This window comes from Brachycentrus maculatus, unplaced genomic scaffold (genome assembly GCF_059751285.1).
Source record: "Brachycentrus maculatus isolate JH-2025_06_01 unplaced genomic scaffold, ASM5975128v1 h1tg000239l, whole genome shotgun sequence".
Taxonomy (NCBI): domain Eukaryota; kingdom Metazoa; phylum Arthropoda; class Insecta; order Trichoptera; family Brachycentridae; genus Brachycentrus; species Brachycentrus maculatus.
In genome coordinates, this window is record NW_028280990.1 from 313,554 (window position 1) to 377,405 (window position 63,852).

The window sequence follows — 63,852 nt, forward strand, 5'->3', positions numbered from 1 at the left end:
CCAACTCCATGCTTCGCTTCCATACATAAGGGTTGGAACCAGAACTCCATTGTGTACTGCCAGTTTAGCTTCCGCTGATAGATTTTTATTTGCTAAAACTGATTTTAGTGCACCATTCACTCTGTTCCCAGCATTCACTCTCCTTTCTATGTCATTATCAATCTTTCCATCCCTAGAAAACATACTACCCAAATATATGAAATCATCTACCTGTTCCAAAATCTCCCCATTTACCAATATTTCACACTCAGATCTACATTCATCTCTTTCAAAAACCATGATTTTGGATTTGCTAACATTCATCAATAAATCACTTTCCTTGCACACATTATACACATTCACACATATATATATATATATATATATATATATATATATATATATATATATATATATATATATATATATATATATGTACATACATACATATTTATAAAGAAATTAAAAAGGCGTGTTGAGATGGTTTGGACATGTGGAAAAATGAGTTAGGAAAGAACGGTAAAGTAAATTTACTAGGCGAATGTAGTTGGAAAAAAAAGCAGAGGTAGAAAGACATTCACGTTTTTACTTCATAAACATTATAAAATTCTATGTAAAATGGACGATCCGTCTTAAATATCGTACGTTCGCAGATATGTAATTATATTTATTGACTTTATTTAAACGTTCTACCGCCGTATTATGTTATTATTTTTTGACGTAAGGTACTATCCAATAAAATGGCTAGTGATCTTTTGTAAGTGCGAAACCACTTACAGAGACATAACAAAAAAACTGCACGGTATCGGAAGATGTCCTCAACTGTTTATAGAACATTTTGAGGTTCTGATTAATAAGCATAATTTCTATTTTAAGATTATACTAAGGCTATTATAAGGCTTGGCTTACTACATAAAGTTGACATTTTTATGGAATTTAATCATCATTGATCCTACATTTTGTTTTTTTTTTAAATAATATTTTGAAAATATCAGCGTACTATCTATGCATTTTTACGAACACTTCAAAACCATTGGGATAAAAAATAGGCAGTAAATATTGAAATTTTACAAGTGTGCTTATATTGTTGTTTTTTTGTTGCATTTTTGTTTATACCCATTGACCAGAAAAGGTTCGAATGCAATATAACGGTCCTTGGTCCCTCGCCCTTGTCATTATCCCAGCCAATTAAGGTTCGATCCGAGGGTCCACTATTTTGCCCATCCTTATGCAGTCATTGTATTATAAATTACGGTCCTTTGTTGCGATAATTTTATTTATTTATTAACAGTAGGTAAACACACCTTTTCTCAATTGGGGTCAAAAAGGGATGCGGATGGCAGTCAACTATCTTCATTTAATGTTACTTAACACCTAATCACGTTGATGACTGAGGATTTAGGTAGCTGGATACCGTAGCTACCCATTTCCCACCTTTAAGACAAAAATAATTATATAAATCTTAAATATGGGTCGAATATGGAATTAAAGACGTATTTTCTATTAATGTATTCGTACCTGCTTTTACGATAACGTTTAGTAGTTATTTAGAAAATACAGTTAGATTATTAAAATATCGAATCAATTTCCCAATATTCAATAAATTCCAAAATATTCGATCGATTATCAATCGAAATACATCCACGTTTAATTCGTTTTCTCAGAACTGTGTTAAACTTCTCATAGCTGTAAAAATGTAAATATTGTAGATTTTAGAAAGTTTAACTGTATTTTTTTTAAATATGTATTTTACCTAGTGACATGTACATAAACGCGTGTAGACGGTACCCTTATATACCTGCTTATATACTTCCAGGAATTCTTTCGTTCTTCAGTAAGTTTCCCTCGCCCACGCTATCAACCAATTGTTATCTGTTCCTCAACATTCGGCACGCACTGATGCCGGCTCTGCACTATTTATAAGGGGAATTTAGTTGGTAAAAGAATTAAAATAAAACATCTTTTTAAAGTTAGAACAAATAAAAATCCACTTCATGGTCTTTAAACCTTTTAAATAATAAGCGAGGTAAATAATAAATGCAATTCCCATCTAAAAAAGTTGGTAATAGATGCAGAAGAAGACAAAGGATAACTGTACATGATCAAGTATTTCTAACACTTGAAAGTGGTCAGATCAGGAGCTGGAATAATTGGCGGGTGTGTATGGGGAGATACATGAATGTGGAAGAGGCAGACGTCCTTAATGTTTTTAAATTTTATTTTAAACACTATAAATATTGAATTGTAGGTAATACATATAAAATTAAACACGGTCATTGAATTCTACTTTATTTATATTATTTTTTGACATCTCATCAAAGATGAAGAAGAATATGGAAGTCTGGGCATTTACGGGGCTGACGACCGTCTTGAAAACATCAGTGTTTGATAATGTCTTAATAAGACGAAACGCGTCACATATTATCATATAAATGTAAATAAAGAAGAATTCAATTCACAACCGTGTTTCATTTTGGATATATAACCCAACAATTCAATATGGAATTCTACCAACTGTCTGCAGTTACAATAAATACTATAAATATTATAAATAAAACTGGAATAAGCGATTATAATAAAAGTAAAATAGAAAGAAAAGAAAAATAGTAAAAAAAGGAACTTACGTAAATTCCATTACAGTTTCTGCTTACTTGTTGATTTCAACCACTAGTTCGATGTTTTTAATTTGAAGCAATATACGTATAAAACTTTCTGAAATTTAAGCAACGTAGTTTGTCAATTATGGGCAGAATTGTACTTGTTACACAATATATAAAGTGATTAGACCAGCCAAAAACAGGTCATTAGCCCTGTCAATACCCAGACTTTTACATTTCCATCTCAATAGACTTCTTTATCCATTTTTTGAAATATCAATAAAAATCTTCATAGTAAATATGTAACAATAATTAACGTTTTTTGCCAGTATACCCACGATATTATAACAATAATTATTTAGGTCTTTTGTTCTTACTTTTACTTAATTATTTTTAATTTAAAGTTAAAAACTTTATATAATTGTTGTTTCAATACGTAAAATGCAGTTCCACTAAGAAATATTCGTCAAAAACATAAATTTATTGGGATCATAAAATGTGTAACTTTGTTTATTCTCGTTGATTGATTTTCTCAGATTGAATACGTCACATTAATGGCCATTTGATAGCAAAACAGTCAATTATCACTAAATAACCCACGTTTTTCAATAATTATTCGATCATTTGGTAACCACGATAATAAAAGTCACTCAAATATTTCACAACTCGTAAGAAAACTGTTAGGGCCGCGCGCCACTGGTAAACACGATGTTGCGTAATTTCCCGCGTATTGCGAAATTAAAGGGCGGTTGATAAAAAACGTGACGTTTTATCTTTGTTTAAATGACAATAGACAATAATGCGCAAAAGATTGAGGAACAATTCAGAATATCAATGAACTTCTATAAAAAATAGACAAAAATTATCGTAATTCGTATTCAGAATCGGAATATTTAAAAATTTGCGGCCGACGTGCTGTGTGAAGAATATATAAAAAGGTTATAAATGTAATCAAGTATGGGCAGATTAAGAGACCGTTACTAAATGACTGAACCCTTTTTATAAATGTCGCGTTTTGGGCGCCACCATTTTTAATGTATGTGAAGCAATGAAAACAATAATGGAATCGAAAACATTGAAAATGCTACGTGATGTCAAATGCAAAGTATGCCGTCCGCCATGAGGAATTACTATTGCGTGTGTTACTGTTAAGTTCAACAGATCGCGCTGCAACTGCAGTAAACATTAATAAACACATAATAATTAATAATAAAATAAACTGCACTTTACCGTTCATACCTCATTCATTTGATCCACATGCCCAAACCATCCCAACACACCTTTCGCTATTTTATTGATAATGCTTATCTCAGCCTTGCATTCTTTCCTTATTTACCATTCGAACATCTATCTCACATTGTTTTCAGCACTGAGAGATCGGATTTTGACCACATTCATCCTTCTTTTGCTAACTCCATGCTTCACTTCCATACATTACTGTTGGTACCAGGACTCTATGGTTTACTGGCAGTTCAGATTTTGCTGTTACGATTTTATTTGCCATAACTGATTTCATTGCACCATTCACTCTGATCTCAGCATTCACTTTCCTTACTATATCATAATTTTTCCGGATATTGAAAGACTTTATAAGTAGACGAGAAAATTGGGAGGATGGAGGTTTTCCGACAAGTTAGACATGCCCAAGACGAGGAGATTGAGTCAAATTCTGCTACGAGAGATGTATTCAGAGAGAGTGGAATTTCAATTTATTAATGTGACAGCATCCATGGTAGTAATACCCACTAATTACTTTACCATGATAGCTGACAACTGAAATAAGCAAAATTACAAAACAGGTTGATAAAAACATCTGTATTTTGGGTTCCATATATGTATTTGAAGATATTTTTTCATAAACGGGGTATAAAATCTTATAAAATTTCTTAAATATTCTATATTTAAAGATGATATATTTATTAAAGAGCTACACACATCGCTCACTCCTTTCAAGAACGTCAAGTTTAAAAATATAAAACAATGTTTTAAAAATAAATATCAAGCCAGTTATTGAACTTTTTACTGTGCAACAGATCTTTTTAGGTAAAACCTGAAGGTTTTTTCTCCATTTGAAAAATATTTAAAATATTTAAAAAAAATACTTAAACAACACCTTTTCTTCAAAATGCAAAACACTTTCTGCCTTGTAGCGGGTAAATATTAAGTTAAAAATATGCCTCTTTTGCTGGGATATAGTACATTTTTTGGGCATCCCGAAAACATGCACAACTGAAAATTTACGATTTTTTATTTATGACGTTCTTGAAAGGAGTGAGCGACATGTTGAAATACAATACATTATAACAAACTATGAAAACAAATAGTAATTTTTTTAAATATAAAAATAAAACAATTATATAAGACTGACGAAAACGTTTAAAAATGATACAGAATGCATCGAAACACGTGTAACAATAGATCAAAGAAATACTGGTACATACTAATTGAAATGTGAATTAAAAATAAATAAAACATAACACATTTTAGAGTGTTTTTTAGGCTTGCGGACCGCTGGCGATGCGATTTGATTATTATGTACATATAGTTGAGACCTTAACAAAGAGATTGGTACATAATATTCATGTAAAAACCTTAAATGATTCCTTCTTTTCTAACTTTAAAATGAGGCTGGCGCAGAAGGTAAAAATACCCTTCCCGTCCTTAAGCATAAATCGAATAATGAAGTAGATATATATTTCCCGTCCTAAGTGTGTTAATATTCTAATATTTATTTTGTATATATTTTTTATGTTCCTCTGTATGTCGAGTATCCGAAAGGGCTTAGCAGTAATGGCACGTGGTAGTGTTCATCAGCTGAAAGACAATTCACATATATCTGAAACAAAAAGATAAATATTAAAAAAGGGAATCATACATATATGTATATTTTTTATACTTATAATGATTAAAGAAAACACTTGTTTTTTACCACTTGAGTTTTATTATAGACTACATGTTTCAGAAGTTAAACTTCCATCATTCAGGTCTGTATAATAACTATTTATTAACATCAGTTATTATACAGACCTGAATGATGGAAGTTTAACTTCTGAAACATGTAGTCTATAATAAAACTCAAGTGGTAAAAAACAAGTGTTTTCTTTAATCATTGTAACATGTCTTACCACAAAGTTAATGTCGAAACAATAAATAAAATTTTATACTTATTATGAAACATGCATAGTGAAAATTACCAAAAGTCCCGATAGACTACGATTTAAGCATTTAGTCATCAGGTTCTTAAATGTGAGACCCTTGGAGAATAAGAGAGGCGTCGGAAGACCTCAAAAAAGATGATCTGATGACAAAGTCGCTGTGAGGGGTAAAAATTGGCTGCAAACCACCAACTAAGAAAAATTGAAGGATACGGAAGACGCCTATATCCAGCAGTATAGGACAGAGGGCTAAAGAAAAAGAAGAAGACTATGAATAAGAGATCCGGAAAAGGTGGGTTTCAGTGTAGATCCAAATTCACCAGAATTCTTTTATATTTCTTACCTCAATATATGGATAGAATGTCGCAACCCCCTTCGCCTTGAAATATTTGCCAACTTCAAATCTGAATTTGTAGGTTCCTGCCTTGAACTGTTCTCTTGTCACGAAGGAAGCACATCTTCCATCATCAGACGAAGTGGCGCTGTTCACGGTGATCCAGTTCTGATCACCTTCCAGCGCGTAGAGAGTCACTTCCAAACCGGAGACTGGCTTCCCGAGAGAGATGTCCAGGATGTGGGTTGAAATTGGAGGTTTTACTGCGGCCATGATGATAAAAGATCTAAAGAAAAAAAAACATGTAAAGGAATAATTATCTCAAACAATATTATGGATATTATTTTTAAATAGTGTACATATTAAAGATGTGCCTTAAATACTTGAATAAAACACATATATAATTCAAACATGTGTTATGCGTTTTATTATTGAGGTATCTCTACATGAGAGAGTGCGGCTATTATCCTCGGCTCTACCCGACCCAGTTTCTCCAGGGTATGCTTGGCTACAATAGTTTAGAGACTAGAAGGAATGTGTATTTGATTACGCATTTTTATCCATTATTGCGTCGTATGATCGATAATCCTGAAATTATCCGGAGCATTGGTCTGTATGTTCCCGATAGTTACCTAAGACAGCGTCGGTATAGATTGTTTCACATTCCTATATACGGGACCAACCTGCCGATGGTTATGCCTGTAGGAAGAGCTACCGCTATGATGAACATTATTACGCCGGATATTGATCTGTTCCATATGTCTGAGGGGGTATTCCGAAGCTGAATTCTTCTACATCCTTAACAAAAGTGTTCTTGCTTACTTTCTAATTTTTGTTTTAATGTATACGCTTCAAATGTTAGTTGTAATGTATATATGGATTATTATTGAATAAATTGAATTGAAATAAATTATTCGGTACGCGACCAATGATCACAACGTTTTGTGACAGTAAAACGATGGTAAGACGTATAAAATAAACAGTTTTTATTTATTTATTTTTCAAAACATATTACATACATAAGTCATTTATATAATATTCCCTATGAGTAATTTCTATTTCTCATTTTGGGACATGGGATTAAGGTTAACAAGAGAGAAACACAAATAATAAAGTTACAAAAAAGATTTAAAATAAAAATAACCAAAACTAATACATGGCAAAATATAAAAACAATAAACAGGTGTAATAAAAAGGCATAAGAAGCATATTTAAAAGAAATAAATTATTATCATCTTATTAATTACTAACAGTGAAATTTTAGCTAGAAAATTTGTTGGTGAAAGACATCATCACCAAAAAGTCGAAACAAGACTGCCCGAACACCACTCGGGTTAGTCAAATATATAAATATATTTGGCTCGGGCAAATCAATACCGCTAAATTCACTACCTGAGTAAAACCAAGAATTGAAATCATACACCGTAAGTTACTTCACTGCTAACGTAGAATCAATGAAATGTATAAACTCATGCCTCTAGCGAGATAGCGAGTGTTTTTGCCTAGAATTTTCACTCATGAATTACATGAAATTATAATAACTTTAAACATACAGAGTAAATCCACTAACGAGTGGAATGAACTCACTATGAAACTTAAAAAGTTGAAGCCTGGGTAGGGTCATGATAAGCGGTGTTGCATAAGCCGTAGCTAGATTTCAGAGTCACTTGGACGTTAGGTAGTTAAAAACAAAAAGCATATTAATACCGAGGAGTCGGAATACAATTTTTTTTAACAGCACTCGGCCTATCACTACAGTGCAAACTCCTTGCCCAAGTCACACTCGGAACAGCTAAATTGGGTACAGGTTAATTGATTCAGCAGTCACTTGGTGGTAATATTCATCCATTTATAATTTAAATTTCACTAGGTGGAAAAAACTATATAGTTGTGATATTACATAAAATGCAGTTCCTTAAAATATTTATTACAATATATATTGGAAACTTGTTTCATACTTCATAATAAAATAAAAGTTTACTTACGTCTACTTTTGAATGAAGTTCTGGTCGAAATAAACGTTAGAAAGTTGGGAATAATAAAGAATTCACTACAGATGTATTTTTTTAATCAAAAGGTTAATTTTCTATGTTAAAAATAAAGTATTCAACCGGTTTATCGAGTCTGATAAGACAATAATAACAATACTTGAACCACCAAGGTCACGTAAAGATAATACAGTACATACTGTAGAAGCAACTGTCAACCACATATTGTATTTTCTATCTCTTTTAGTTTGCTTACAAGGGATAAAGAAAGAAATATTTATTGCACAATTCGTAAAAAATTACACTAAGCTTAGAGTGCCTGTATTTACTGTCAACTTAAATACTTAAAAGTAATTTCAAACGTAGAGGGCTCTAAAGATCGCAAGCTCGGAACATACATATATCGACATTAAAAATATATTATGCTTGTGCAAGTGAAATGGCACTCTACAAAAAGCACTCTGTTTCATTAAAAGATTTTTCTGTTTTCTCTTTTTACCTTGGGTATTTAAATAAGAGGAGCAAAGACGGGATACCCATACAAACATTTTTAACTGAGCTTACAGCTGCTATTTTCACTATAGGTATCACAAGCTCAGAATATGTAATCCAATATTTATAAAATGTATTTTTCTTTCGTTAACAGATGGCACTCTAAAACGATTTACATTTTCCACTTTTCTTCAAAGCGTATCTTTCAATTTGTTTTAGAGGGAAACGATAGAGTAGGGTAAATATTTATTTGAAAGATACTCACATACGAAAGACGATATTTTGTAAAAATGGCACATTGGAAATTAGTCAAATATTGTTATTATTATTCTTATCCGTCGATAAAATAGTAAACTTCTGTAAAAATTTTGGGATTGGTTCGAATATTAGCTTAAGCTTACAATAAAAAATAACAGAGGACACTAATTCGGGAAATAATTTTTACATTTATATTTTTTAATTTCCAACTTATCAGCAAAAATAAATATCAATGCGAGTTGGTTGACCAACCTTGAGGTTGGCACCATTTAAAAAACTATTCGAAATAGGTGGCAGATAGTTTTTATAGAAATAAATAAGAAAAATGTATATAAAATAAGACATTGAGAAAACATGATTGTAAACTGAGGATAGAATACGGAAGGCATATGCGGATGATCAGGTATGGAGCAAAGGGGGATGGTTGATATGTAGTTATTAGAAGAGGTGTATTTTGAACATGGATAGTCAATTCACATCTCTAGAATCTGGTTGTTTCAAAAGTGTACATAACCAAAGGGCATTTAAGACTAGACGTATGAATTTGAAGGAAGCTAGGACTGTATGCCAGGACAGCCAAGTGTGGCGTTCCATCTTCTGTTGCCTACACATGCAGAGAAACAGCATGACGATAGAAGTAAAGCATATTTGATTAATGGTTTCTTCGATTTATTATTATTTATCAGACACAGGATTACTCTCCCCATGAATAATACATATATCAATATTATAAGTGTCTAACTTGAAATGAAACATCTACCGTTTAAATAGAAAGAAGATGGAAGTCTGTGCTTTCCAGGGCTTATGACATGGCATTTGGCTGGCTTAAGTGTTCACTTTATACACTTGTGTTACATTCACCATTCTGCCCATTATTAAACATCCATAATGCATTATTTTTTTTAAATTTTATAAACGAGTATTTGCGATCCTGGTAAATAAACAAATAAACGTAATTATGAATGAAAAAAACACTGAGCTGATACGATCTAGTGTCTTATGCATAGTTGGAGGATCAAAGATGAGATAGACAATGTATGATAGATGTTAGAATGGTGATATAAGGAATGAATACAAGGCTGAGATTAGCATTATCAATAAAATTAAGAAAAGTGTGTTGAAATGGTTTGGGCATGTGAATCGAATGAGTGAAGAAAGAACAGTAAAACAAATTTATGAGGCGAACGTAGTTGGAAAAAGGTGCAGAAGAAGATCGAGGAAAACTTGGAATGATTAAGTATTTCAAATACTTGGACGTGGTCAGGAGTTAAAATAATCGACGGGTATGTATAAGGTTCATTTGGTCTTCACCGAGTATAAGATTTATACTCGGTGAAGACCAAATGCCACCTATACAATGCCTGCATTGCTCCTGTTCTCTTATACGGCTGTGAAACATGTCACCTTACAAGGGCCCAGAGCAGTCGTGTACTGAGCTTTGAGAATAGGTGTCTGCGGAGAAATTTAGGTGTGCGGTGGTTTGACTTTGTGAGGAATGAAGAGATAAGGAGTAGGACGCAGCAAATCTTGGTCACAACTGTCGTCAAGAAAAGGCGATTCAGTTGGCTTGGCCGTGTACTCTGCATGCCTCCCGAGAGCCGCTATCAAGCTTGCCTCTTTTACAAGGCATCAGGTTCGCGCCACCCCGGATGACCACTGCTGACAATTCGTCGGCAGTTCTCATCAGAACTTCGGGACACGGATCTGACTTGGGAGAATGCAAGGGAACTGACAGAAAAGCCTGGAGACTGTTTGTGGACTCCATATAGTCCACCTTGGGAGCGGATATGGTTTAATTAATTAATTAATGTATGAGGAGATGCATGAAAGCAGAAGAAGCGAAAATTGTTTGCAAAAACAGATTGGTGCGGCATTCTATTCTCTCTTCCTAGCATCGTGATGGTTGCTTAGATAAAAAATAAGAAAAATGAATGTAAAAGTATAATAAAATAACCGATTAATTTAATTTTTCTTTTATTCGTGTGTTTTCAGTATTTATTATAATAATAATTGGTGAGATTGGTAAAATGAATACCATTTATAATCTTTGCTATTTCTAGAACCTTAAAATTAGACTTTGTTACATAATTATAATATATTATATTAATATAATTGATAATTCATTATTTATCGAAGCTATGACCTTAAAGTACAACATGAAAGTGACAATCATTTTACAATACTTAAGATTTAAAAAACATACATAAAAATGAGTATAAAAAACAATCTCTTGGTACGTTAAAATGCGATATCGATTAAAAAATACATTAGCTTAAATTAATTCGAAAAGGTTATGTGCTTCTATACAATACACTGAACTTCTATATTACACAGTACGTGTAATACAATAACTACACAATATATTTTTTTAAAACATAAAATTAAGATAAAATAAGCAATAATAAACTTTATTTTTTGATATCCTGAATTAATTTTAACACATTGTTTGCGGGTGATTTTTCATCAACTCCGACCCTAATTAGTGTACTAATTAGGGCCATATACTAATCACAAGTAACTGCAAACCGTGACAGGCGCTGTGGCGTAGTTGGGTAGACGCTCGACTGCAAAACTGGCATCGCGGGTTCGATTCCCGCCAATTGTAAAATGAATTCAAGAAATATTTATTTTCAATTGGTCTGGGTGTTTGTGATGTGTTTTTCCCATTAACCTTCCCTATCCTTACTATCTTACCTGTAGACAAGCTTCTAAAATAGACGCTTTGTGAGTTATTCTTTTAAAAAAATAAAAAAACCCAACTCCAATCTGTACAATGTATTTTGGCGTCTCGCGCTCTACTAAAAGTAAGCAAATAGAACGCATATAAGCGTTTCCCGCTCTCTACCAACAGGTATGTCAAAGATGCTTTTAAGCGTTTCTTGCAAACAATGTGTTAATACAAGAAAACCTATAGCAACAATTTTTTTCATTATATCAGCATAATTTTTTTCACAGGGCATCAAGTGAAATGTATCTACCATGTAAATAAAGAGTTCAGTGTACTTCACATAGACGGATAGGGTTCTATGCGGTGTGATTAAAAAAAAAAGTAAAAAACTAAAACATGATAAATATTAATACTTTATAAACGACCTATCCAGTATAGGGGTAAGCGGGTTTAGCTACCATGCAGAGGTCCCTGGTTCAATTCCAAAGGCGGTAAAATAAATCACAGACTGATCATCTTGCCTTCACGTAATAATGATATATCAATGTGTTAATGTGATGCAGTGCCCTATGCACCATTAAGTGCAAATAAGGGTTAAAAAATATGAAGACAAGAACTATCACTGAAATGTAGACACAAATAGTATAATTTTTTTGTCATCGAATGCACTGGAACCCTTTTTAAAATATTTTTCAATGAATTTTTAAAAGCAAACATAAGACAAAATTTTGGAATTAACTATGAAAATTTGCGTTAAATACGATAAAAATTAGATGCTTAAATTTTCTAAGTTTTGACTTCTCAACATAGATGAAGAAGAATACGGAAGTCTGGGTATTTACAGGGCTATGACCTGTCAAAGACTGGTTAAGTGACCACTCTGCATGATTTCAAGAAATAGTGGTATTTACCAAGTGAAATTTAAATTTAACATGGATAAATGTCACCACAAAGTGACTGTGGTATCAATCAAAGATATTTATGAAACTGGTTTTAACAAAATTTTGACGGAAATGGTCGACACACTCATAAATTCATTTAAAATTCTGTGCTTATATTACAACAGTTGATTTTGATTTTAAAATAATAACATAAGTACTGAAATACTTTATATTTGATATAAATGCAACATAATTATTAAATAATTTTGGCTTTTTGATTCGTTTGGAAAAGAAAGCTAACAATACTATACAATAAACATTAATAATTAATAAAATATTTAAAAAAATACTTATTGAAAATATAATTATTTAGAAAGGTGACAACATTGTTTAACTTATATATCAGTAATTCAATTGCTTTGCCATTTTCTTAAGGTGGAGACTGACCAGAGCATTTCGTCGTAAAATGTCGTAACATCGCTCACGACGAGCATCACCGAGCATCCGAAACTATGGATGAAGCGCTCGGCTCGCTGTACTGACTGCCTGAATGGTCGCATCGTAACGTGTTACATTACGATGAAATGCTCCGGTCAGTCTCTACCTTTAAGTGATAATTGAATACAGCATTTTTTAATTTTCGGGAGTCTCATCCAATGCCTATTTTTAAAGTATTATATAAAAATAAAACACATGACCACTTTTGAGTTAGTCAACCCTAAATAACTAAACATTCGTCCACGCGACGACGCCGTTCTCCGAGAAAGTCAAGTGCACTAACTTCCCTGCACCCAGCACCCGCCACGTTTTGTTTACCTTCCCGATTGGTGTGAATAGTACATCGGGTGATGCGATTGCAATCACACGATAACTAGGAGGTGACATACGGCTATATCACCGTCCGGTTGACCAAAGTTTAGTTACTACGTTAGTTGTTCGTAAAGGTATGTATTATTATGACATCAACAAAGTAATGATAAAAGATATTTTTGGTGAGTCTCCAGACCCTAAAACTCCTGTTCATTCTGTGACTAATGTGCCCAAAATCTGTTATTTATGTCCATCAAAGGCTCGTAGGATGACAAAACATCGATGCATGAAATGCAAAAAAGCCATTTGTGGATCGCACAATATTGACATATGTAGTAGCTGTGTGGAATAGTGATTTATTGTTGAATGTCTCTTACATTCATTTCTAATAAATTAAACTTAAGTGTCATGTAACCAATCCCTATTTATAATGAATAATTTTGATATTTTTTACGTTTTTAATTGCGTAGTCCGCCTGACGAATGCTTAGTTACTATGTATGTACAAATATAGTTTAGTTTTCTAGGGTTAATGTAAACACGACTAGTTTCAAGAAATACGGGTATTCTCATCAAGAGAAGGCAAGGTGATCACTCCTGCGCTTCAGAGACCAGATCAGGGTAATATTAAATAAATATTAGAGTGTAAAATCACTAATATTTATTTTCACCCCCCTCTGGGAATCGATCCCGGTACCTCCAGCACGGTAGCTAAACGCGCTAACTATTACACCATGGAGGTGGAAAAAATAGTTTCTGTCATGTTTAAATTAATAAAAACTAATAAGTGGTCTTACACAAGTGTTTTATTTTTAATTTTCAAATCGTCGTGTTTTTCACAAAGTTAATAGTAATTCGATAAATAAAAAGCCTAAAAACAATATTTGTAGTAAAGTCAACTTTCCACAAGATAAGTTGTCATAACTGGGATAGGTATAAAATCATATTTTTTAAGTACTTAATCAATTGTTCTTCTTTGGTGATGTACATAATATATAAAAATAAAATGTAAAAAAATATTAAATAACTCCCAAATACACTTTTTCTGAGACACATTGGTAATATAATACATTTAAAAAAAACATAGTGGAAATTCTAATATTTATGTATATTAATTTGGAATTGAAGCCTCTTGAAGGAATTACATTTTAATCTATATAAATAAATATATGAAAATGTTAGTTTGATCAAAATTTTGTGTCTCCCAAAGTTATTTACAGACTGCTTGGAAATTTTATCACGACGTTGCATTTGAATATGTGCGTGTTTTAATAAATACTAGTGACCGGTAAAAACATTCTTATAAACAGCGTTTTTGAATCCAATATATGGTGAAAATGGGATGACAGACAATTCAATGCATGAGAACAATGTTTGTATGGACACGAGGGCTGAGTCCAACGCATGATGACAATGTTTGTATGGACACGAGAGCTGAGTCCAACGCGTGGTGACAATGTTTGCATGGGTACAAGAGTCGTGTCCAACGCGTGGTGACAATATTTGCATGGACACGGAAGGCGTGTTTGACACACAGATCATGTTAATACACTTTGGACGGGAAAGGTATTTCTACCCGTTGGGTCGATTGATGCTTAAGGACGGGAAGGGTATTTTTACCTTCTGCGCCGGCCTCATTTCAGAGGCAGAAAAGAAGGAATTATCCAATGTTTTTGTATGAATACTATATACCAATCTCTTAAGGTTTTAACTATATGTACATAATTATCAAATCCCGTTGCCAATGGTCCGCAGCCATAAACAATACACGTACGAAATGTGTTAATTATCTATCATCCTGGCAGCCAGTTTTGAAAACACATATATATTAGAATTTCATCTACTTTACGTATCTCAGTGACATATACTTTAAAACACGTATAACGTTTTTTGGTTCTACTAGACATTAAAAATATTCAAGATGTTACATTCAATAACACAAAAAATATAATCTTATAAAGAAAATTACATGCGACACAAATTCAATAAATAACTTCGATGTAAAATAATAAAAAATAAAATAATAAATAAACAGTAAAATGAAAAATCTAAAATAAAAACATTAGGACGGATCAAATCAGGAAAAATTATTATTTAAAAAAAAAACTTATAACTAAATATTTAATCACATACAAATATATCCTTATGAATAGTATTTACATTTAAAAATTGCAGCATTATGAAAACCGGTTCAAGTAATGATTTCAATAAAAAAAAAATAGTCACTATCAATTTTAACAGAATACATACATATTATTTATCGTAGTGTCTACAAACATATAAGAGTTGAAATTTAATTTAATATTAAAAAAAAATTAATAATACCCATTTTATTATGATTCAGATAATCACAGAAGAAATTAATTAAAAAAATTAGTAAAAATTTTTGTTGAATTTTTTTCATTGCAAATTTAATAAGGCTTAGTAATTTTTTTTTACTTCTCAAGATAGATGAAGAAGAATATGGAAGTCTGGATATTTACAGACTTTATGACATGTCATATGCTGGTTAAGCGACCACTTTACACGCGTGTAACAATCACCATTCTACCCATGATTGACAACTACGCTACTAAAATTTTTGAAGTTCCTAGATTTACCATATGATTAATCTCATGATGTCAGGTGTTTCCCAGTGTGTGAAAACAATCCGGGGTTCGGATCATGCATACGTACAAATAAAAGGGTCTCCGCTAAATAAAAAGCTTTCTCAATCCAACATAGATGGCTGTTGTGAACTCATATGTAATATGCCATGAGATTTATCATATAAATATCTAGGAGTTCACAAGGAATTTGAATAACAGACTTAATTGTTGCATTCTCGTGATTATTTGAAAAAAAAATTCATTGAAAAATTTGTCTGCCTCCAGATTGTAGTGGTCAGCGTGTTTGTATATCATGCTGGTGGTCCAGGGTTCGATTCCCAGGTGACCAAAATAAACATGAGTGATATTTCACTCGAAGATTTATTTAATATTTCTCTAGACTAGTTCCCGAGACGCAGGACTGATCACCTTGCCTTCGTAAACAATCAATATAACACTGCGTCGATGCGATGCAGTGCCCTGTGCACCATTGGGTGCAGATAAGGGTTAGTAGAAAAAAGGAAAAAAAAATCATTGATTTTAAAAATGAGGGTTATTCATTAAAATGAGTGTTTGTAATATGTAAATACAAAATTATATCAATTAATAAACAAATAATAAAAAGATCAAGGTCATTACTATGTAAATTCTATGAATTACGTAAAACTTAAAAATATTTTGTGCATGTCCTTAAAATATAATTATTTTAAATTTTATTTACACATTTTGATTTTAATTCACTAATTAAAGTAGACCTTATTCGGGGAGAGGCATCGTTTTCTATGGAAAATCGTTATAAAAACATATACTACATAATCAAGTACTTCAAATTTAAGGTAAAAAATATTTAGAATGTTGGCAATTCGAATTTAGAATTAAAAATAAGTACCTGAATTAAGACCAGGAAAGAAATTGAAATTAAGAACTCGGGAAATTTAAAATAAGAGTGAAAAAACCCTGAGTGAAGAAAAAAATGCAATATTTGAGATTAGAACTAAGAGTACTTGTTTAATTTGGACCACCAGAGTTTTAAGAGAAATTTAAAGATAGTATATATCGTAGTCGTACAGGAGAAAGTGACCAACTAACAAAACGTAAAATGTTCAGGAGGGCCATTTAAATCACTTTTGCTTGGCAAGAAAATAAACATCAATGCAGTTGGTCATTTTTAACAAGTCAATATATTATACTTCCAAGTTTAAAATCGCTTTGGGATTTTTCAGGGCAATATTAAGCTAGTAAGATATCAAATAGCCAATAGTCAAGTTTTTTTTTATTAAATGCACTTGGTCACTTTCTACAGTATGACTACGATATGACAATTTTTGGCTTCGTAAGAACAACAAATAAATATTGAAGCTTCATTGGAAAAAAATTTTTAGTTCCAGACAGATAAGTATTGTTTTGTTTTAGGAAATGTATAGCATTGAGCATTGTAATATAGTAAATGTATAAAAAAGCCTCCATAGTGTAGTGGTTAGCGCGCTAGGCTACAATGCTGGAGGTCCCGGGTTCGATTCCCAAGAGATTCAAAATAAATATTAGTATTTTTTCAGTCTAATATTTATTCAATATCACCCTGGACTTGGTACCTGAAATGGAAGGCTGATCCCATTTACTTTGTGTGTTTAACGATCGAGATAACACTGCTTCTGTACGATGCACTGCCCTATGCACCATTGGGTGCGGATAAGGGTAAGAAGTTAGAAAAAATGTAAAAAAAACGAACTCAAAACATCTATGTATGCATGATTTTAACTTAATGTAACAACTTTTTCAATTTAAATAAATTTTTATCAGAAAAAATAATATAAAATCATGGTTTTCAACCCTTGCCTTGTTGTGAATATAACATGGAATTTTGTCTAGCCTCACACCAATCTGATGATGTCGGTTACGAAGAAACCCGGTTGCTGGTCAAATAAAATTCATGTGGAAAAAACTAAATAGTTGTTATTTTATTCTATGCATGATTTGTAATCCAAGGACACTCAAGATCATGCGTGTATATTTTTTGAGTACATTCATTGTATATATTTACTTAAACAAGACAATTAAACAACTGGTGTAAATAATATTGTAATCTCTTCTTTTGTGTTCTACTGCCATTGAGTAAAAAACAGATGGCCGCCATAAATTTACTTCCATTTACCATCCTGCCACTAATTGAAAATATTATAGTGTTTTCTCAGCTTTGCCACAAATACACATTTATATTTTTTTCTTTCTAGAACTCCATTTGTTCCATCCAATGGTAGATAAACTGCATCTTTAATAGATAATATCCCGAAATCAAAGCTTAATCCCGATATTCAAGTACAGTGAAACTTCTATCTATCGTTCCTAAAATAATCGTTTTCCCGGATGTATCGTTTATTTCTTCTACCCCAAATTCATTTCATACCAAAATTGATCGCATCTATCGTTCCTCTATCACCATTTTACCGCATCGTTTGAATTACGCAGCATATTTAGTAATTTTAGTCTGTGTTTTTTACATTCTTCTCAATTTTGTTACATTCAACGACAATAGTATATATTGATGCTACGTATCAATAAATCAATTCATTTCATCCCAAAATTGATCGCATCTATCGTTCCTCTATCACCATTTTACCGCGTCGTTTGAATTACGCAGCATATTTAGTAGTTTTTGTCTGTGTTTTTTACATTCTTCTCAATTTTGTTACATTCAACGACAATAGTATATATTGATGCTACGTATCAATAAATCAATTCATTTCATCCCAAAATTGATCGCATCTATCGTTCCTCTATCACCATTTTACCGCATCGTTTGAATTACGCAGCATATTTAGTAATTTTTGTCTGTGTTTTTTACATTCTTCTCAATTTTGTTACATTCAACGACAAAATTATATATTTATATATTGGGGATATTTATATACTGATGCTATGTATCAATATATGAATAGCTACGTATTTGTTGCGTATATTTTCTGTTTTATGTTTTTACTGGTTTACTGATTTGCTGTTGCCTTATGGGACTTATTTTTACTTTATTGCTCTTCTCAACTTGTAAATCTTATAACTGTTTGTTTTTTTATTTATTATTATTTTTACTTTAGCTCTAAATTAAGTCTGCCTATTAATCTTCTTAACTTTTGTTATATTTTATTCTTGCTGTTTACCTTTTACTCATTTAACATTTGTGAAATTTTGTAATTGTAATATTACAATTACCTGTTTTATTTGTTATTCATTCTTGTTAACGTTCTGTTAAATTTCTAAATAAATAAAATAAAATAAAATAATATTCCAATGTGTGGGATAGAAACTATTGAAAGCTTGTGTGACGCAAGGTTGACGGATACAGCTGAAGAGGTCGATATTGATGAAGAGGAGCAGCTGCCTGTACTTTCATTTTTAGAAGCATGTATTTTAAATTTACATCTAAAAATTGTTTTCTTCTTAGAATTTTAACCTACCAATGGTTGAGCAGTTTGAAAGGATGGTATCTTTACTCTATAGTATCTCCTTGTGTATTAACTTCTTAATCCCGCATTCATAGGTTATTTCAATAGGTCCCTTTAAAAACGATAGATAGAGGTTTTGCTGTATTTCTTGCACAAAAAATATTGATACTTGGTAATAATGATTTTTCGATTGTTTTTATAATATTTTCTACACCGGGCATTATTAATATAAAAGCATTTCTCAAAAAAGAATATTTAACAATGATCTTAATAAAAAAAAAAAAAAAAAAAACCTTAAACAATCTACATACAAAAACAATTACAATAAACTATTATAAATATAATAATATTACGAACGAACAAAAGTCGAAATGTACATTTTTTGGTATTATAAAATCGCAATTCTATTATTTTCTAAACAACATTTAAAAATTGCAACATTTCATTAAAATACAAAGTATTTGTGAACTCGTTTTAAAACTAAGTTTGTACAAGTGACAGTTCGATAACGATGAACGTCGAATCGGCGTTGTTTTTTTATTTAATTAATTTAAACTCGACTGTAGAATCCAGTTCTAGAAATGTCAGGTTTCAAAACATCACTATTTTGTTTTTACGACACTGATCACCTAAAATGCAGCAACAACAGGCGTCACTTTTAACGTCCATTGTTTAAATATCAAAACACCACCCGGTTTGCACATTTTGACAGCAATTCAAATTTCGCGAACTCTTCACGACCGCAGTGTTGCCAGGCGATATTTCTTTTCGGATCTGGAATAAAATAAAAGTACTTAATTAGAACAAAAAACGGGGCAAAATGTTTAAAAAATGAATCAAACCAATGCCAACCAAAGCTTTTGGGTTTTAACGACAGATAATAAGTCATTTAATATCATTACTGAAATGTAGTGCTTTTTACGTACACAAACATTTAAATAATACAAATAAAAATATATGAATATGAATATTTTTAGTTAACTGTAAGAAGATGTAGATATATAATTTATGTATAATGTAAATAAAGTGTAAACAATAGTATGTATTAACTGTAATATAAGCTGACTACATAAATAAAAAACCTAAAATAAAATAAAATAAAACATTGCAAATAAAGATTGAATTTTTCGAATAACATGCATTTCAAAGTTAAAAAAAAAGGTTAAAATTATTTTTAAGGTTGTTATATCGTTACTTAAATTTGAGAAGGTTATATGTGTGTGAGTGTGTGTGTTAATTTGGTACTCATCTATATTAAATCAAGACGTTGCTAGTATATTAGGGATTAATCTCTACGATTTTTTAAATTAAATCTGAAGGCTGATGAGAAATAGTTCGGGCTATGGTTAGTTTTAGGTGACCCCCACTCTGACACAACTTAATTCGTAGTTTAAGACACAAGCCTCTCAGGCTTACCTAAGCATAGAGCTGAACCAATATATTTGTATATATCATAAAAACACAAAAGTTCGTTTAAAAATACTCGACTTTTTTTCTATTTTAAATGCAAAAGAAAATCGACTTTCACTGCAACAAACTAGCAAATGGTCCCGCATTTAATATTTATTTTCCCCTTTGTTAGAGTATACCCTTATTGAGTGGAGACCATCCCCTGGGAAGGAGCAGGCCCGCGATTCCAAAAAGGTCAGAGCCTTTCGGATAAATTCAATCGATACAGGGATTTCAATAGATATGTCAGTATCAATATTCCCTTTTACCTAACAATTTAAGGAAAAAGGAATGGGAAATTTATATATATATATATATATATATATATATATATATATATATATATATATATATATATATATATATATATATATATATATATATATATATATATATATATATATATATATATATATATATATATATATATTAAATAAATATATATATATATATATATATATATATATATATATATATATATATATATATATATATATATATATATATATATATATATATATATATATATATATATATATATATATATATATATATATATATATATATATATATATATATATATATATATATATATATATATATATATATATATCGTTCACTTCAAAAAACTTGATTTTCATGGTATCGTTTTTTAAGTTTAAAAATATAATAAAATGTATTAATAATAAATATCAAGCCACTTATCGAAATTTTTACTGTGCAACAGATCTTTTTAGGTAGGTTATAAACCTGAATATTTTATCTCCATTTGAAAAATATTTATTATATTTCAAAAAATAATAGAACAATGCCTTTTCTTCAAAATGCAAAAACAACGCTTTTTACCCTGTAGCGGGTAAATATTAAGTCAAAAATATGCCGCTTTTGCTGGGATAAAGTACATTTTCTGGGCATTCCGAAAGCATAACTGAAAATTGTCGATTTTTGATATATGACGTTGTTGAAAGGAGTGAGCGATATGTTCGCCTCTGTTCTGTCTCTCTTAATTTGAGTATAGGCAATATATTTTAAGGACCATACTCCAAATTTAGTAGTGTTTATCGGCTCCACATGTATTTTGTTATGTCCTCGTGTATTATGATTATGAATTTCTTTATTAAAAATTGGTATGGTGTTCCTGTGAGTCGTTCAAAACATTATTTGAAGCATTCTACTTATAATCTCTTAAGTTGGTAGAATGTCAAAAAGTATTATGTTAGTGCTCAAATAAATGTCTTTTACATGAGTGGTGTACGGTAGACGAAATACATTTGTAATATTGTACCTCTATTTTGTAAAACTTGTATTTCGGAAATTCTCTTCTTTGTTGTAAAACCCCATATACAGCAAAGGTATGAATTTTATTTTTTTATTATTATTATTATAGGTACTTACCACTTAGAAAGTAAAGGCCCGGCCGGTGGTGCATACGCCGAATGGCCGTAAGGAGCACTCGAGTATTGGCCAGTGTAAGGCGAACTGTAACTGAATTCTGACGCCCCTGTACTGCCCCCTGAAAAAAACAAATAAAATAAGAAAAAAAAAAAGTGTGATGAAGAGGCTTTTTTATTGAGCAGAAACTCTTTCATTTGTATGTGAGGTCCGAATCCTGATTTTTAATCACATACATCGCTCACTCCTTTTAACAACGTCATAGGTACATATATCAAAAATCGTCAATTTTCAATTGTGCATGTTTTCAGAATGCCCGGTAAATGTACTATATCCCAGCAAAAGCGGCATATTTTTAACTAAATATTTACCTGCTACAGGGCAGAAAGTGTTGTTTTTGCATTTTGAAGAAAAGTATTGTTTAATTATTATTTTAAATATGGTAAATATTTTTCAAATGGAGAAAAAAATTCAGGTTTTACCTAAAAAGATCTGTTGTACAGTAAAAAGTTCAAAAAGTGGCTTGATATTTATTTTTAATGCATTCGATTATATTTTTAAACTTTAAAAACGATCTCCAGAAATATCAAGTTTTTTTTATTTATGACGTTGCTGAAAGGAGTGAGCGACATGTGAAACGCCAGAAAATATCAAATTTATTTTATTATTTCAACTTATAATTTGACCAGATTATTTATTTACAACATTTTGAGTGTGTCATGGGTAGAATTTGTGAATGTTACACGTGTGTAAAGTGATCACTTAAACCACCCTATGACGGTCATAAATGCCAGACTTTCATGTTATTCTTCATCTATGTTGAGAAGTCAAAGAGTAATATAAAAATGAACCAATTTTGAAACATTTTTTTTGAATCACTAGAACTTCACTAGAGACATCTATTGGTGAGATGAAAGAAGATGGTCGTCGGCCCCGTAAATGCCTAGACTTCTGTATTCTTCTTCATCTTTGATGAGATGTCAAAAATTAATATGGAAAATAACACACATAATTGGAGATAATCCAGATTTGTGAACAAGTATTCGGACACATTCAAAATGTTGTAGTATTTTAAGCATTGCGACTCAAATAATTACGACCGCGTCTGGCCAATTTCGGTTCCGCTATTAATGCAGGCTTTGTGGAAATGTTTAGGGTGGCTGTGTAGGGCGGGGGAAGGGGGTGGGGGTGGCCTAAGTGAATTCGCGTTTTGCGTTTGATGTGGAAACCGCTAGGCGGCGCGACTGTTCGTACGATATACACCAATGTGAACGAACACGCTTTGTTTTAGGGGCTGGAATGGAGTGGGGATGCTATTACTAAAGTCGGCTTGGAATAAAAAGGGTAGGAAAATTCTCTCATATTAAAAAAATGTACACATGTATAATTGATATTTTTATGGATATTTTTTAAAGAAACCCATTGTCTTCTTCTTTTCATCCTTATCTGCACTCAATGATGCAAAGGGCACTGCATACATTTTCAATTCAATTCAATTTTAACCCTTATCCACACCCCAATGGTGCATATGGCACTGCAATTATACAAACACAGTGTTATCTTGATCGTTAACACACTAAAGAAAGGTGATCAGTCCTCCTCTCCAGGTAAAAAATCACTTAAATTTATTTGACATCCTCCCTCCCTAGGAGTCGAACTCGCGACCTCCAATACGGTAGCCGAGCGTGCTCACCATTACCATTGTATTTTTACGATGCAGTGCCCTATGCACCATCGGGTGCGAATGAGGGTTCGAACAATTATTATACAGTATGTCGACTATTGACTATATATTTATAAATATATTAAATGATAGTGAAAAGAAAAAAATTAAATAAAGGTAATGAGTGAAAAAAATTATAAAAATATTTATTCAATAGATGTTTTTTGAAATTGTGCACGTATTGTTTATTTGAGAGTACCCCCTTAAGTAAGGTTATATTTTAAATGATCTTCAACAACTATTGAAAATATACCTATGTGTGTGTCGCTAAAAAAAGCCCGATAAATAATTCACATATGCTGAAATACGGGCAGTTTTTTTCAACCCTTAGTCGTCCGATCGAGTCGCAGGGGTGAGTTGGCATATGTGTATCCAGCTCCTATGTGCATATGTAGGTATAAATCAACATATGTCTACCTGTTCCGAGGTTTCCTGATTGCATTTCCGACGTTTTAAATTAAATTCAAATGGATGTCACAAATGTGCGGTACATTTTATAACGCATTTGTCTATATAACTGAAAATAAATTTTTTCTTAAATGTTTTTCGCAGATACTTTGTGGCATTTTTTATAAATCTTATAAAATAAAACAACTTTGTTTTTAACCACTTTTTATTGGTACACTTTTTCTCCAACCGGTTTCGACAAGAACCTTGTCATCATCAGGGTTGAACATGTACATGTTTAAAAAGTATTGAGATTTTTTTTTACAAAATCCAGCAAATTATTTCCTTCAAGCTTTCCTGAAATAGAAAAAGCGCTCTTTATTTTAAATTGCTTCCTGGATTAGGGTGGAGGAAGAAGAAAGGGGGTGAAAGTCTGGAAAAATCCGTGAAAATCCGTGAAAATCCCGAGAAGTTGAAGGGATTTCTTCTGATCCAGTGTCCTAGGGTTATACAGGTTTTTCATTTCAAATTGGACATACAAATCAAATTGGACGATATATTATATTTTATAAGAACAGTTAGAATTAATAAAAACATCTTTGAAGTAGTACTCATGATTCAAAGTACATAGTATTTATTTTTTTGAGTAATTTATGCAAAATTAAACAAGGTATTTGGATTAACTATTTCGAGAAATAAAAATAATTTGTGTTCTGATCCACTCACATTTTTATTTAACCAACTAGTTTCGGCAACAACCTGTTGCCCTCTTCAGGGTTACATTTATTACTAAATATGTAACCCTGAAGAGGGCAACAGGTTGTTGCCGAAACTAGTTGGTTAAATAAAAATGTGAGTGGATCAGAACACAAAGTATTTTTATTTCTCGAAATAATATATCAAGATGATCCACAAAGTTAATGCTTTCAATATTCAAAACATATTTGGATTAAATTTATTTACATATATATATCGTAGTCATACTGGAGAAAGTGACCAAGTGCATATTTTTTTTAACAAAAACGTAATTATTGACTATTTGATATCTTACTAGCTAAATATTGCCCTGAAAAAAATCCCAAAAGGTTTTAAACTTGGAAGTATAATATAATATATTGACTTGTTAAAAATGTGATCGATTTGTGAAAGCTTCCCAGATCTAATACAGAAGCATCTAGGCTTCCTGACAGACCTTCTCTTGCAAAGCCTTTTTTAAATGCAAAGTTGCGAAATTAATTGAAAATGTGAATGGCATCGTTATATGACATATCGCTCACTCTTTTCAAAAACGTCATAAATCAAAAATCTTGATTTTTCAGGAGAACGTTTTTAAACTTTAAAAATTTAATACAATGTATTAAAAATATATCACTTATTGAACTTTTTTTTGAAGCCACTTATTGAACTTTTTACTGTACAACAGATCCTTTTAGGTAAAACCTGAAGGGTTTTTCTCCATTCGAAAAATATTTAGTAAATTAAAAAAAAATAGTTAAACAATACCTTTTCGTCAAAATGCAAAAACAACACTTTCTGCCCTGTAGCGGGTAAATATTAAGTTAAAAATATGCCTCTTTTGCTGGGATATGGTACATTTTCTGGGAATTCCGAAAATATGCACAACTGAAAATTGACGATTTATGATTTATGACGTTCTTGAAAGGAGTGCGCGATATATGATATTGAGTTTTCCTGAAAAGCCAAATGTTTGGAAGCGCTGTAGGGTAGGTCAGGTTGCCATGGCAACGGGCGGGGGTGGCACGGGCCAATCACGAGCCTCCATTTCAGTTTCCATAACAACCGGGGGGAGAGAGATAGACTTACGAGGGACAATACCGGAGGGAGCGAGACGAAACACTAAAAGCTTGAAAATTATGTTAGAAATGTGGAAAATTTGTAATACGCGTTACAGAAAGCATAACGAAAGTTTTTTGATGGAAATTTCAAATGGAATTATTTTTATTTTTAAATTTGCGCCCAGATGGTGTTTAGGGCACCTAATTTATATTTTTTATTAATACTTCAGCAAAGAAGAAAAAGTTAAATTAACTTATTAACCATCACCCGTTTCCTTCACCGAAATCTTCGCCTCTTCACATTCATGCACCTCCTTATACAAACCCGTCGATTGTTCCGACTCCTGACTTGAGTACTTGAAATATTCGATCATGCCAAGTTTTTCTCGGTCTCCCTTTTCTCCTACAACTTCATTCGCCTCATAAATTTATTTAGCTGTTCTTCCTTCACTCATTCGTTTTACATGCCAAAACCATATCGACTTAAATTTGAACGAAAATACTCATTTCAGCCTTGCATCCTGTCATTATATCGGCATTAGAACATCTGCCATACATGGTTTTGCCGCACTGAGAGATCGCATTCCGACTGCATTAGTCCTTCATTCTTCTTTTGCAAACACAATATTTCGCTTCCATACATAAGAAGTTTATCGAATTGGGAATATGGAATCCTAGGTATTGACATGGCTAAAGGCCTGTCTTGGCCGGTGTTAGTCCAAATACTTGTTCATAAAATCAGGATTATCTCCAATTACAGGAGTAATTTTCAAAATATTTTTTGTCATCTCATCAAAGACGAAGAAGAATATGGAAGTCTGGGCATTTACGGGGCTGACGATCTGTAATTGGAGATAATCCAGATTTTGTGAACAAGTATTTCGACACACTCAAAATGTTATAAATAAATTATCTGGTCAAATTATAAGCCCAATAATAAAAATGAAAATGGTATTTTCTGGCGTTTCTCATGTGTGTGATTATAATCCAGGATTCGGACCTCACATACTAATATGAGAGTTTCTGCTTAGTAAGCTTCTTTACATCTCACCAATAGATGTCTCTAGTGAAGTTCTAGTGATTCAAGAACAAGGTTTCTAAAGAGGATTTTGTTTATTCTAACTAAAAAAAAAACGTTTTGTTGGCAACAGGAGGAATAATCTAGTGCGGGCCAGTCAGGAACATGTCAGCATTAGCTCATTGCTGGGAGGAAACTACGTTCCACTCCTCAGGAGAAGGCGGACTGTTGACTGTCGTCAGCAGACCTTCCGTTCCACTAGAAGAGGGTTCGGCATTTGTGTCCTAGCTTGGTTTATGGTACCAATGTCCTTCACTAGCTTTATCATGTATGATACTACTTGTCGTAAGAGATCCTTATGAACTAACACGGATCCGATGTGGGATATATCTTCTGCAGCCTTTGGAAACTGAAAATGGGACAAAGTAACGACAGGTGAAGGGCATCTTGAGGTGTCTCATCATCACGCGGACAGCTGTCGATCTCGGAAAGCCTGATACGATGCAGGTAGCTCATGAACCCACCGTGATCCGTAAGGATTTGCGTAAGACACTTATTTAAAATCCCTAAAATGCACACCAAGTCCTACCAAAATTCATTTTTAAATCGAGCCTGCGATATGGGCAATGTAACGCTTAATGAAATAGACATCAATAATGTTTCTTTTAATACGTTTAAAAGAAATATTGTTGACGTCTATTTGACCAGTTGATAAAGAAATGTTCTATATAGTTATACTTTTATGACAGTTTATTTTTATTTATTTTTATTTTTAGATCACTTAGGTGGAAACCTATAATTGAAATTGTTATTTTTTTATTTTTAATTTATCATATTATGTTATTTTTGTCGAAATATTCTGCTGGTTTTCAAATAAATTAAAAAAAAATTAAAAAAAAAACGACACGGATTAGTGCCAGGGCGTTCGCAGTAGATATTAAGAGCCACGAAGGGCATTTAGTCGGGGTGCACTTACAGGTGAGCAGGGCCGGCGGCGGCGACTCGCCGGGGGGCGCGTAGTGCGCGAAGCCGGGCAGCGGGTAGTGCGGCGGGGGCGGCGCGTGCAGCGGCGCGGGCCCGGCGGGCGGCGGCAGCAGCGGCGAGGGGCACGGCTGCGGGGGCGGCAGCCCCGGGCTGCCCGCCAGCGCGAACGTGTTGCCCTCGGCGCCACCTGCACAAAAACAAACAAGACACACATATTTTAATTTATATTTTAACTTTGTGTTTTTCCATTTTTTAATTTTATTTGGAAAACCAACAGAGAATAATAACATATAAGTATACATCTTCGCATCTTCGCCATCTGTCCGCCTTCGTAGTGTAATGGTCTGGAGGTCCCGGATTCGATTCCCAAGGGGGGTAAAATAAATATAAGTGATTTTTTTCACTGTGATATTTATTCAATGTTAACATGGACTGGTACCTGAAGCGGAGGGCTGAACACCTTTCCTTCATGTGTAAACGATCAAGATAACACTGCGTTTATATAACACAGCGCCCTATGCACCATTGGGGTGCGGATAAGGGTTTTATTATTATTATACATGTTAAGTATTGAAAAAAGCTCAAATTACAGATTTTAGTAGAATGATCGTTAACAGTAACAAAAACAGAAAATATAATATATTACATACAATTGTTTTTTTTAAAAATTAAATTATTATTTTTATTTTTATGAAGGAGAGGGAAAGGAATTAAATGTAACTTTAAAAAAAAAAAGAAATGTAACTTTGTTTTAAAATCAATAAAAATATTTTATTACAACTTAATCATAATGTCTACAGGTTTCGAAGCTAGTAGGCATTATAAGCAGCTTCGAAACCGGTAGGGATTATAATTAAGTTATATTAAAATATATATAGTGATTTCAAAACAAAGTTACATTTTAAGTGCATAAAATCAAGCATTTTGAAAACAAAATTTGAATACATTGCGATCAATTTAATATTACATTGAAATTACGCAGTGCCTTGTGCACCATTGTAAGCGGATAAAAGTCAGACATATTTAAAAAAAAATTGTCCAACCTTTCCAATTGCTACGTATGGTTAGTACGTTAGAAAATCTGTAGGGGAATGTGTGAACAAAAACGAATTGGTAGAATTAAACCATTTAAAAATTGGCTTAATGGTTCTAATTTATCTTTCGTGGGTCGATGATAGGTACTATTTTACACCTGGTTAGAGCCTTCCAAAATTCACAAGAGAAACAGGCCTAACCCAACCGCAGGGCATTTGTAACATCCCCAAATATAACACCGCTACATATCGGAAGGCAAATTGTACATGAAGGTAGAAATGTATTATCCAAATGGGATGAGACAGGATAACGGGGCTTACGACCGTCATGGGCTGGTTTAAGTGATCACTTTACACACGTGTGAAGTTATAGTGAATTCAAACACTTTGTTCCGAGTTTGATCAATATATTAATAAATTCCAAGAACTTGAATAGTATGGTTGTCAATCAACGGTAGAATTGGTGAATTTGTTTGCCCAGACTTCCATATTCTTCTTCATCTATGTTGAGATGTAAAAGGGATACTTATAATATTGACATATAGGGTGAATAATCCAGGTTCTGATATTCGTGTCGGGTTGTGGTCCCGTGGTTAGTGTCGCGGACTCTTGAGTCAGAGTATCTCGGTTCGAATCCAATCTACCACAATTTGATACCTATTTCTAATAATGACGCGCGTAAGCTCATAGCAATAGTAAGAAATTGAAGTATTTTTGTAAATAATAAAAACAAAAATATTTATTTTTTTCAACAAAAAAATATTTAAATTTTATTATAAATCATGTTTTGAGTTATGTTGATTGATACGTGACAATGACCCCGTTATTCTTGGTACCGTTATGCGACCTCAGGCGTCGTGATGTCCTAGACCCTCGCTAGCTAACACCGAGGCACGATCTCCGACCGCAAATTCTACAGGAAGCACCGAAGTGTTCCAACTCCAATTTGTCAACAGACCTCGTAATCGTCTACACGGATGCCACAAGAGGCGCCATATTGAATTTGGTATCGTTTCTCTGCGGTGAATCTTCCGAATATCTTCTTGTACTTATTCTTACCCTTCTAACCCGTAAATGGTGCATAGAGCACAGCGACGTATTGAAACAGTTCTTCAAACACTTATCCGCACCCCAATGGTGCATAGGGCACTACATCATATAAACGCAGTGTTATCTTGATCGTTGTTAACACATGTAGGAAAGGTGATCAGCCTTCCGCTTCAGGTACCAGCCCAAAGTAATATTGAATTAATGTCCATTCGAATTCTTATCCGCACCACAATGGTGCATAGGGCACTACATCATATAAACGCAGTATGATCTTGATCGTTAACACATGAAGGAAAGGTGATGAGCCTTCCGCTTCAGGTACCAGTCAAGGGTAATATTGAATAAGTATTAGCGTGAAAAAATCTATTTTTTTACTAGACAAGTATTAACTTGACCCCTCCCCATTTGAGATACGAACCTGGGACCACCAGTACGGTAGCTGAGCGAGACGACCACTAAACTACGAAGGCGAACACAAATTGAAACAGTAATATCTTGATATCCAGAGTATCTTAGTCGTTGGGATAATAGAATGGTCAAGGCGCTGTTTAGAGCTCCCCAAGACAAAGACAAGACAGGGTATGCTTGGCTACAATAGTTAGAGACTAGAAGGAATGTGTATTTGATTACGCATTTTTATCCATTGTTGCGCGGTATGATCGATAATCCTGAAATTATCCGGAGCATTGGTCTGTATATTCCCGATAGTTACCTAAGACAGCGTCGGCATAGATTGTTTCACATTCCTATACACAGGACCAACCTGCCGATGGTTATGCCTGTAGGAAGAGCTACCGCTATGTTGAACAATATCACATTGGATACTGATCTGTTCCATGTGTCCGAAGGAGTTTTCCGAAGAGGGATTCTTCTACACTTTTAAGTCTTCTTGCTTACTTTTAATTTTTCCCCCTTAATATTGTTTGTTATGTTTATATTTTAATTTTTTGTTGTTGAATAAATTGAATCGAATTAAATTGAAATAATTACTCTCAAGGGGGACCTGACATGGCATGCATAGAAGAAGAAGATTATAGATAATAAGGTTGCCTTACCTAGGCTGGTGCCGATGGGCGGGTTGTAGAGCGCGGGCGCGTCGTACGCGGGCAGCGCGTCGTGCGGCGCGGGCGCTGGCGCGGCGGGCGGCGCGGGCGGGAAGAGCGGCGCGCCGCCCTGCTCGTAGTAGGCGGGGGCGCCCAGCTCCGACAGCAGCTTGTACTCGTCCTTCAAGCTCCATTTGTTCGAGGACCACAGCTATAAAAAGAATCAAACGAATCCCCAATCGTAAATATTCTCGGGTTGTGGTCCCGTGGTTAGTGTCGCGGACTCTCAAGTCAGAGTTTCTCAGTTCGAACCCACTCTAACACAATTTGATACAGAAATCTATGAAATAGAAATATTTGTGTAAATAGTAAAAACACAAATCGCTCACTCCTTTCAAGAACGTCATAAATAAAAAAACTTGATTTTACAGGAGAACGTTTTTAAAGTTTAAAAATATAACACAATTTAGTAAAAATAAATATCAAGTCACATATTGAACTTTTAACTGTGCAACAGATCTTTTTAGGTAAAACCTGAAGGTTTTTCCTCCATTTGAAAAATATTGAGTACATTTAAAAAAATTATTAAACAATACCTTTTCTTCAAAATGCAAAAACAACATTTTCTGCCCTGTAGCAAGTAAATATTATGTTAAAAATATGCTGCTTTTGCTGGAATACAGTACATTTTTAGGGCATTCCGAAAACATGAACAACTGAAAATTGACGATTTTTGATTTATGACATTCTTGAAAGGAGTGAGCGAAATATTACTCTTTATTTTAAAAAAATGTTGCGACTTAACGAATACGAGTACTTGTCTTTTAGGTTATTTATTACGGGTATAGAAATTTAACATGTATTAAGCTGGTCGTCGTTAAGATAATCTAGAAAAATCAGAATTTAGTAAACCAATTAATAAAGACCCATAAAAATAATTATAATAAATAAATCCAAATTGGAGATAATCCAGATTTGTGAACAAGTTACATATTTATAGATTTGGCGATTAATTTGTAGAACTCTCTGATACTTTTTTCTAATGATGAGCCGCTTAGGCTCACAAAAATCGTATGAAATTGAAATATTTGTGTAAATAGTAAAAACACAAATGCTACTCTTTTATTAACAAAAAAATGGATTATTTACAAAAAAAACAGAGTCACAAAATTGTATAATAAGTATATAAGGGTATTTTATTTATTGTTTCGGCATTAACTTTGTGGTAAGACATGTTACAATGATTAAAGAAAACACTTGTTTTTTACTACTTGAGTTTCATTAAAGCTCACATGTTTCAGAAGTCAAACCTCCATCATTCAGGTCTGTATAATAACAGTTATTATACAGACCTGAATGATGGAAGTTTAACTTCTGAAACATGTAATCTTTAATAAAACTCAAGTGGTATAAAACACGTGTTTTCTTTAATCATTATATAAGGGTTTAAAAATGTATGATGAGATGCCTGAATGTATGAAGAATGAAAAGAATCTAAAAGAATTAAAACCAAATGTTTTGTTTACTGTAAGAAGATGTACCTATATTATTTATTGGTTCGGCATTAACTTTGTGGAATGACATGTAGACTATTTTTTTTTAAATTTAAGCACTTGTAATATACCACTTGATGAGTTTAATTTTTATATACGACTACTTTCGAAAACTTACAGATGTTTTCATCTACAGTTTTAATTTTTACCAGTAGATCTGTAAGTTTTTAAACATCTGTAAGTTTTCGAAACAAGTCGTATATAAAAATAAAATTCATCAAGTGGTATATTAATAATAATAATAAATCCCTTACCGCACCCCAATGGTGCAAAGGGCACTGCTTTATATAAACGCAGTGTTATCTCGATCGATTACACATGAAGGAAAGCTGATCAGCCCTCCACTTCAGGTACCAGTCCAGTGTAATATTGAATAAATATTAGAGTGAAAAAATCACTTATATTTATTAAACACCCCTGGGAATCGAACCCGGGACCTCCAGAACGGTAGCCGAGCATGCTGACCATTACACTACGGAGGCGGAGGGTATATTAAAAGTGTTTTTTTTTTATTTTTAAGAAATATAAGAAGATGTATTCTAATACTCTCCTTATTATTCACCGTTCTCTTTGTGTATCATTCTGCCCAATATTGAACATCAATAATAATTCAATTAACTAAAATTTGTCAAGTAAGACCATGTATGCAGATCATTCCTTCGTATATGATGCGAAAAGCCACCCCCGATTCGATTAACATTACAAATTCCAATTATTATTACCGCAAACATCCATCCGTAACCATCGCTAGAACGCATTACAACCCCTTCCATATTAATACGAGTATATAATATTATACATACGTATGTTAGCTTCATCCCTCAGTCATAAGGTTGTATCTTTATATAGCCTATTAGAAGCTGTACCGCCTGCTTTATACCCGGTCGGAGGTGCAATTTGCCTAAATACGTTGAGGTTTGGGGGAGGTTTTAGGGGTGAAATTCACCCCCCAGCCTTCCCCGAACGAGCGGCCACCCGATCTCGTAAATACCGACCCCTCTCGTGGAAATCCCACCCCCGATCTGCCTTAATTCACGGCAGTTTCCTCCCTTAAACAAGGGATGGTTTAAGCGAGCGAAATTCGCGCGACCGGTGTCTCTGCGACCGTATAAAAGAGATTAAATATAAAAGATTGGCAGATATTTTTTATTATCGTTTCGAGGGCTTCCTTTTTCTTAGCTTACAAAAGTTATTTGAAATTCGTGTTTATATAACCGAATACAAAAAAATCAAGTATAGGGTTTTTATTATTTATTTATTTGGCATTAACTTTGTGGAATACAATATTGATTATAAAAATTATACAATTGTAAAATACCACTTATTGAGTTTTATTTCATTATACACGATTAGTTTCGAAAACTACAGATTACTGTTGATGAAAACCATCAACAGTAAAATGAATTAAATTTGATTTTTATTGAAGGTTTTTAATTTTTTATATACTAAGTATGGAGTCGGCAAAAGAAGGATGAAAGTGGACTGAATGCAGTGAAAATACATTTTTCAGATGAATGTGCGGTAAAACGGTGTATGATAGATGTTACGAATGAAGATATTAGGAAAGTGAGTGAAGAATGGACGGTAAAACAAATTTATAACATGTTTTGAATATTGAAAGCATTAACTTTGTGGATCATATTGATATATTATTTCGAGAAATAAAAATACTTTCTGTTCTGATCCACTCACATTTTTATTAACCAACTAGTTTCGGCAACAACCTGTTGCCCTCTTCAGGGTTTCATTTATTACTAAATATATATATATAAAAAGAAACAGTGTACAAGTTGTTGGGTTTCAAAAGGGTAGGGGTGGGGGTAATGGTGTTTTAAGGAAGGGTAAGAGCAAGGAAGGGAATAACTGGGTTTGATTTTATGGGAAAAATATTTAAGTTAGTCAAAGTCCCATTTTTAATATTTTTCCCATAAAATCAAACCCTACCTAAACAGAGTCTCTAGTGAAGTTCAAGTGATTCAAGAACAAGTTTCTAAATTGGTTCATATATATAGAACTTCCAAGAATTTGAGTAGTGTGGTTGTCAATAACGGGTAGAATTAGTGAATGTTACACGTGTGTAAAGTGATCACTTAAACCAGCCTATGACGGTCGTCAGCCCCCAGTAAATGCCCAGACTTCCATATTCTTCTTCATCTTTGATGAGATGTCAAAAAATAACATCATTCTATTCTCTCTGCTACCCCTGCGGGGAAGCGGCGTGATGGTTAATTATTTAGTTACTTTGTTTAGAAGAGGATGTTATGAATATTTTTATTAAACAATGCATCCAGAGAAGAGTCACAGTGGCGTACTACCAGATTTTGTGGAAAATCCCTGAAGTCCTGATAACAACCCCCAGACCCCCTAAAAGCCACTCAAAGCCACCCCCCCTCCTCACCACCCCTAAAACCTCCCACGATATTCCAACCCTTGTTTCTCCACTACTATTCTTCAGTCCTTCTCTCAAACGTCACTAAAAACAACCATATTTTCATATTTATTTTTAAAATATTTCTTTTGGCTGAATAATGTTATAAGAATTATAACACTTTTATTCGTTTTTTTTTCTCTCTTTGCATACGTGTAACATTCGCCAATTCTACCCATGATTGATAACCACACTGCTCAAATTCTTGGAACTTTTAGATATATTGACCAAACTCGAAACATAGCGTTAGATTCACTTGAACTTTACTAGAGACAAATATGGTGTGGAAATATCTAGACTTCTATATTCTTCTTCATCTATGTTGAGATCTCAAAAAATAATATAAAAAAAAGTTCTAATTGGAGATAATCTCGATTTGCAAACAAGTATTTGAACACACACAAAATGAAATTATTTGGACACTAAAAATGGTTTGAAAAAATATGAAACAAAAAAAACACATATTCATTTTTACCCTTCTAGGAATCGAACCGGAGATCTCATGTATGGTAGTCGATCGCTCTAACCACCACACTACGCAGACGGATACATTGTTATTAGTTAAAGTCAAAGAAATCTTTGGCGAAAACCGAGAATAGAGCCTTTTTCATTTTCTCTCCCATAAAACCTAACGCGAGTTCTTCCTCCCTTTCTTCCTCCTTTCTTCCTCTCTTTCTTCCTCCCCTCTACCCTCTTCTTTTTACCTTTCGCCCCTCTACTGTTCCGTTCCTCTATTACGCGGGAATTACCGTAAAAACTCCCCTACAGAACACAGCGAAGCTGCAAAAAGAGAATTTCAATACTCGAGAAATTCGTTATTGAGCACTTATCTGAGCGAAAAGCACCGCCCGAGAGGCGCAGAGGCCTATATCCAGTTTTGATGGTGTCTCTAACTTTTTAGGGATAATTTGTAATAAATGACTTATCCGCTAACGGCCTCCATTTCGGCAAGAGAGCATAAACGAAATTATTCTTCAGACATTAAATTCAAGTAAAACAATACGTGTAGAATAATATGGAAATAGGGTAATCTCCTTTTTATGTTTATTTTATTTGTGAATTTAATATATCAGTTACAGTTCAGTCTTTCAGACGTATGTGCGGCAAATAAATTAATTTAATTTACTTTGTTATAATGTTTTTGTCCGCCTCCGTAGTGTAATGGTCAGCATGCTCGCCTACCGTTCTGGAGGTCCCGGGTTCGATTCCCAGGGGGGTTTAATAAATATAAGTGATTTTTTCACTCCAATATTTATTCATTATTACACTGGACTGGTACCTAAAGTGGAGGGCTGATAACCTTTCCTTCGTGTTAACGATCAAGATAACGCTGAGTTTATATGACTTAGTGCCCTAGTGCCCCCTTGTTATGGTTAATTAGTTAGTTAGTTACTTGTCCGCCTCCGTAGTGTAATGGTCAGCACGCTCGGCTACCGTTCTGGAGGTCAAATAAATATGAGTGATTTTTGCACTGTAATACTTATTCAATATTACCCTGGACTGGTACCTGAAGTGGAGGGCTGATTACCTTTCCTTCATGTGTAATCGATTGAGATAACACTGCGTTTATATGAAGCAGTGCCCTATGCACCATTGGGGTGCGGTAAGGGATTATTATTATTGTTATAATTTGCTATGTTTGTAAAAAAAATCTTGTAAAACAAACTCCCTCTCTAAACACAAGTATCTACTTTATTACAGAGGTAGAAACGTTATATTTTGCATATTTTGGATATTTACCAACTATTTTTTATATTTAATTATGTATTTCGTAAAAAAAAATAAAAAAAGGATATATGATATTTGTTTGAATAGTGATATAAGGAAAGGATTTTTTATAGATGAAAATTGTATTTATTATTTACCTTCCTTATTAAATACAAGGTTTATGTATCATTAATTGGATATTAGTTTCTACTAACTAAAAAAGGGGTATTTTGTATATTAAAAGCATTGTTAACTGTGTGGTTTGGTAATACAGCACAAAAGTTGTGTTTTTTTACAGTGATATTGCACAAACAATACGTATAGAATAATTTTCAAATAGGGTAATATCCTTTTTATTTTTATTTTATTTGGGAATTTAATAGAACAGTTAGAGTTCAGTCTTTTAGACGAATGTAAGACAAAATGGTGTATGATAGATGTTCGAATGGTGATATAAGGAAAGGATGCAACGCTGAGATAAGCGTTATCGATAAAATTAAGAAATAATGGTATTCACCAAGTAAAACTTAAATAAAAAATGGATAGTTATTACCATAATGTGACTGCCGAATCAATTAATGAAATCAAAGAAAGGTGTGTTGAGATGGTTTGGGCATGTGAATCGAATGAGTGATGATTGAACAGTAAAAAAAATGTGTGGTGAATTTGGTTGGTAATGCAGGGTATTTTTTTAGATACAAGTACCTAGTATACAAATTAAAATTTCAGAAATGATGATAAAGAAAAATTTCAAAAATGTTATATTACCATACGACAAAGTAAACAGTTAACTAACTATTACGCTACTTCACCGTAGGGGTAGGCATAGAGAATAGAACGTCGCACCACCCTGTCTTTGCAAACACCCTTCGCCTCTTCCACGTAAATGCATCTCCTCATATATTATATGCCCGTTAAAAATGCTTTTGATGGATAAAATACGACTTAAGCCCTGTACATACCCAGACTTCAATATTCTTCTTCATCTATGTTGAGATATCAAGATTTTTTACTATATTTTTAGTCGTCTGATCAAAGCTCACGGTGTGAGATGGCCTCCTGACATACAGCTTGCGACAAACGCGGTCGGAGCGTTTTACTGCACACGAATGGGCATTAATTACCCTGTAGGTTTATTACCGCGTACCGAGTTGGGGGATCTAACCGAGCAAGGTATCTGGTCTCTATGTATCATGGTGTAAACGTACGCAAAACACATATGTATACACCTAACACATATGTGGAGGTCCTCACCAAAACGTTACATTTTCAATATTGCACAAAAATGCTTTGAATGCAAATCTCTTCTGTTTACTGTATTCTATCGAAATCTTAATTAAAGTTGCGACAAGACGTAACCCATCCCGTGTGAAACCAATATGAAATAATTAAATCGCATCATAAAGTAACAATTTTACAAGCTGGAGTTCCTGATTAAAGTATTAAAAATCATTTATAATGGAAATGTAACGTTTTGGTGAGGACCTCCACATATACTTATACACATTACATATACAAATTTTGATAATTTTGGATGATAAATTAAGAAAGGTATTTAGTCGTTCAGTCGTTCTCCAGTCTGTAAAACAATCCGGGTTACATTGCATACAAGAAGAACGGTCTCTGCTAAATAAAAGCTTTCTAAATCCAATCGAAAATGGCTATTTTGGGCTTAATCATAAGATTGATCATATTTGTATGATAACCAAAATTTTAGTAAGAAGCCTATGACAGATCGTAAACCTAGTAAAAACTCAAATTTCCATATAATTCTTCATCTATGTTGAGATATCAAAAATATAAGAAAGGTAAGTTGAGACGGTCTGGAAGTTTGGAACGAACAAATGAAGAATGAATAGTAAAACAAATTTATGAGGCAAACGTAGTTGGAAAAAGGAGCAGAGGAAAACTGAGGAAATCTTGGCATGGTCGGGTACGTCAAATACTTGAAAGTGGTCGGGTCAGAGGTCAAAATAATCGGCGGGTGTGTATGAGGAGATCTATGAATGTGGAAAAAGCCAAAAAAATCATTATCAAACACCGTATACAGTTTATGTATTAATTTTTACATCAAACACAGATTTTTTGAGTCTACTGAAAAAAACACATAAAAACTAATATTGTGACAATTGTTTCGCTTAGTTATGGCATTTTCAAACGAATGACATACGTTTTTGTCAATGTCATGACATGTGTTTTTTATACAACTCAGTAGACTCAAAAAAACTTGTGTTTGATTTAAAAATCAACACATCAATTAAAATGGAGTTCTATAAATTAACCGCCAAATCAATAAATACCGTATTCATTATTTGAAAACGATGCAAAATGCATCGAAACACGTGTCACAATAGAATTTTAAGCAATATTGGTATTTACCAAGTAAAAATGGATAAATATTACCATCAAGTGACTGCCGAATCAATAAACGAAATTGTTATAATATATTTTCATTTGTACTTACATTCGAATACAGCTGGTCCCCGTTATAATGGCTTCTTTGCCTCTTGATGTCTTCGTCTGATTGGCTGGTGTATTCTCGGTTGTCATCTGAGAAAAGAAAATGATTTCAATTAGCTGAGGAACTGTTTTATTTAAAATATTATCGTAAATATTTTTCCAATTTGTAAATTATACGACTGAATACAGTTCAAATGTGATCTCTCAGACAAAACGTGAGGTAAAACTAGTACGCAACCATGATACACGATTTACCCACGACGAAGGTTTGATGGTCCCAAGAATTAACAATAAATATGGGAGTCGAACACTGCAATATTTCGTTCCAAATATTTTAATTTTTTTTTAAAGTTTTGTACTGACATTTCTTGGTGGAACTGCATTTTCATCAGTCTGACGATCTTGGTTACGACGAAACCCGGTTGCTGGTCAAATAAAATGTCATGTGGAAAAAATTAAATAGTTGTTATTTTATTATATGAAATGCAGTTCTACCAAGAAATGTCAGTACAAAATTTAAAAGTACTTAGATCTGTTTTTTAATCAATAATAATTTAAGAAAAATTTAAATCGAAATTAAATATAATTTTTACATTCATTCAAAATAAGTCCAAATAATCGAGGTCCTATTTTATTTTAACTTTGTAATACATAACACTGTGGATATTGGAATATTCGCATTGAAAATAAACGCTGGAAACGGTTAGGGGAGGTTTGGCAAAGGAGCCAAGCATAAATTTCAAAATAACTCATTTATTTTCTTATGCCGGCGGAGTTATGGTCTCGGCGGGATTCGCCGCTGGAAATTGGACATGGGTTGTTCTTAAAGTAGACTCCCGACCAATTAAAAGAGGACAATTTGGAATTTATTAGGAGGCGTCCCTTAAGGCGAAAACTTTGTTCAACCCTTGGCCCCGGGTGGAAAATGCGTTCTCACCGGGTTCTTTCAAGAATGGAAAATCGTTGAATCAACGATTTTCAATGAGAAAATTCATATTTTTAAATGAGAATCTAGGCAATATTTGGAAGTGAAGCATGGAGTTGGTAGAAGAAGGATGAAAGCAGACTGAATACAGTCGAAATGCGATCTCATGACATCATCAGACTGGTAATGTCGGTTATGTCGAAACCCGGTTCCTGGTCAAATAAAATTCATATAGAAAAACCTTCAAAGTTGTTATTTTTTATAAAGTAGTTTTATTAGTAGTTGGTTTATCAAAAGCTACAAAATAAACCCATTCAAATAAGGTTGCCATCATGATCGAAGAAAATAATGAGAAAAAAATAAATAAGCTAAAAAACTTAGTGGTCTTGATTTTTAAGTATCTTCGTATATAAATCGCTCACTCCTTTCAAGAACGTCATAAATCGAAAATTTTGATTTTTCAGGATAACGTTTTTAAAGTTTAAAAATATAATACAATGTATTAAAAATAAATATCAAGCCACTTATTGAATTTTTTTACTGTGCAACAGATCTTTTTAGGTAAAACCTGAAGGTTTTTTCTACCTTTGAAAAATATTAAGTATATTTAAAAAATGATTAAACAATACATTTTCTTCAAAATGGAAAATAAAACTTTCTGCCCTGTAGTGGGTAAATATTAAGTTAAAAATATGCCTTTTTTGCTGGGATATAGTAAATTTTCTGTGCATTCCGAAAACATGCACAACTGAAAATTGACGATTTTTGATTTATGACGTTCTTGAAAGGAGTGAGCGTAATGGTAGATGCTGCATCTCAAGTAGAGATACCTAAAAAATAAATCCAGCCAATTAAGACCGCCATTAAGAGACCAAAGAAAATAAATACGCTAAAAAACTTAGTAGTCTTGATTCAAGTAAAACCCAGTCTTAAGTATCTCTCGAGGAACGATTCTGGACTAACTTCTTCCAGCCATTTCTCGAATCGGGCAAAGTTTAGCGAACTTAAGTTCAGACACTTAACTAAGCGAAGTTACAGAACTAGGGTTTAAGTAAATTATTACATCGTCCCCGGCGGATATACTAGTGGGTGAGCCGCCATCTTGAAACTAAACGGTGTCTTAAAGTATTTTATTACGCGCGTATTTTATCTGTAATTACGCCGTAGGACAATCTCACGAATTAATGGAGACTGAATATGTTAATTTGAAATTTGTTACTGAGAAAGCTAGGTTTACGTTTCAAATGTAAATAAATATAAAAAAAGCTTTTTTTACATCTCAGCATCGAATAACAAAAAAAAATATTAAAAAAATCTTTAAAAATGGTTAGGAGTCGTAATAATCTGCGGGTATGTATGAGGAGATGCATGAACGTGGAAGAGGCGAAGAATGTTTGCAAAGACAGAGTGGTGTGGCGTTCTATTCTCTCTGCATACCCCTGCGGGGAAGTGGCGTGATGGTTAGTTAGTTAGTTAGTCATAGTAACAATAAATTAAAAAAAACTTATTTCTTGGATGATTTTTGCAGATACTTTGTGACACATTTTAAAAATTTTATAAAATAAAACAACTTTGTTTTTGTTACTTCTTATTGGTACATTTATTCTCCAGTACATGTTTAACCCTGATGACGACAAGGTTGACGCATAGGTGGGACCCGACATGACACACAGAAGTGTAGATCACATGATAAAAAAAAGTGAAGGCACGACACGCAGAGAAAATGAAGAATGGAGAAGAGATGATGATACGAACCGTTCTCGTCGTGTCTCTTCCTCCTGTGGTGAGCTGCATGCTCGCCGGCAGTGACCACGGCGGCGCCGGCTCCCGCCGGCTGAAGACCCAGGATCCCGCTGATGCTGTAGCTTCCTGTGCTGCTCACCTGGGGCTCCCCGGTAGCCACTCCGGAATGCGTTATCACCTGAGAAAATCACAAATATCACAAATCAAAAAGTAAAACGTGAACGGGTCTAGTGGACTTCCTGGCTGATGTTTTCGTACACCATAAATTAACAACATTTTGAGTGTGTCCAAATACTGTGTGTTCACAAAATCTGGATTATCTCCAATTACAGGAGTTATTTTCATATTATTTTTTGACATCTCATCAAAGATGAAGAAGAATATGGAAGTCTAGGCATTTACGGGGCTGACATATTCCATATTCTTCTTCACCTTTGATGAGATGTCAAAAAATCATATGAAAAATACTTCTTTAATTAGAGATAGTCCAGATTTGTGAACAAGTACTTGGACACGCTCAAAATGTTTTAATTTTTTTAAATATTATATTTTATTTTGTATACATTTTTTAAAATCACAATTGTTACATATTTAGAACATTTTTTTTGCAGAGACCCACCAAGCCACCTTGTGTGTCTTGTCGGTGGAGTTCTTTTTTAGTACATTTTTTTGTTTTTAACGATTTTAACCTAATATACACACAAAAAATAGAGAAAAATTAAGAATATAAACATTTTACTTTTTTTTACAATTTTCCATTTTCTTTCATTTAAAAATAACGATGGATTTTTCATGATAATTTGAGATACCTACCTAAAATATTGGTATAACATCCGTAGGGTGAATAATCCAGTTTCAGATAAAAAAAATATTGATATATTTTTTTTAATTAAATGGGTACTTACAGATACCACTGATCCATGGGTCTGGTTATGGCCGTCTTGCTGGTCTTGCTGGGATTGCTGGTGAACATGCTTCGCCTTCTCTGCAGCCTTGTTTCTTACAATCCTGGAATAAAAAAAAACCATTGAAATTTTCTTCAAACCCATGGGTGTTCAAGTACAAAATTTTTCTGCAGGATTTTATTCAACTATAAGTCCACTTTTAAATATTCCCATTGTGATTGATTTGTCTTCTTTCTCTCTTTAATTTTTTTTATTTTTGTATAAATGTCAGACCGTAACAATTTTATTTTATATTATTTTGAGAAATGAAAAGACTTGGTGTTTTGATCCACTCACATTTTATTTCACAAAATAATATATCAATATGATCCACAAAGTTAATGCTTTCAATATTCAAAACACAATTATTTTATTTTAATCTACATTTGACCTGATGATGAAATGATTATTTTTCAACCAGTAGTCACGAAGTAATTAAAAAAAAATGAGATTACGCAAAGTGAACGATGAAAGATAAAGAGAGTTTTTTTTATAATTTTGATTTATTTGGTAGTCACCCAATACAGGATGTGTTTGCCTGTGTCAAGTCTTATTTTTATTTACAAATAAAATAATAATAATACCAATGTTTTTCGCAGATAGGTACTAACTTTGTGTAACATTTTATAATCTTTTTAAAATAAAACAATTTTGTTTTTGTCACTTTTTTATTGGTTCATTTTTCAGCACATGTTTAACCCTGATAATGACAAGGTTCTTGTCGAAACTCGTTGGAGAAAAAATATACCAATAAAAATATAATCAAAAACATTATTTTACATTTTAAAGTTTAAAAAAAAATCACAGTTTAAATGCGTTCAGCTTTATCATTTTAGAAATTATGACCGAAATTCTAGAATTAGGTTCAGAAACAAGGGTTAATACTTGGGTAGGGAGATGTGACTAAACTAAAAAAACTATAAAAATCAAACAACATTGTTTTAACCACTTTTTATTATAAATACACTTTAACCTACCGGTTCCGACAAGAACCTTGTCATCATCAGGGCTTATTAAATTCTAAAACATCAAAAACATTAAAATACTTAATAATTAATTACATTCCCTCACCAAAAATTTCCACACCTAAGTTAATAAATAATGTAATTTAAGAACTGCAACATTTTGAGTGTGTCCAAATACTTATTCACAAATCTTTCTTATTTTTTCAAGATAATATCACAAAGAGGGGTGAAATTTCATTTCCCAGTACATTACGCATCTAGCAAAGCATATTCATTGATTATGAGTTTATTATGATATTATAAGGGTAGTTTTGCGTAGTGTAATCAGGGTGGAATAATTCGGCTCTGAAAACAGGGTGCGCAAGGCTACCGAAACGTGCGACGGGAGAGGAAAGCCGTGTAGCCGCAAGTGGCAATCATAATTCATACATTTTCATACAATGTGACCCCATTTTGCCATAAATATAATACACAAGTTAAAAATATATATATATAAAGAAAATATTAATTATTATTTATATTTGAAGCACTAACTTTGTGATTTTCCATTTTATAATTAAAATGTAGCTTTGTTTTAAAATCACTGTAAATATTTTATTATAACTTAATTATAATGTCTACCGGTTTCGAAGCTAACCGCTTCTTTATCAAGACTGATTAATCAATAAACCTTTCATAATTTTATCGATAATGCTTGCAATATTTCCTTATATCATTCGAACATCTGTTGTACAACATTTTGCCGCTCATTCATTTGAGAGAACGCACTTCGACTGCATTCAGTTTCATATTCATAATAAAGTAGTAAATTTCAGTTCAATTAATAAAATATTTTTTTATTCATTGATTTGGCATCAACTTTGTGGAATAACATGATGATTTAAACATAAAAATAAAACACTTGTGTAAAACCACTTTATAAATTAAGTAATTAATTTGTATGGACACGGGAGTCGTGTTTGAATGTCTTCATAAACTCAAAAAGTGGTATTATACAATAGTCATACATTGTTCAACAGAACTACATTCAGTCTACTTTTATCCTTCTTTTTCCAACTTTACGCTTTATTTCCATTCAAAAGGGTTGCTACCAGGACTCCGTTGTGCACTGCTAGTTAACTTTTATAACAAATTATCAGAATTTTATTTGATTTTGTGAATGTTTTTTTTTTATTGACTGAACGCCCCAATAAAATCAAACTTTATTTTCAAAAAAACAGCCACGGAGTGAGGCATATTCGAAACCATTTTTCCCTTTCACATTCCGGAAGGCATTTCAACCCCAATGTATACATCAAAACCACCCCCTGCGGTACAGGATGCTTCAAAAATTAATGCAATTCATCATAAGTAACAACAGGGTGTTCCGGTCGGCGTGCACTCCCCATTGAATAAAAAACATTTTTTATGAGGTATAGGATAGGTCAGGATTATCAAATATATATATATATATATATATATATATATATATATATATATATATATATATATATATATATATATATATATATATATATATATATATATATATATATATATACATATATATGTATATATATATATATATATATATATATATATATATATATATATATATATATATATATATATATATATACATATACAAATATATGTATTTATACATAAATATATATATATATATATATATATATATATATATATATATATATATATATATATATATATATATATATATATATACATATAATTACATAATGTACACATATCAAGTTTTAATTATTTAAATTTAACATTGTCCGCCTCCGTAGTGTAATGGTCAGCACGCTCGGCTAACATACTGGAGGTCCCAGGTTCGGTTCCCAGGGGGAGGGGTTAAATAAATATTAGTGATTTTTTCACTTTATTATACATTCAACATAACCCTGGACTGGTATTTGAAGCGGAAGGCTGATCACCTTTCCTTCATGTGTTAATGATAAAGATAACACTGCGTTTATATGATGCAGTGCCCTATGCACCATAGAGTGCGGATAAGGGTTTGAATGAAAAATGAAATATTTAACATTACGGTATTTAAGCACAAAACATTGGCTATCTCCGTAGTGTAGTGGTCAGCGATTGGTAAATGTGCTGGAGGTCCCGGGTTCGATTCCCAGAGGGTTCAAAATAAATCCAAGTGATTAATTAATAATTTTATAAATTTAACTGAAGGTAACGAACTCACTACCACGCCGCCTCTCCGCAAGGGTAGCCAGAGAGAATGGACTTGGTATGATCAAGTGTTTCAAGGGACGTACGATGGATGTTCGAATGGTGATATTAGGATAGTATGCAAAGCTGAGACAAAGAATATAGATAAAATAAGGAAAGGTGCGATGAGATGGTTTGGGTTTGGGAATTAAATGAGTGAAGAAAAAACATTAAGAAAAAAATTGTAAGAAATATGTGTTTGGTAATAGAAGCGGAGGAAGACCAACGTAATTTCGGCATGATCAAGTATTTCAAACATTTGAAAGTGGTCATGTCAACAGTCGAATAATCGCCGGTCATGTATAAGTATATGAGGAGATACATAATGTGAAAAAACTCGTCAAAGAACGTCGATGTTTTATTCGTTAAAAAAATAATAATTTCGCTGGTTGTGAAAAACCACCCTTGTAAAGATTTGTCATAAAACTCACCCTCGTGACAGGGTGCTCCATCCCTTGTGCGGTGGTCTCGTTTAAACCGAATTACAATTCTGATTATGTGAGAACGTAATACGAATCACAGGAAGAAAGACGTATCTATCATTTATGTCTAATGGAGATATTTATCTCCTTGAATGTATTAAAAAATATTAAAAAATATTTTTTTAAAATTATTAATTGTTAAATTAAACACTTGTTAAAAAACACATAGAAATTAATATTTTAACAATTCGCTCACTCCTTTCAACAACGTCATATATCAAAAACTTGATTTTTCAGGAGATCGTTTTTAAAGTTTAAGAATATTATAATAATAATAAAACCCTTATCCGCACCCGAATGGTGCATAGGGCACTGTGTCATACAAACGCAGTGTTATTTTGATCGTTTTTACACATGAAGGAAAGGTGATCAGCCCTCCGCTTCAGGTACCAGTCCATGGTAATATTGAATAAATATTACAGTGAAAAAATCAGTAATATTTATTTTACCCCCCTTGGGAATCGAACTCGGGACCTCCAGAACGGTAGCCGAGCGTGCTGACCATTACACTACGGAGGCGGACAACAAGAATATTATAAAATGTTATAAAAATAAATATCAAGCCACTCATTGAACTTTTTTCTGTGCAACAAATCTTTTGGTAAAACTATTTTCTAAAAGGTTTTTTCTCCATTTCAAAAATATTTAGTATACTTCAAAAAAAAAAATTAAACAATACCTTTTCTTCAAAATGAAAAAAAAAACAACACATTCTGCTTTATAGCGGGTAAATATGAAGTTAAAAATATGCCGCTTTTGCTGGGATATAGTAATATAAAAGCTTCTTTTCAAATCACTGATAGATGTCTCAAGTGAAGTTCTAGTGATTCAATAACAATGTTTCTGAATTGGTTCATACATATAGTACTAATAAATGCAACTCCCATCTAAGAAACACATTGAAAGAAGGCGTACATCCTGGCTGGACCACTTGAGAGAGTGGTTCCACTGTAGCACTGAGGCGCTGTTTAGACCGGCTGCAGACAGAGTATTGCTATGACGCTTGCCAACCTTTGGTGTGCAGTGCCTCAATAAGACTACAGTATTATATTACAAGAGAATTTCGAAGGTAAATGCAGCATAGGAAGAAGGCGTATTTCCTGGCTGGACCACTTGAGAGAGCGGTTCCACTGTAGTACTAAGTGGAGGTAGGAAAAGTCACCGGTAGCAAGTGTTGCGTAAATTTCCACGTGTGAACACACGTGTGAAACGACCCTCGCACGTGCACACGTAAATGCAAACATTGCACAATTTATATTTTAATATGAGATATACTATCGACATGATTTTGATAGCGTCATAAAAATTACATAAAATAAATACGTATCTCAGCTTCTATGTGTATATGTACCTTTTTAACATATAAAAACCATTTTTAATCTCAATATTGCTTGGTAAATACCAATTTTCATTAAATTTATTTTGACACATCGCTCACTCCTTTCAACAACGTCATATATCACAAAACTTGATTTTTCAGGGTAACGTTTTTAAAGTTTAAAAATATAATAAAATGTATTCAAAATGAATATCAAGCCACTTAATAAACTTTTTACTGTGTAATAGATCTTTTTCTGAAAAACTGAATGTTTGAAGAGTTGTTTAATTTTTATTAAAAAAAAAATTAAACAACTCTTCAAAATGCAAAAACAACATTTTCTGCCCTGTAGCGAATAAATATTAAGTTAATAATATGCCGCTTTTGCTGGGATAAAGTACATTTTCTGGGCATTCCGAAAACACGCACAAATGAAAATTGACGATTTTTGATATATGACGTTGTTAAAAGGAGTGAGCAATATATGTCTTATCTTTGATAATACGATTATGGTGAAGTAATGAGAAATAATAATTGATAATATGGGTTACTGTATCTCGGCTAATATGACAACATATGGTGTGATGTTTGTAGAGGGGGATCGAGAGTGTATGCTGAAGTGAAAATTAATAAGATTGAATGAAATAACTCAGTAATAGCGATCCCATTGGGACGATAACGAAGCATCAAAGGTGGCTGCAGATAAAGCTACTCGTTGGCTGGAAGCACAGTGAAAAGATAAAGCTAGAAATAGGATTTGGAAAAAAAGAAAAAAAAAACGCTAAAACCAGGGCTTTTTTTTAACATAAAAAAGGTCTCGGAACTCACTTCATGTCAAACTTTTTAGAAAAAAAATTGTATTCAAATATTTATTTATTTACAACATTTTAAGTGTGTGTCCAAATACTTGTTCACACTCAAAATGTTGTAAATAAATTGAATGGTTAAATTACAAGCTAAAATTATAAAAACATAAATTATATATTCTGGCGTTTCTCATATATGTGATTACGATCCAGGATTCGGGCCTCGCATACTAATAAAAGAGTTTCTGCTCAATAAAAAGCTTCTTTTCATCTCACCAATAGATGTCTCTAGTTAAGTTCTAGTGATTCAATAACAACGCTTCAAAATTGGTTCATATATATAGAACTTCCAAGAATTTGAGTAGTGTGGTTGTCAATAATGGGTACAATAGGTGAATGTTACGCTTGTGTAAAACGGTCACAAAAACCAGCCTATGACGGTCGTCAGCCCTGCAAAGGCCCAGACTTCTATATTCTTCTTCATCGTTGATTGATGTCAAAAAATAATATTAAAGCAAGTTTATAGATATACCCATACACTAGTTGTATTATGGGCATGCCACGAATTCGGCAATGCCGGAATGGCGATGGGAATGCACAGACACGTGGCGGTCACGTGGCTCGACGTCATTTCCTGTTGACGATTCATTGGTGACGTTTCAGAAATGTCAAGGGTAGTTTCACTCGGTTAGGGGTTACTCCGCAAGAAGGGGTTTGGGTAAGAGTGATTGAAAAAGGTCAAACGCGTAAATATTTATAAATATAAATAAAAATACAACGAATTTTCATGGTCATTTTTACATCTCAATATAGATTAAGAAGAATACGAACTTCTGGATATTAACAGGACCTACGATCTGTCATAGGCTGGTCAAGTGATCATCAAACATGCAGAAACACATTATTACAACCGTAGCCACGTATCAGTGGAGCCATATCGAAAACACTTGAGAAATATGGAAAAAAATAGGTACATATTTTGTGTGTCCTATCCCAACATAGATGTAGAAGAGGATGGATGTCTGGGTATTTACAAGGCTAACGATCTGTCATAGGCTTAAGTATGGATGTCAATCACGTATAGAATGGTGAATGTTATAAGCGTAAAAAGTGAATACGTAAATCAGCCTATGGCGGATCGAAAGCTCTGTGAATTTCCAGACTTGTATATTCTTCTCCATTTATGTTGAGATATTTATATACCTATATAAATATTCCTTCCTTATAAGTGGATAAAAACCATAACTTCTGAACACATTTGGACACACTAAAAATATTGTACAATTTTTAGTAGTGTGGATGTCAATCATGGATAGAGAATGGTGAATGTTACATGCGTATGAAGTGATTGTATAAAACATCGTGAGACAGGTCGTTAGCCGTGTAAATGCTCAGACACCCATATTAATTTATTAATTGATTCGGCAATCAATTCGTGGTAATATCTAACCATTTTTTAATATAAGTTTTACATGGAAAATATCACTATTTCTTAAACTCCATACAAACACGTATTTCGATGCATTCCGTATCGTTTTTCGTACTAACGCTGTTAACATTGTATATAACGCGGTGTTTGAAAATGACGCGGAATGCATCAAAACGCGTGTCACAATAGATTTTAAGATATAGTGGTATTTACCAAGTAAAACTTAAATTAAAAATCCACGTTTTTCTTTATATACGTTGAAATCTAAGTACAAATAACTCCTATGTGGGGTCAAGCCCATAATTTATAAACACAGATTTTTACACACAAAATATTGTATTTTTTTTAAACATTTCTGAAGTGATTTATGGTAGATATAGATATGGCTCAACTGATATGAGACTGGTTGTAATAATATGTGTCTATGGTGCGCTGTGTTATCATAAACAGTAATCAAGTGCTTCGGCAAATCGATTTGAAACTAATAAGCGAGCAATCAACTCACTGACATCTGCCATTCAGTAGGTGAATCTACAGATAAGTGGGTCTTATCTTTGATAATTGATTACCGAATGTTTTCATACTATACAAAGCTCCCATATCATATATAATATCATATATAATATCATATGAAAAACATGGACGAATATTTGTCCGAAAAAGTGAAACCATCGTTGTGATTGTTTTTTTTTTCTCTTAAAATGAAATATTTGTAGTTTATATTGGCACTTGTAATTATTTTATTTCTGATAACTATTGTATTCTTGACAGTGCCGTTTTATTATAACCTAAAATAAAATGTATACCCACACACAGGCCATGCCTTTGTGGGATCTTTTTTTGTATTAATATTATATATATCGCTCAATCCTTTCAAGAACGTCATAAATCAAAAATCGTGAATTTGCAGTTGTGCATGTTTTCGGAATGCCTAGAAAATTTACTATATCCCAGCAAAAGAGGCACATTTTTAAATTAATATTTACCCGCTACAGGGCAGAAACTGTTGTTTTTGCATTTTGAAGAAAATGTATTGTTTTATTATATTTTTAAATAAACTAAATATTTTTCAAATGGAGAAAAAACCTTCAGGTTTAACCTAAAAAGATCTGTTGCACAGTAAAAAGTTCAATAAGTGGCTTGATATTTATTTTTAATACATTGTGTTGTATTTTAAACTTTAAAAACGTTCTCCTGAAAAATCAAGTTTTTTGATTTGTGACGTTCTTGAAAGGAGTGAGCGATATGTACTTTCTTGTACTTGTACTTGTAATTATGATATATTGTAAAATGAAAAATTGTTAAAAATTTATATTAGAAAAAATAAATAATATGTATTACGTTTTTACTATTTTTTCTTGTTTGCATTCTTTAGGTTGAATTTTAATTGTCAGTATCCTTCCAAATGGATGACTTTGGTCATACCGGGTCGGGGGTTGATTTTCTGTATATTATTTTCCCATTTCACTCAAAGGGTGGATTTGCGAGGACAATGGCCACTCGCACCGGAAGATGTGATCCCTTCCCCTCTTCGAAACGTTTAAATCCCATTTGGATAGCTTGTCGAATGTGTGTATTTCTATTTTATTGAGCTCACATTGAAATAATCGCAATTTGACACACGCGATCGTGTACAGTTCATTAGGTCATAAATAGAGCCGATATTGATTTATTTATTTATATTAATAATAATAAATAAAACCCTTATCCGCACCCCAATGGTGCATAGGGCACTGTGTCATATTAACGCAGTGTTGAAAGGTGATCAGCCCTCCGCCTCAGGTACCAGTCCATGGTAATATTGAATAAATATTACAGTGAAAAAATCACTTATATTTATTTTACCCCCCTTGGGAATCGAACCCGGGACCTCCAGAACGGTAGCCGAGCGTGCTGACCATTACACTACGGAGGCGGACATTATTTATATTAATTAATATATTACAATGATTAAAGAAAACACTTCGTTTTTTACAACTTGAGTTTTATTATAGACTACATGTTTCAGAAGTTAAACTTCCATCATTCAGGTCTACACAGGTTATTATACAGACCTGAATGATGGAAATTTAAATTCTGAAACATGTAGTCTATAATAAAACACAAGTGGTAAAAAACAAGTGTTTTCTTTAATCATCGTAACATGTCTTACCACAAAGTTAATGCCGAAACAATAAATAAAATAATTGATATAATTGAAAAAAAAAAAAGAGAAATGTTTGTGTTTATTATTGTTATGTTTCGTCCGGCTCCGTTGAGTTATGGTCAGCACGCTGGGCTGCGGTACTGGAGGTCCCGGGTTCGATTCCCAGGGGGGTTCAAATAAATATAAGTGATTTTTTCACTGTAATATTTATTCAATATTAACCTGGACTGGTACCTGAAGCGGAGGGCTGATAACCTTTCCTTCATGTATAAACGATCAAGATAACACTGCGTTTATATGAAGCAGTGCCCTATGCACCATTGGGGTGCGGATAAGGGTTTTATATTATATAATATATATTTTTTATAAAAAAGAAAAATGTTTGTGTTTAATTATTGTAATTTTTATTATGTTTCGTCCGGCTCCGTAGTGTTATTGTCAGCACGCTGGGCTGCGGTACTGGAGGTCCCGGTTTCGATTCCCAGGGGGGGGTCAAATAAATATAAGTGATTTTTTCACTCTAATATTTATTCAATATTACCATGGACTGGTACCTGAAGCTGAGGGCTGATCACGTTTCCTTCGCGTGTTAACGAACAAGAAAACATTGCTTTTATATGATGCAGTGCCCTATGCACCATTGGGGTGTGGATAAGGGTTCGAAAATGGAATTGTTATTATTTATTTATTATTGTTATTATTATTTACAAAAAGACCTCAATTTTATACTATTTCTGTGAACCTTAGCAGCTTATTATTAGAAATAGGTATCAAATTGACAAGCGCCGTGGCGTAGTTTGGTAGACGCTAGACTGCGAAGCTGGCGTCGCGGGTGCACGAAAAGTTTGATTTCAATTGGTCTGGGCGTTTGTGGTATATTTTCACATCCACCTTCCTTATCATTGCTATTCTACAATACCTGCTGAAAAGCTTCTAAAATAGAAGCTCAACGATTTTCATTTAATTCATTCCGAAAGCCAACCTAAAAGAATGCTCATATCGTTCACTCCTTTCATGAACGTCATAAATCAAAAAACTTTATTATTCAGGAGAACGTTTTTAAAGTTAAAAAATATAATACAACGTATTAAAAATAAATATCAAGCCAATTATTGAACTTTTTACTGTGTAACAGATCTTTTTAGGTAAAACTTGAAGGTTATTTCTCCATTTGAAAAATATTTAAAAAAAAAAATAAACAATACCTTTTCTTCGAAATGCAAAAACAACACTGTCTGCCCCGTAGCGGGTAAATATTAAGTTAAAAATATGCCTCTTTTGCTGGGATATAGTACATTCTCTGGGCATTCCGAAAACATACACAACTGAAAATTGTCAATTTTTGGTTTATGACGTTCTCGAAAGGAGTGAGCGACATACTTGGTACAAGCAGGAAATGAAAGCTCGCCACTGTCTTCCCAGGGCCGGGTCGCGGGCTATCTGCGGCCCGCACTTGTGGGAGGAGTCCGCCGCTCCATTGTTGTCCGGTGCCCTATTTAGCGAGACAATGGAAGCGCCGCTGGGATCTCTTTTAGGTCCGCTTTATTTCCAATTCAAAACGGGCAATGTGACGTCACCGGATTTTGTGTTTTGTATCCAGCCCAGCTGTGGGAACTGGGAATTGATGTACACGGGTATTTATGGTGTGTGCGATGTCAAATATGGGGTACAAAGACAAAAGGAGAATTGACCATTTATCAAGTATTTGAATTACATATATAAGGTGTCTTTTTGAGATTTGCTTATTAAACTGGAAAAATTGTTTCTGCAGACTGTCAATTTGATTTTTAGTGAGGCAATAGCAATGGATCTTCCTCGATAACTAGAGGTAGACTAAAAATTTCATGGATGCTGCAGAGAGAGAACATGGTTCGAAGATATGGCCTAAGAGACAGAAGGACCTACAACCTGAGGACGAGGAGAGCTGACCCCAGCAGTCGAAAAAGACGTTTTGAAGTCGCCAAGAAGAAAAAGTTGATTTGTAGTGAGTACGTTTTCCCATTTCACCATGAATATACTGAATGACCATTATGCGCGTCGTGGGTTCGGTGAATAGGTCGAAAACAATATTCAGCTTGATCCTCTTTTTCAAACGCAAAATTTTGTTCACCGATAAGGCACATTATTGGTTATATGACTATGTCGATAAGCAGAATTGCCGAATTTGGAGTCGAGAAACCCAGAAGCCTTTGTCGAAACGCCCTTACATCCATTTATAGTCACAAGATCGCTACAGAACTACGATTACTGATCCCTCAGTTGAAAGGCATTGATCATTGATGTATATATATATATATATATATATATATATATATATATATATATATATATATATATATATATATATATATATATATATATATATATATATATATACAATATATATATATATATATATATATATATATATATATATATATATACAATATATATATATATATATATATATATATATATATATATATATATATATATATATATATATATATATATATATTTATATATATATATATATATATATATATATATTTGTAATAAAATACCTAGGTACCTACCTATAGATTTTATTAAGTACCTACATAAAGCAGATCACGCAAATCTACCACCAGATGTCGCATGCGTCGCACTGAATAAAACAAGAGAATCAGATAGAAAGAAAAATTTTGTGAACTGTCAGAATCAGATAGATAGAAAAATATTGTAAAGATTAATTAAGAATTAACTTTTACTATCGTTTCTTTAATTACAAAGCAACACACTGTTTATTTTTTTTATTATACACCCACTAATTTACAAAGAAGAATATTACCACGTTTTATATATATATATATATATATATATATATATATATATATATATATATATATATATATATATATATATATATATATATATATATATATATATATATATATATATATATATATATATATATATATATTTATATATATATATATATATATATATATATATATATATATATATATATATATATATATATATATATATATATATATATATATATATATATATATATATATATATATATATATATATATATATATATATATATATATATATATATATATATATATATATATATATATATATATATATACACTTATATGTGTGTGTGCGTGAGTAATATCAATGACTCCAACGGTACATTAAAATAATAAAAAAAAATGTATTTTAAAAACATCAACCTCTTGCAGTTAATTCAAACGTCATTTAAGATAAATTGATGCCATTTTAACCCCCCGTGAATAATTCATAGAAAACCATCATGAGACAATTTTCAACCTCGTGCATAGAGAATCGCATTACGCCCGCACTCACTCAGCGGCGGAATGCAATTTGTGCATTAAAATGGCGAAGTGCATAAATTCAAAGTGTGTTGCATTAGCCGCCCGTCTTGCCATGTCGAAAGACGGCACGTGGCGGGGCTAGGCGCGCCGCCGGGGGGTCGGCCAATTATTACTGTTATGATAATAATTCATTTTGGACCCCGCGCGGTCAATTTGGGGTTGGAGCACTCCCCTACATATCTGGCGTATTAAAATTGAGTTTAAAACGTATTAATTCGATTAATCTTGCGCTTAATAATTTTGAGTGGAGAAATAATAGTAAAATGAATTCAAGAGGTGAATGTGGTTGGTAATGGAAGCAGAGGAAGACCGAGGAAAACTTGACATGATCAAGTGAGAGTATTACGATTCAATAGTTTTGGAATAATTATAAGATCCAATTGTGATGATATGGTAGTTTCACAGTAATTTCACATCAGTCTACAGTTGATCAGATGATAGAATGGTTAATCCGAAACCAGTAGTCATAAAGTAGTATTTATAAGTGGTATTACACAAAGTAAACGATGAATGATAAGGAGATATTGAAAGCTGTCCCACCGCATTCCCAAATTTGATACAGAAGCATCTAAGCTTCCTGACAGACCTTCTCTTGCAAAGCAATTTTTTGTTTTGTTTTATGAACTTAGTTGCGAAAGTTTTAGAAAATGTGAATATGTTATAATAATGAGAGTGTTATGTTACCATACCACACAGTTTACAATGCCTTTTACATACAAAATATATAATAAAATGACCCGCTGAATAAATCATACTAGGCCATTTTATTTTCGGTATTGAATCTCCTCCCAGCTCGGATCTAAAACTGTGCTCTCTAAACAATGACGGTTTCCCGGGCTTTCTTGCGCCGCGACAGGAAGGGAGGGAAACGGAAACCAGAATCAAGATGGCGAACCGGAAGTGACAACTAAATGTGCGGCGCGGAAGCGGCGGGCGAGAGAATGTCAGCCATCCAGAGGCAGAGGCAGGAGTAATCCAGGATTCGGGAAATTCGGGAAATTCTGGAACGGAACTGGAAGCGTCTCCGGGAATAGTTCGCTATCGTGTGACAATGGGTGCGTATGCTTTGAATAAAATCATTTCCCATAATTATGGGAAATTTGTTATGTCTGCATAGGAATAACATGATAACATTCAGGGCTGGTTTTACACAAAATAAACGATGAATGATAAGGAGAGTATTATATTACCATACCATAAAGTGAATGATGAATGATAAGGAGAGTGCTATATTACCATACCACAAAGTTAACAATATTTTGAATGTAAAAAATATTCAGTGATGGATTTACGTACAAGCTAAAAAATAAGCCGTAGCTCTGGCTGCAAAATCGGTGCCCGTAATATAACTAACTAACAGAAGAGGTAAGCAGAGAGAGTAGAACTTGATATGAAACATCTATTATTGTTCCCTTTTTTATGAAAGAAGATTGAAGTCTGAGCATCCCACGACTCACGACCTGGCATTCGGCTGGCTTTAGGGATGACTTTATACAATTGTATAACGTTCACCATTCTGCCAGTATATGGGTAGTAGAAAACTTGGTATGATCAAGTATTTCAAACACTTGAAAGTGGTCAGGTCAATTTATGAGGCGAATAATTAGAAAAAGGAGCAGAGGAAGACCGAAAAAAACTTGACACGATCAGGAATGCCAAATACTCGAAATCAGTCAGGTTAGGGGTCGAAACAATCGGTGGATATGTATAAGGAGATGCACGAACGTGGAAGAGGCGAAGAATGTTTGCAAAGTCTAAGTGATGTGTTGTTCTATTCTCTCTGCCTACCCCTGCAGGGAAGCGTCGTGATGGTTAGTAAGTTAGTTAGTTTTGGTCAGGTCAGCAGGAGTCGGAGGGTATGTATTTGGAGACGCGTGAATGTGGAAAGAGTAAAGATTATCTGCAAAGATTGATTGGTATGGCGTTCTGTCCTCACTGCCTAGAGGCGTGATGGTCAGGTAGTTAGTATAGGCAGCTAGAGAGAAGGATGAAGTGCATACCTGTTGATGCTGGAGACGCTGGGTACATTGTCCTGGGAGCATATCCCCTCGGAGAGCAGCCGATCTCGGATCTCCCACGCGAACATGGTCGGGTTCTCCCTCTTGTACGCTGCGATGGCGTCCACCACGGGCGGGGTGGCTACCTTGGGCTTGCTGCCCCCTATCACGCCGGCCTTGAAGCTGCCAGTTTCATAATACCTGTACACATAAGAAAAACATGATACTTATTAGGTGCCGCGAACAAAAATCGACATCTCTATATATTTATAGGTTTGGCGTTTAATTTGTAGAACTCTATTTTTTCAATTCAATTCAATTCAAACCCTTATCCGCACCCCAATGGTGCATAGGGCACTGCATTATATAAACACAGTGTTATCTTGATCGTTAACAGATGAAGGAAAGGTGATCAGCCCTCCGCTTCAGGTACCAGTCCAGGGTAATATTGAATAAATATTAGAGTGAAAAAATCACTTATATTTATTTGACCCCCCCTGGGAATCGAACCCGGGACCTCCAGAATGGTAGCTGACCATTATACTACGGAGGCGGACTCCATTTAAATTTATGTATTAAATGTTAAAATCCAACACTGATATTTTGAATCTGCTAAGTTGTATTTTATTGTTTAAAAAAAATATACATATGAAAATTGTTTCACCTAGTGATGGCATTTTTAAACGAATGTTAGTTTGAAAATGCCATAACTAGAAACAATTGTCACATTTTTTGGCTAACTAAGTAGACTGAAAAAATCAGTACAACATTTTGAGTGTGTCCAAATACTTATTCACAAAATCTGGATTATCTCCACTTACAGGAGTTATTTTCATGTTATTTTTTGACATCTCATCAAAGATTCAAGAGTTTCTGCATAGTAAAAAGCTTCTTTACATCTCACCAATAGATGTCTCTAGTGAAGTTCCAGTGATTCAAGAACAAGGTTTCTAAATTGGTTCATATATATATATATATATATATATATATATATATATATATATATATATATATATATATATATATATATATATATATATATATATATATATATATATATACATATATATATATATATATATATATATATATATATATATATATATATATATATATACATATGTATATATATATATATATATAATTTGAGTAGTGTGGTTGTCAATAATGGGTAGAATTGGTGAATGTTACACGTGTGTAAAGTGATCACTTAAACCAGCCTATGACGGTCGTCAGCCCCGTAAATGCCCAGACTTCCATATTCTTCTTCATCTTTGATGAGATGTCAAAAAATAATATAAAAAAATCAGTGTTTGATTTTAACATTTAATATATAAATCGATATCTCTTATCGCAGATAGTACCCATGTATATATGAAAGTTCCAAAAATTTCAGCAGTGTGCTTGTCAATCATGGATAGAATTGGTGAATGCTGCACGTGTGATCATTTAACCAGTTAACGACATCATAAATTCTAAAAAAATGGGAAAATTCTTTATTTCAATTTTTTTTTATCTAAACAGAGACAAATCTTTGAAACATAAATGTTACCCGGAGAAATTTGCAATTTTTGTAAAATCGACTTACATGGATCTGGCGGATTTTGATAGTAGGCGACACATATAGAGATGTCAAAAATGTTGAAGTCAACATCATAACGATGAATCCTCAAGGGATGCAACAGAATGACGCCACATCTATCATTTTCCTAATTTCCTACTATATTAATACGATGCATGTTCCAGCTCTCATCATCACACAACCAAAGAAACCTAGAAGCTAGATAATCCATCAAAGCTGACATTCAAATACGTATGAAATTAGCCAAACTGAGTGCATATCACGGGATGACTGCGCGTCGAAACAGCCCTTATTTTAACGACACCCAAGGCGCTTTATGGGGTGCGCCTTTCATTCGCGCTGAGACCTTTTCAATGGGAGGGAATCAATTGAAGGACTGGCCTAAAGGTCGTGCGCTTGGGATTTGCATCCCCGTAATGTAGTAATATACCACTCGAGCCTCGGATAAGGGTGGAAAAGAACAATGACAAGAGTTTTCGTTGGGGGATGATACACTGGCGAGGTAATGTGCTGTTTTGTTGTAATGCAAAACAGCATGAGTAATGTGGCTATTTCGAAAAATAATGCAAACATTTTGACGAATTATCATCAAAGGTTGAATTTGCCTCCGTAGCGCAGTGGTTAGCGCGTTTGGCTACCGTGTTTAATTCCCAGGGGGATCAATATAAGTAACTAACTAACTAACTAATAATAAATCATAATAAAACCCTTATCCGCGCCCTAGGTGCTTCCGCATCCAGTACATAGGGCACTGCGTCAAATAAACGGAGTTTTATCTTGATCGTTTACACATGAAGAAAAGGTGATCAGCCCTCCGCTTCCGATACCAGTCCAGGGTAATATTGATTAAATATAAGAGTGAAAAAAATCACTTATATTTATTTGACCCCCCTGGGAATCGAACCCGAGACCTCAGGTACCAGTCCAGGGTAATATTGAATAAATATTACAGTGTAAAACTCACATTGATTTATACATTTTTAATTAATGTTTTACTTAGTAAATACCACTATTTCTTAAAATCTACTGTGACACGTGTTTCGATGCATTCCGCATCATTTTCAAACACCGTATGTGAAGCTAATTCTAAATTTTAGAGTTGGGTCCTTGAGACGTTGACATTAATGAAAAAATTAATTTATACACCTTGATTATTCCGACTCCTGACCTGATCACATTCAAGTATTTGAAATACTTGATCATGCCAAGTTGTTTTCAATGTTAGTTTTCTCAATTATTATAGTTTTCAAAATCATAGTTTTTTAGAAAACTATGTATTTTGTATTTAATTATATTAAAGAAATGGATTTTGGTTTGTACATTCTGTATAATAATAATAATGTAAATATATATAAACACACATATATATATATATATATATATATATATATATATATATATATATATATATATATGTATATATATATATATATATATATATATATATATATATATATATATATATATATATATATATATATATATATATATATATATATATATATATATATATATATATATATATATATATATAAATATATTATTGCGATTACTCAAACCAGCAAAGTATGCCCTGTAAACACCCAGACTTCTTCTTCATCTATTTGAAATGTTAAAATGTAAAAGAATAAAAAATCTCGGATGAATACGTTATAATGTAGGTGTAGATACCAAGGCCCCACGTTGGGCGCCAGCAATCAGTAGCTACACTTGTACCAGCTACTATACTAATCCACTTTGGTGCGAAAACACTCCAGGATGGCTTACAACACCGCTAACAGACTTACATCGCGCGATCGGGGGTGCGATTCCCGGCACAGCACTCGGGCAATAAAAGCCGAAAGGGGGGAGGCTTGCCGAGGGTGGCGCATATGCTAAGGGTGGGTATTACAAGATTGCAGGGTGATTGTGGATAGACTATAATCCACTTGTAAGTAATATGAAGTGGATTGGGTGTGTACACAAATACACATCTCATCTAGACGCGCTTTATTTTGTTTCACGAGGATGTGATTTGTTTTATACCGTGTCGTAATCAATGAATTTTACTATTTATAAATTACAATTTTAAATATATACTTACATATTTATAAATATATATTCTTCTTCATCTTTCGAAAACCAATTTGAAAAATAATCTTCAGTCCAGATTTGTGAACAAGTATTTTACAAACTCCAAATGTTGTGAATAAATTAACTGGTCAAATTATAAGCAAAGATAATCAAAATGAAAATGATATTTTCTGGCGTTTCTCATGTATGTGATTATAACCCAGAGATCAGACCTTACGTACTAATAAAACAGTTTCTGCTCAATAAAAAGCTTCTTTTCATCTCAACAATAGATGTCTCTAGTGAAGTTCTAGTGATTCAAGAACAGTGTTACGAAAATGGTTCATATATATAGAACCTCCCCTTATCATTCATCATTCACTTGAATGATAAGGAGAGTGCTATATTGCCATCCCACAAAGTTGACAATGCTTTTAATATTTTTTATATTAATTTAATATTTTTTGACATCTCAACATAGATGAAGAAAAATACAAGTCTGGGCGTTTACGGGCTTACCGAAAAATATTTTATAAAATAACTCTTAGATAATTCAGATTTGTGAACGAGTATTTGGACACACAGAAAATTTTGTTAATATATAAGTGATAAGGAAAGTGTTTAAAAAATATAATTAGCATTTTATTGTTTATTGAATTAATTTTAAAATAATGACAATAAGTGTGTACGACACGAATCGCACCCTAATGCTTTAAGTGCTAAATCTATTGTGAGGGTTTGTGGAATTACTCCCATCCCCTATATCGCGATTCAACCCTGTTTTTGATTCCGAGTTCATTTTGGATCTGATGTCGAAGTGGCTGTGTGGGTGAGTAGTTTGTCACCGATCGAGGGGCATCTGGTTCGATTCAGATGATAGAGTGCTTATTCTATTCGGAAAATAATGTAATTTAATTTATGTTTTTTTTTTAAAATTGACATTTCAACATAGATGAAGACGAATATGAAAGTGTGGGTAATTACAGGGCTTACTACCTGGCATTTGGTTGGCTTAAGTGATTACTTTATTAACTTGTGTTTACCATTCTGAATATCTATATTACAATAATTCTTTAAACTTATAAGTGAAGAAAGGCTAGTAACACAAATTCATGAAACGAATGTGGTTGGTAATAGAAGCAGAGGAAGACCGAGGAAAATTTGGTATTTTCAAATATTCCAAATACTCGAAAGTGGTCAGGTCAATAGCTGGATTAATCGGTGGGTATGTATGAGGAGATGCACGAAGACAGTTTCATGTGGATTTCTATTTTTTCTGCCTACCCCTACGGGGAATCAGAGCGTTGGTTAGTCAGTTATTTAGAGAGAATAATAGTAAATGCAGTAATGTTTGAGGTAAGGATAAAAATAATACGTTTTTATTAAAATTTTACATGGAAAATGCGAGTAGTTTTTAAAATCTATTGTGACACGTTTGCGGTGTATTCAATGTTTGACTGCAACAAACGCAGAGTTTGGGCTTTTGTAACGTGCTTGCATAGTGCTTTAACCACTGCACTACGTCGGCTGGCAATTGCCCACCTACTTAAAAATAACGAAATCTCCCCGCCACCCCCCACTCCTCTAATGAGTGCAAACTACCCTTATTTATTGCAAAGGGTGGCAAATGACATTTCGGAATGTAACATTAGATTAATTCAATCAGTTCTAATAGCATCGCAATCGCCTCCCGCGGGATTTGAACCCTCGATCACCCCTTCTACAAACCGGCCTCCTGGGAGTCCCGAAGCACTGGACTACCGGGGTCCCCAAATGTCACACAATTGATTGCTTTATTTCGATTACTAGCGATATATTCGACATGTTTTATTTTGTTCAATTTGTATTATTTTAGTTATTAAAATTCATTCAAAATGTTGTTAATAAATTATCTGGTCAAATTATAAGCTTAAATAATAAAAATGAAAATGGTATTTTCTGGCGTTTCTCATGTGTGTGATTGTAATCCAGGATTCGGACTTCACATACTAATATAAGAGTTTCTGCTTAGTAAAAAGCTTCTTTACATCTCACCAATAGATGTCTCTAGTGAAGTTCTAGTGATTCAAGAACAAGGTTTCTAAATTGGTTCATATATATAGAATTTCCAAGAATTTGAGTAGTGTGGTTGTCAATAATGGGTAGAATTGGTGAATTTTACACGTGTGTAAAGTGATCACTTAAACCAGCCGATGAAGGTCGTCAGCCCCGTAAATGCCCAGACTTCCATATTCTTCTTCATCTTTGATGAGATGTCAAAAAATAATATTAAAATTCTTGTTTAGTATTAGGTACTGCCATAACCTTAGTTGTACAGGAGAAAGCGACTTACTAACAAAACGTAAAATGTTCAGGAGGGCCATTTAAGTAAGTTTTGCTTGGCAAGAAAATAAAGATCAATGCAGTTAGTCATTTTTAATAAGTCAATATATTATACTTCCAAGTTTAAAATCATTTTGGGATTTTTTAGGGCAATATTAAGCTAGTAACATATCAAATAGTCAATAATCACATTTTTTGTAAAAAATGCACTTGGTCACTTTCTCCTGTATGACTACGATATGTTTTATTTTGTATTATTTTGATTTTTTTCGTTTTATTAATTTCGTTTTATAGTTATTTATTTATTTACCGTTTTAGTGATAAGATTTCA

The 63,852-nt window shown here is 33.1% G+C and overlaps 2 protein-coding genes across 2 annotated transcripts; both read right to left on the minus strand.

Annotated features, from left to right (window-relative positions):
- Positions 1-4,388: 4,388 nt before the first annotated feature.
- On the minus strand, positions 4,389-8,239 carry LOC148306510 (5-hydroxyisourate hydrolase-like). The gene is made up of 3 exons (XM_088264881.1): positions 8,051-8,239; positions 6,075-6,351; positions 4,389-5,412 (listed from the first exon to the last, which is right to left on the minus strand). The coding sequence occupies exons 2-3, from the start codon at positions 6,336-6,338 to the stop codon at positions 5,323-5,325; spliced, it is 354 nt and encodes a 117-aa protein (XP_088121007.1). The 5' UTR covers positions 6,339-6,351; positions 8,051-8,239; the 3' UTR covers positions 4,389-5,322.
- Positions 8,240-27,314: 19,075 nt separating this feature from the next.
- Positions 27,315-57,766, minus strand: LOC148306511 (uncharacterized; the record flags this gene model as incomplete). The annotated part of the gene is made up of 7 exons (XM_088264880.1): positions 27,315-27,517; positions 27,928-28,122; positions 31,075-31,273; positions 39,215-39,300; positions 41,891-42,056; positions 42,784-42,886; positions 57,569-57,766. Coding segments are annotated over 7 exons (1,150 nt in total), but the record flags the coding sequence as incomplete, so codon positions are not given.
- Positions 57,767-63,852: the final 6,086 nt, after the last annotated feature.

What these genes read in the sequence shown, in the direction of transcription:
- LOC148306510 (XM_088264881.1), bottom strand. Translation starts at nt 6,338, where the DNA reads ATGGCCGCAGTAAAACCTCCAATTTCAACCCACATCCTGGACATCTCT. An exon ending in CATTCTATCCATATATTGAG is followed by an intron (nt 5,413 to 6,074) that starts GTAAGAAATATA and finishes TTTTTGTTTCAG; the next exon opens with ATATATGTGAATTGTCTTTC.